This window comes from Myotis nattereri (genome assembly GCF_964212035.1).
Source record: "Myotis nattereri genome assembly, chromosome: 5".
Classification (NCBI taxonomy): Eukaryota; Metazoa; Chordata; class Mammalia; order Chiroptera; family Vespertilionidae; genus Myotis; species Myotis nattereri.
In genome coordinates this window covers 27,860,032-27,932,120 of record NC_138080.1, presented here as the reverse complement: position 1 = coordinate 27,932,120, position 72,089 = coordinate 27,860,032, and the positions used below count along the sequence as shown (strand labels likewise).

Here is a 72,089-nt window from a genome sequence, read left to right as displayed (position 1 = left end):
ATTATTTGAAAAAATCTCTTAGCAAATTCGGGGACTTCCTTAACCTGATAAGGACTACCTAAAAATCTTATCACAGATTCATCTTAATGGTGAAACATTAAAAGCATTCACTTAAAGATCGGAAACAACAGAAGAATGTCCATTTAGGGACATTTTCCAATGTCATTGTGATGACTACAAACATCTATTGCATTGCATATACTAGCAACAGATGTTAGAAAATATAATTTTTAAAAGATGCCATTTATAACAGCACCAATAAATGTGAAACACTGAGAAATAAATCTAAAAATGGTTCAAATTATTTGTGAAGAAAGTTATAAAACATTATTGAGGCACATTAAAAGGAGAATCATACCATGCTCATTCACTGGAAGATTCAATGTTATAAAGATAGCCATACCCTCCAATTTGACCTACAGATTCAATGCTCCTGTAACAAGTTACTGCAAACTTAGAAGCTTGAAACAACACAAACTGGTTATCTTCCAGTCCTAGAGGTCAGAGTCCAAATCAGTTTTGTTGGGCTAAAATCGAGGTGTCAGCAGGGCTGTATTCTTTCTGGAAGTTCTAGGGATGGGTCTATTTTCTTGCCTTTTCCAACTTCCAGAGGCCACCTGCATTCCTGGCCTGTGGATCCCCCTCCCCCGGCAACTGCATCCATCACTCCAACCTCTGCTTCCACTGCACAACTTCTCAGCCTCTGCCTCTCTCTTTCGCTTATAAAGATCCCACTTCCAATGCCCCCGCCCTCCCCCTCCCCCCGCCCCCGCCCCCTCTCAGTCAAGAACAAGATGACCTGGGACGTGTGGAAAGAGGAGAAGTCTTGTATTAGTTTGCTAGGGCTGCCATAGTAAAGTACCACAAACTAGAGGGCTTACACAACAGAGATTAGTCTCTCACAGTGCTGGAGGCTGGAAGTCTGAGAACAAAGTGTGGGCAGGGCTGGTTCCTTCTGAAGCCTTGGCTTGTGGGTGGCCACCTTCTCCCTGAGTCTTTGCATGGCCTTCCCTCTGTGTGTGTGACCTAATCTCTTTTTATAAGGACATCAGTCATATTGGATTAGGGCCAACTCTAATGACCTCATTTTATCTTAATTTGCCCTTTAAAGGCACTATTTCCAAATACAGTCACATTAGGAGATTTTGGGGCTTAGAGTTTCAACATATAAATTTTAGGGGGGCACAGTCCAGCACCCATAACAGAGAGGAAGTTCCTGTGCCCTGCTTTTTGAAAAAAGAAAAAAAAAAGAAAAAAAGCAAAAGAAAAAAAAAGAGAGAGCTGGAAACATGGAAAATTCCCCAGAGAAGTGCTAGGAGGGACCCCACTGCAGAGCCCAGAGGTGCTGCAGGTCCCCCAAAAGGAAATGACTCAATGGTGTCTCTGGGCAGTTGAAGCCACAGGCTGCTTCAGAGTTTCCTGGTCCCAAATCAACCTTATCACCAAGTATAAGGAGGAGCACAGATTGCACCCTTCTTGACAGGTCCCAAGTCCCAAGTGGAGGGCTGATGGATCAGAAGCAGGTTGAGCCCTAGCTGGTTTGGCTCAGTGGACAGAGAGTTGGCCATGCGGACTGAAGAGTCCCAGATCAAGGGCACATGCCTGGGTTGTGGGCTCCATCCCAGTAGAGGGCGCACAGGAGGCAGCTTATCAATGATTCTCTCTCATCATTGACGTTTCTATCTCTCCCTCTCCCTTCCTCTCTGAAATCAATATATATATATATATATATATATATATATATATATATATATATATATATATATTTAAAAGAAGCAGGTTGATGCTGGGCACATGTGTGGATGTATAGGTCAGCAATCAGATTGACCCTTCCTTCACCCTGAATGCCTTGGCATTTCCTGAGCTCCCTGGAATTTTGACAGTCTTGGAAAAGGAACATGTGGGAAGGGGCGGTTCCCAGTTGACTGCTAGCCACTTCCCAGCACCCTGGTGCAAAGGGATCTTTGCATAAATTAAATTGTATTAAGAACAAAAAGGAAGTTAAATTATTTGCATTCCTGGTGTGTTGAGACTCATGTGTCCTATACATATGTCCACTGGGCTCCCACAGAATCAGACCCAGAAAAAGGATTTGGGGGATAAATGTTTCCTGCCAACATCTCGATTTCAGTCCTATATACTCACGTCTGACTTCTGACTTCTGACTTCCAGAACTGTAAAGTAATAAATTCGTATTGCTTTAAGTTACTAAGTTGGTGGGACAGCAGCAATAGGAAACCAATACAACGATACACTCATATTTTCTTGAAACTCATGGTCGTCTCAGGTTGCCACCTATTTTCTCACCTCTAAGTCTCATGTTTTTAAATCTCTTTGTGTCTGGACTTCGCCATCCATAAAATGGGCATCATGACAGGGTGATTGTGAGAATGAAATGAGTTACTGTGAATTAATGCACTTAGCACAGTGTCTGGCACCCACTGAGAACGTCAGAAGCATGACCTGTAATTAATGATCATTATGACTTTAAGAAAACAACTGCACCCTGGCTGGCGGGTGTTGCCAAGTTGGTTGGGCATCATTCACTGCACGGAAAGGTTGCCAGTTCGATTCCCGGCCAGGGCATGTGCCCAGGTTGCAGGCTTGATCCCCAGCAAGGGGCATGCAGGAGGCAGCCAGTCCATGACTTGTTCTCACATTGATGTTTCTTTCTTTCTCTCTCTCTCTCTCTAAAAAAAAAAATATCAATAAATAATTTTTTTTAAAGAATAAGAAAAAACAACCTCACACCCTACTGAGGAAAGGCATCTGACATTCAGCCTTCGTGTGAGAGACAACTGGGAGTGGTGGAGACTGTGGTGAGCTGGTGAGTTCATGCCTGCCCCAAAGGGGACAGCCACCACCCGCCCCAACCTGGGTTGTTGTCACAGGTTCCAACTTTCCAAGTCAATCCAGGAATCTGTATTTGTCCACTTGCCAAGTTTCATAATGTTTAAATATTGGCTACCAATTCCCATTTTATTTTATTTATTTATTTTTTAAATATATTTTATTGATTTTTTACAGAGAGGAAGGGAGAGAGATAGAGAGTTAGAAACATCGATGAGAGAGAAACATCAATCAGCTGCCTCCTGCACATCTCCTACTGGGGATGTGCCTGCAACCCAGGTACATGCCCTTGACCGGAATCGAACCTGGGACCTCTCAGTCCACAGGCCGACGCTCTATCCACTGAGCCAAACCGGTTTTGGCCCAATTCCCATTTTAAAAACACACTCAGTGGCTACATGTGGCCTATGGATGGAAGGTCACCTTTGACATAACAGCTGAAAAGAATTCAAAATGTAAATGTGTGTGTGATTACAAGCATGCTTACAAAATCCTCAATTTACCAAGGATTAAAGAGCTCCCTGAGGGCCAAGCTCTGGAAAAATGCTAAAAAATTCAAGTCATTTCATCTCACAATAATCAGAGTAGCAAACGTAGAGGCCACCGTGCATCCTGTTTTACAAACGAGGAAACTGAGGCCCAGAGAAGCCAAGAATAGACGCATTTCAAGATCACACGCCCAGAAGGGTCAGAGTGGGGCTTTGGACGCAGGCGGTCTGGCTCTGGCCTAAGAGACGTTCTGTTTCTCAAAGAGGAGGCATCTCAGTGTTTGACTGCAGTGACGTAGAGCAGGAGGGGCACAGCCTCATACTAGGAAATTAATAAGTGATTTTATCATCATTATTTTCACTTCTACCACCTCTAAATCTTGACAAGGGGGGGAGGGTTTCCTGCCCAGGGCCTGAGAGGCCTTGAGGAAGAGTTTATTGGGGGTGGAGGAGAGGGTGAAATCGGTAAAGACCAGAGCCCAGGGGGTAAAAGCGGAAATCGTGTAGATCAACTTCTACTGAAAAGTAGGTTAGTGGCTTGAGCTAGGGACTTCCTGCCCCCACACATTATCTGAAACCGGTCTAGGTGTCCTGCTGCGGCAGCCTGTGCACCCGCAGGGCTCTCTCAGACTTTCCCTTCTCCTTCCCCTCCATTCTTCCCTCCCCTCCCTCTTTTTCCATATCCCTCCCACTCTTACCCATCCTCCTTACCCACCCTTTCTCTTCTTCTCCTTCACCTCAAGGCTGGGAGGCCCCTCCCAGGAATGATCTTTGGAGGTTAAACTTAGTGAGAGTTCCATCCCCAAGCGGAAGTTGGTGGCTCAGATAAATACATTGGCCCCACACCTTGGTCTCCTCACCAAAGCCACGGAAACAGAAAGACCGTGATGAGAGTAAAGGAAACTCCAGCGGGGGCTGGGGCCTGGCCTTTGGGGCTGTCCCACCTCCCACCAGCCCAGTAAGGGCAGAGAGGCATGAAGCCCTGCGTCCTTAATAGGGGTGGGGGTGGCGGTGGGGGCAGCATCCCTGCCTCTGACTCTCCATCAGGAACATGGAGACAGCAATCGCTTGTGCCCAGGTATGTGACAGGAGATGCTGGGCATAGGGAAAGTGCCTGAGAAATGTTCTTCGTATTTGTAACTCACGTAAGGCACTCACCCACTTATGGAGCTCTGACTGTGTGCCAGGCACCACACCAGATGGCTTCTTCCAAGCCTGATCTGGTTTCATCTTTACAAGAGACCCAGGAGGCAAGGACTGCTGTGATCGCCTTTTGCAGAAGAAAAACCGAGGCACTGAGAGGTGATAGGACTTGCTCAAAGACACACAGCCAGGAAGTGGTGGGGTGAAATGGGACCCCAGGATTATCAGATGGCAAAGCCTGTTTTCTTCACCCCTGTAACCAGGCAACAATGACAGTAACAATAATAATTTATTCACCTCTGATCCCAGCCCTCATCCTAGGTCCTTGGAAATAAGACTTCCCTCCAATCACAACAAAGTATACATTCATTTGCACAGATCATCTGTATGCATATGTCACTTCTTCTCCCCGCCACCCCCCCCCCCCCCCGCGCCATCTTCCTGAGCTCCCAGTCACTCCGAGCTTCCAGGATGCCGAGAGTATGCCACTCTGTGCCGATGCCTGCAATAAGGTGCTGGGCGGGAGGTAGTCCTCACGTCCTCAGGAGTCGTGGATTTGAGGGCAAGGCAGACCCAGGCATGCGGTCTCTGCTTCCCCCCAAGCTTCCTGCTTGGAGCTGAGCCAGCTGGGTTCAGGTTTCTTATCCATAAAGTGATGTCTGTGAGTCATTCATCGACTCCTCTGTCTCTACAAACCACTCTTGCCTTAAGACGAGGTTGACCAAGGTGCAATATTTGCCATTTATTCCAAGACCAGCAGTCAGGTGCCCAGGGTTACAGACAATGTCTGGTCCTCACCCAAGGATGTGTTCATCTTGGCTGAGAGGAACTTCAGGCTGTGTGTGTGTGTGTGTGTGTGTGTGTGTGTGTGTGTGTGTGATGAGTCTGACTATGACATGGCATGTGGAAGTCTGATGTGATGATCATGTGTGTGACTGTACAGCCTGCGTGGGTGTCTGGGGTTGTGTTGATAACTTGTGTGTGTCACACGTGGTTATCAGGCAATGTCTCCAACCTCTAGGGGTGGGTGGGTTTTTGGCCCCTCGTGGTGCCTGCTGAATCCCCAAGTGCTGAGTTCTGGGGTCCCTGGGATGCCCTCCAAGGTCTCCGCTTGCTGGATTTTCTGTCTCCTGAGGCGCCTCTCTGGTCAGACCCCCAGTCAATCGGACACTGCTGGGTTCTTCACACCATGAAGGCCCCGAAGTAGGACCGTGTGCCATCCCGAAGCCGGATCAGGCGCTCCCCCAGCACCCGGACGACCACCTCCTCCCCTGCGTCCAGGTGCACCATGCCGCCCAAGAAGCTGCTGTCCCACCAGATGCGGGAGCCGGTCCCTTGCTTACAGGGTGACTGCCTGCTGACCAACAGCTCCAGCTCCTCGGGATAGCGAGGCGTGCGCTTGTAGAGGCCGTGGGTGATGGGCAGGCCTTTGGCCAGCTCCTGCGGGCAGCCCACACCCCCTAGCTGCACCTTGGAGTAGATGTAATAGTAGCCGGCTTGGACAATCACCAGGGCGCCGTCTTGGTAGCGGAGGTTCCTCAAGAAGGCCAGGCCCAGCTTCGACTCCCATAGCAGCGGGCCCCCTTTGCTGGTCAAGCTGAAGTTGGCCCCTGGGGAGGGAGATGAAGGAGACTGCTCAGCACATGCCCCAAACTTGCTGTGTGACTTAGGCCAATCACGGCCCCTCTCTGAGCCTCCGCTTCCATGTTAGGATGTTGGAGAACTTTCTATGTATGAATTCACTTCGTCCTCTCTGGCAGGTTGGGAAACTGAGTCACAGAGAAGTGAAATCACTTGCTTCTTATACATCTTAACTCATCTTGTTGCCCTCTTATAGGCAGGAAAGCTGAGGTATTGGGGCAATTAAGTAACTTGAGAAAAGCACCAAAACGGTAGTGGTTGCCCTGGCCAGTGTTTTCAGTGGTTACAGCATCCACCCCAAGCACTGAAGGGCCATGGGTTCGATTCCCAGTCAAGGGCAGGTACCTGGATTGCAGGTTGGATCCCTGGACCCGGTCAGTCTGGGCTCATGCGGGAGACAACCAATTGATCTCTCTCTCTCTCTCTCTCTCTCTCTCTCTCTCTCTCTCTCTCCCTTCTGTCCTCTGTCTCCCTCTTCCTCCCTTCCTTCCACTCTCTCTAAAAATCAATGGAAAAAAATACCCTCTGGTGAGGATTACAAAAATAAATAAGTAAATAAAATAAAAACACCACACACAAAAGCCCTGCAGCGGCCTGGCCAACGTAGCTCAGTGATTGAGCATCTACCTATGAACCAGGAGGTCATGGTTTGATTCCCAGTCAGGGCACATGCCGGGGTTGCGGGGTCGATCCCCAGTATGGGGCATGCAGGAGGCAGCTGATCAATGATTCTCTCTCATCACTGATGTCTCTATCTCTCCCTCTCCCTTCCTCTGTGAAATCAATTAAAAAAAGTATTAAAAACAACAACAACAAAAAACACACGCACACAAGAGAACACCTTGTATTGGTAGAATTGAGGAATGGAGGCAGAACCCACCCTGGCCTGGCAGCTTTAAAACCTGTGTGTCTCAGTTCCTGTCTCAATAAAATAGAGGTATGGAGAGTAGCTGCTTAGGAGTTAATGAATTAATATGTATAAAGTGTATTATGGCGCATGACGTGTAGTGAGCCCTGTTTATTCAATGAATAAAATTAGAAATACATGGACCCAGGCAGCGCCTGTGCTCTGGACAACTCTGTGAATAAATATTGAGTGAGTGAGTGAGTGAATGAACACTCTGACATGTGTGTGTCTGTCTGGTCGCCTCAGGACACCCCGATCCTCACCCCTTGCCAGGACCCGGGGCCCCCCTCACCTGTCAGATGTGCTGCTGGGTTGGCCTTGTGGAACCTTGGCTCTGGAGAGAGAGTCAGAGGTCAGAGGTGAAGGCAGGTAAGGGCCAGCCTCCCAGAGGTCGTCAAGTCCACTTCCTGGTGTCAACCCCACCCTTCCCAGAGTGACACAAACTTCTGCTTCTCAGGATTGGGGGAGGGGCACCTGTGGGACTTTCTGTCCCTTGTGCAAATCCTATTGGGCAATGGGGTTGGGGGCAGCGTGGGAACCATCCAATGCCCCTCCCTGGAGGCCAGGACCCTGACTCACCTGGTGTCAGCTGCTCCCAGGATCCTGTATCTCTTTCCTGAAAATGCAGAGGAGCCCAGAGTGAGGACCTGTGGGGCCCCTGCCCTGGCATCACTCAGACTCACATGCAGATCATGGGTCCAGCATCACCCTCAGATACTAGTACACACCCAGGGCCACATGCACACACCCCACAGTAACCTCATAACTACATGGTTCCTCAGTGCCTGCCAAGGATTCAATGAATTCGTATGTATAAAGTGTATCACAGCCCCTGGCATGCAGTAAACACTCTACAAGTGTTTATTCAATAAATAATGTTCAAGATACATAGACATGGGGACATAAATGCCAACATGTGGATATGGGCACATGACACTGGACACTTAAGTATCACTGACAAGACACACGTGGATGCAGACACATGGATGCCTGGTTTGTGGATCCAGGTGGGTCTGTGACACACAGGGACCCAGAAACAAAGACAACATCAACCCATGGGCTGTGGACTGGCAAGTGCGTGGACATGTGGGTGTGTATATGTACACAGGCCAGCAGCACAGTCCACATGGACATGCACATGTGGCCACCAGATCCAGACACACAGAGAAATGACCTGGAGACACAGTACACAAGGTCTTAACCACCTGGGCATGACACAGGACACACAGACCTACAGGCATGGCCAGCAGACAGACAGTCACACCCACGACCAACTGGAAATGGATGCAGAGAGATTCTCAGCGATGTGGACAAAGTGAATCAGCGGCAATCCCAATAATAGTGACCAGGAATGGCTAATACAGAATATGCCAGTCAGAAGGTTGATTCCAGGGGCGACAGACAACAAAACTGTTTTGTAAACATTAAACTTGCTAAGAGACTAGATCTGACTTATTCCCAAACTAAAAGAAATGATAATGAAGTGACACCGTACAGATGCTAGCTAACGCGACACTAGCAATCATATTGTAATCTAAATGTATCAAATCAATATGTTGTACACTTTAAACTTCCACAATGTTGTATATCAGTTATATCTTCATTTTATTTTTTAAAATATGTATTTATTGATTGTAGAGAGAGAGGAAGGGAGAGGGAGAGAGAGAGAAACATTGATCCACCACAACATGGAGATCGAACCTGAAACCTGGGCATGTGCCCCTCACTGGGAATTGGACCGGTGACCTTTTGGTGCATGGGACAATGTTCAACCAACTGAGCCACACTGACCAGGGCAGTTATATTTTACTTTTTTTTAAAAAAGAAGAATGGTTTCCATTGGTTGAACACTTGCTTTATGCCAGCCACCACGGGCACCTATTTTATTCCATCTCAGGTAGACACTCTTATTTTCATGCCCATTTCACAGATAAAGAAATTGAGGTTCAGGGAGATGAATGAACTTGCCTGGGGCTGCTCTGAGTCTGTCCCCTGCCCTGCATACCCATGCGCAGAGAGACACACAGGGACACAGGAGATCTGCCTACGTCTGGCCCCCAGTCCCCACTCACCGGCAATGAGGTGGCCATTTGTCCCAGGCGCCAGTGCAGGTGCAGCAGGAACCAGCCCTGCAGGGCCAGCCCGGTCATGAGCAGCAGCAGCAGGAGGACCAGACTCAGCCTGGCAGCACCGCAGGCCTGTCTCCGGGGCTTGCGCTCCAGCCTCCTGAACGGGATGTCCGTCTGTCCGTCCACCACAAACACCGAGGGCTGCACCGCTGTCTCCTCCATGCCTGTGTGGATGAGGCCCCAGATGCCTGGGCTAGGCTTGCGCGGCTGGGTCCTGCGGGCCGGGAGGAAAACCACAATTGCCCAACGCTCCTGGGCTTCGCACGCTGCACACAGGCACTCGTGGGTCCCGGGGCTGCCTTTAGAGCTGTGGTTCAGCCCCGCCTCTTTCCCCCTTGCCCTGGTCTCCTTCCTGTCGCCCCACCCCCGCTGGCCCCATCTCACTCTCACTCATACAGTCGCTCATACTTTCCAGAGGCAGCTGAAGACGTGACTCAGGTGGGGATCAGAGAACAGAGGTTCCGGCTTTCCCTTCTGGCTGCTTCACTCACTTGCTGCCAAATATTAATTGAGTATCTCCTATGTGTCACTGTTCCAGGTGTGGGGGCACCGCCATGAACAAGACAGACAAAAGTCCCTGGTCCTACAGAGCTCCTATTATAGTCCCGTGAGAAAGACAATGAGCCCAATAAATAAGAAAATAATATATAGTATTTTAGGCTGTGTTAAGAGTCATGGAAAATACAAGAGTGGTTTTCGTGTGTGCACATGTAGGTGGGTGTGTATATGCTTGAGTGTACATGCATATTGTGTGCGAGTGTGTGCATGTATGTGTGCATGCGTATGCTGTATGTATATGTACATGTCGAGCGTGCATGAAGCAGGTGGAAGCACACATGCGTGTGCATGTCCACACATATGGGTGTTTGCATGTGTTTACATGTGTGTGTGCACACATGGTGGCTGCACGCGTGTATTTATGTGTGCATTTTAAGTTTTAATTGGAACTCAAAGTCATGGGGTGGAACCACTGTCCATGCAGTTAAATAAGCTCAGGGCCTGGGAGTCATTCTGGACCCTCCCGTTATCTTGTCCCCCACATCCCGCCTTTCAGCGAGCCCTGACAATGCAACCTCCAACCAGGTCTCAGATTCAGCCACCTGTTTCCATCCCCACTGCTCCTGTTACTGGCTAGACAATGATGAGACCTCGGTTCTTGTCTTCTTGAAGGAAAGATTTTAGCCAAGAGGCAAATACGGCAAAGCAAGCAAGAATTTATTGACTGCAGCAAAAGCACACTCAGGACAGTGAAACGGGGACGAGCTTAGCATGCCTTAGGGTGCATGCCTGTGAGGGATGGAGAGGAGGAGGCGAAGGCCCAGACCTGTTGCCCAGAGGAGAGTGCACACTGGGTCCTTTGTGCTGAGGGCATTTCTCTTCCTCTTGTGGGACATTTAGGGCAGGAGGGCCCTCGGGGAGGGTTAGCAGAACAGCCATCAGTTTTCCAGGTGTGCTCTTCCAGGGGTGTGCTCTCCACTGGTGGTGCAGGGGTCATTAGTCATGGCAGCGGGTCCCGAGGCAGCCACAGCGTCACTTGTCTGGTTTTGCTGCTTTTCTGGTCCTGGAGCTGAAACACAACTGAGGCCTCGATGTTATCTTTAGGGAGGAAAGTCAGGGGGTCTGAACTGCATGACTAACAATCTCTCTCAGACATGACATTCCAGTCAAAGTTTTGGTTAATAAAACTACAATTGGAAACTGGTCTTATTGAATTCATGCAAAGAAATGTATTAGCATGGCTCACTCAATAAGAATTGTCAAATTCTGGAGGGATTCGGTAGGGAGAAAATATATAATTTACCAAATTGCTTTAAAAATTAAGTTTTCTTAGAAAGCAAGAGGAACATCCTTGTACTTTTAACAAAGTAGAAAAGAATAAAACTTTAATTCTGTATTAGTTTTCCTTTGATCTTTAAATTCATTTATATATAACTAGAGGCCCGGTGCACAAAAATTTGTGCACTCGGGGGGGGGGGGGGAGGGGGGTCCCTCAGCCCAAGCTGTGCCCTCTTGCAGTCTGGGACCCCTCGGGAGATAATGACCTGCTGGCTTAGGCCTGCTCCCGGGTGGCAGAGGGCAGGCCCAATCCCTAGGTGCAGCCGCTGGTAGGGCTCAGAGCAGGGCTGATAGGGGAGTTGGGGCGCCGCCCCCTGTCATGCACAGAGCAGGGCGATTGGGAGATTGTGATGCCACCCTCAGTCACGCTCAGGGTAGGGCCGATTGGGGGGTTGGGGTACCGTCCCCTGCCACACTCAAGGCAGGGTTGATGGGGAGGTTGCGGCACCACTCCCTGTCATGCACAGAGCAGGGCCAATCAGGGGGTTGGGGCACTGCCCCCTGTCACACACACAGCAGGGCCCATCAGGGGGGTTGGGGCTCTGTACCCTGTCACGCACAGAGCAGGGCCAATCAGGGGGTTGGGGCGCTGCCCCCTGTCACACACAGAGCAGGGCCTTTCAGGGGGTTGGGGCACCGTCACTCTCACACTCAGGGCAGGGCCGATGGGGAGGTTATGGCTCTACCCTGTCACACACAGAGCAGGGCCCATGGGGTGGGGGGTTGGGGCACCACACCCTGTCACACACAGAGCCGCAGGGCGATCAGGGGGTTGGAGCTCCCCCCTATCAGGCACAGAGCAGGGCTGATCAGGGGTTTGGGGCACCTTCCCCTGTCACGAACAGAGCAGGGTGGATAGGGAGGTTGTGGCCCCACCCTTGTCACACACAGAGCTGCAGGGCAATCAGGGGGTTTGGGCGCTGCCCCCTGTCAAGCTGATCCCGGTGCTGGGAGGCCTCGTGGCTCTGCTGATCCCAGTGCTGGGAGGCATATTACCCTTTTACTATATAGGGTAGAGGCCTGGTGCACGGGTGGGTGCCAGCTGGTTTGCCGTGAAGGGTGTCCTGGATCAGGGTTGGGGGTCCCCACTGGGGTGCCTGGCCAGCCTGGGTGAGGGGATGAAGGCTGTTTGCAGCTGGTCACACATCCTTCAGGGTGGGGGTCCCCACTGGGGTGCCTGCCAGCCTGGGTGAGGGGATGATGGCTGTTTTCAGGCTGGGGGTGACTGAAACTCCCAACTGCTCCTTTTTTTCTTTTTTTTATTCTGGGCCAGCTTTAGCTTTGAGGCTTGGCTCCAGCTCTTAGGCCTCCGCTGCTGAAAGTAGGTTTCTGGCCTTTGCTTACAATGTTGCGATCCTGCTGGCTGAAGCCTGGCGGACTAAAGCAGGTTTTGTTTAGCCTCTATATTTGTTACACAGTTGCTTAGAGTTGCAGCTCAGAGGCCTGCAGCGGCAGGCAGGGAACGTTGGAGTCCTCCGTCACTGAAGCAAGCAAGCCTCATGTTAGTTTCAAGCTGCCTGGCTGCCGGCCGCCATCTTGGCTGGCAGTTAATTTGCATATTGCCCTGATTAGCCAATGGGAAGGGTAGCGGTCGTACGCTAATTACCATGTTTCTCTTTTATTAGATAGGATTAAGTTCATTATTCAGCTCTCCTATATAATTTGTCTTCAAGATTTCTCTTCACAAACCTTCTACAACTTTCACAAACCTTCTTACCCATTCAGAAATAACCAACTTTAGAACAACTAACTTTCTTCCTTTTTCTTCAAAAAATATCTCCATACTTTATACCTTCTATCATCAAACCATACAATTTCTTTCTAATTTAATTTGAATTCTTAACTCTTAGGAAACTTAATTTTTAGTAATTACTAAAAAGCAAGCAATTGGCATTCTTTAGATTAGGAGATATATTTCATATTGGACTCCTCCATTGGCAAACACACTCAAACTTTTTTTTTAAAGTATATTTTTATTGATTTCAGAGAGAAAGGGAGAGGAAGAGAGAGAATGATGAGAGAGAACCATTGATTAGCTGCCTCTGCACACCCCCAACTGGGGGCCAAGCCCATAACCCAGACATGTGCCCCTGACCAGAATCGAACCTGGGACCTTTTGGTATGCAGGCCGACACTATCCACTGAGCCAAACCAGCTAGGGCCACACTCAAACTTTTAAGAGACATTATTAAAAACTTCAAATCTGTTTTCTAGCCTTTTTTTGGTAATAAAACACAAAAGTAGGTGAAATTAAGACTTGTCTAGCAATTAATGTTTAACATCTGAAATACATTAATTAGATCCACTCAAATGGCTAAGGTGTTTTTTTCCCTTTCAATCAGGATTACCTCCCAGAAACTTGCATTTTAAAAGATGGCCCAAGTAAGATTTGGTGGGCTTTGAATTGTTTCTGGAACCACACCTCTGGCCCTGTAAATATTTCTTTTGTAAAACAAGGAGAGTGATTTTTTTCTTTTATAAAAAATATATTTTTATTGATTTCAGAGAGGAAGGGAGAGGAGAGAGAGACAGAAACATCAATGATGAGAGAGAATCACCAATCGGCTGCCTCACGCACACCCTCACGGGATTGAGCCCGCACCCCGGGCATGTGCTCTAACTGGAAATTGAATTGTGACCTCCTGATTTATAGCTTCTTCTTCTTCTTCTTCTTCTTCTTCTTCTTCTTCTTCTTCTTCTCCTTCTCCTTCTCCTTCTCCTTCTCCTTCTCCTTCTCCTCTTTCTTCTCCTTCTTCTCCTCCTTCTCCTTCTCCTTCTCCTCTTTCTTCTCCTTCTCCTCTTTCTTCTCCTTCTCCTTCTCCTTCTCCTTCTCCTCTTTCTTCTCCTTCTCCTCTTTCTTCTCCTTCTCCTTCTCCTTCTCCTCTTTCTTCTCCTCTCCTTCTCCTCCTTCTCCTTCTCCTTCTCCTCTTTCTTCTCCTTCTCCTCTTTCTTCTCCTTCTCCTCTTTCTTCTCCTTCTCCTTCTTCTCCTTCTCCTTCTCCTTCTTCTCCTTCTCCTCTTTCTTCTCCTTCTCCTCTTTCTTCTCCTTCTCCTTCTCCTTCTCCTCTTTCTTCTCCTTCTCCTTCTCCTTCTCCTTCTCCTCTTTCTTCTCCTTCTCCTCTTTCTTCTCCTTCTCCTTCTCCTTCTCCTCTTTCTTCTCCTTCTCCTTCTCCTTCTCCTTCTCCTCTTTCTTCTCCTTCCCCTCCTTCTCCTACTTCTTCTCCTTTTCCTCCTTCTCCTTCTCCTTCTCCTCCTTCTCCTTCTCCTTCTCCTTCTCTTCCTTCTCCTCCTTCTCCTTCTCCCCCCCCCTCCTCCTCCTCCTCTTCCTCCTCCTCCTCCTCCTGCTCTCTAATATCAATAAAAATAATTTTTAAGAAGCATTTCCCCATTTTTAGAATGTTTCCTTTTCATCTGGGTAGTTTTCTTCAGGCCCTGTAGCAATTACAGAGAGATCTAGTTTACAGGTAGCATATAACTTAGGGTCATCCCTGAGAGCCATACACTGGTGTACGGGACCTTTGTCCATTTCCCAGGGACCGGCAAAGCAGGTCTAGCTGCAAGTCCTACAAAGGTCTTGGTTGCTCCTTAAGGCCACAGAGCAGTGGTTCTCAACCTTCCTCATGCTGCGACCCTTTAATACAGCTCCTCATGTTGTGGTGACCCTCAACCATAAAATTATTTTCATTGCTCCTTCATAACTGTAATTTTGCTACTGTTATGAATCGTCATGTAAATATCTGATATGCAGGATGTATTTTCATTGTTACAAATTGAACATAATTAAAGCATAGTGATGAATCACAAAAACAGTGTGTAATTATATATGTGTTTTCCGATGGTCTTAGGCGACCCCTGTGAAAGGGTCGTTTGACCCCCAAAGGGATTGTGACCCACAGGTTGGTGACCCACAGGTTGAGAACCGCTGCCATAGAGGCTTGGACATGTGGGACTTCAGTCCATTGGCTCTGGTGATGGCAGAAAAAATCTAGCTGGAGAATGGTGTTATAATGAAGGCTTCCATTCTTTGGCCAGGCCTCCTGGTTCCCAGTTTGTATTGGGGCCATGCTGTATTGCAAAAGAGGGTTAACCTCTTTTTCTTTAGGGCTTGGGGATCAAATTTTGACCAGTTATTCAGGATCCATTCTGGGGTGAGTCCTGAGGAATGGAATAGAATAGAGGTGGCAAATAGGAGAAACAAGCACCCCCATTCCTCCCCCCCACCTCCATAGTGGGCTTGAAAGAGAGCATCCCTCCCCCTGTTGTGCCCAGGTTTGAGGACTCAGCTAGCTTTACCATGTAACCTGCCCCACCCCCACCCCCATCCCCACCCACTTGTCTCGTGCTAGAGCCCATCCATCCCTAAAGTCACCGATGGAATCTTTTTCCTCTCTGACCCTTTGTTGCTGGGGTTCAACACACTAGTCTTGAACAACTGAGCTCACCAGTGCATCTCTCATCTTTCCCGTTCCTTATGAGTTGCCAGCAAAGCAGATTTGAAAGAGGACATATGACCTATTGCTATTCTTGTGTTCATACAAATAACCAGGCCAGAGGGAAACCGGACTTAATACGGTAAATAAGTTGGTCTTAATTTGGCTCCTTGATAAAAATAAGGATGATTTTAGGGGGAAAATCGTATTTCAATGGCCTCCATAATACATAGTTGTGGGTATTAGACTTTGGTTCAGTTAAAAGCTTTATTTTTCACCTGTGAACTAAACTGGATCCTGGATTTTTCTAGTGTTCCCAAAAATTTTTTTTCTCTCTTCTTTATTTTTTTTAAATTAAATCTTTATTGTTCAGATTATTACATTTGTTCTTCTTTTCCCCCCCCTGCCCCACCCTCCGCCCTCACTCCCCACCCACTGTCCTCATCCATAGGTGCACGATTTTTGTCCAGTCTCTTCCCGCATCTCCCACATCCCTTTCCCCCACAAGAATAGTCAGTCCATTCCCTTTCTATGTCCCTGATTCTATTATAATCACCAGTTCATTCTGTTCATCGGATTATTTATTCACTTGATTCTTAGATTCACTTGTTGATAGATGCATATTTGTTGTTCATAATTTGTATCTTTACCTTTTTCTTCCTCTTCCTCTTCTTAAAGGATACCTTTCAGCATTTCATATAATCCTGGTTTGGTGGTGATGAACTCCTTTAGCTTTTCCTTATCTGTGAAGCTCTTTATCTGACCTTCAGTTCTGAATGATAGATTTGCTGGATAAAGTAATCTTGGTTGTAGGTTCTTGGTATTCATCACTTTGAATATTTCTTGCCACTCCCTTCTGGCCTGCAAAGTTTCTGTTGAGAAATCAGCTGACAGTCGTATGGGTATTCCCTTGTAGGTAACTGAGTTTCTTTCTCTTGCTGTTTTTAAGATTCTCTCTTTATCTTTTGCTCTTGGCATTTTAATTATGATGTGTCTTGGTGTGGTCCTCTTTGGATTCCTTTTGTTTGGGGTTCTCCGCGCTTCTTGGACCTGTAAGTCCATTTCTTTCACCAGGTGAGGGAAGTTTTCTGTCATTATTTCTTCAAATAGGTTTTCAATATCTTGCTCTCTCTTATCTTCTGGCACCCCTATAATTCGGATGTTGGTACGCTTGAAGCTGTCCCAGAGGCTCCTTACACTATCCTCGCATTTTTGGATTCTTTTTTCATTTTGCTTTTCCGGTTGGGTGTTTTTTGCTTCCTCGCATTTCAAATCATTGACTTGATTCTTGCGCTCCTCTGGTCTGCTGTCGGGAGTCTGTATAATATTCGTTATTTCAGTCCGTGTATGCTTAATTTCTAGTTGGTTCCCCAATATAACATCGAGGGTCTCATTAGTTTTCTTGTAGATCTCATTAAGTTTATCGGCGGCTTCTAAACAGTTCTTGAGAGACCTTAAAAGTGTGGTTCTGAACTCTATATCTTCCATTGACAATTTTGTCCTGTTTCTTTGTCTCTGCATTTTGTTATGCTTCCTTGGTGCACCCCCTAGTGGTCTTTGTTCGCAGTCTTATAGTTAAATCTTGATTGTTGTAGCTAATTCCAGGGAGGGTTTGACCTCCAGGCCAAGTGGCTATGAGAATCAGCTGTGTCTGCAGTGAGAGAACTTCTGTCCTCTAGGGAGGTGCTAATCTAGCTTTTGCCTGAGGCTATCCGGCAAATGCCTCTGTGCAGGGCTTGGGCGGGGTGGGTCGCACAGGATCAACAGGGTGGGCCGGAGAGAGCAGTTATGGCGGCTCTCAGTCCTGTCCCAGGGGCTCTGCCTCTCTGAGTCCCAGCAACGGCTGCAAACCTCAGAGAGAAAGCTGTACTCGCTCTGACCGAAGCCAGACAGTCCCGCTTCTCCCGTTTGAGTCTGGGTCGCTAAAGACTCGCCCGTATCTGGAGCTCAGAGTTGCGACTCCCTCCCGATTGAAAACGCCAACCACGCCCTCCGCTGCCAGCCTGCTCCGCGCACCCCGCACCTCAGAATTTGACTTCAGCACTGCGCCTCCTCTGAGTGTCCGTATGCGTTTCTCTTTCCTCCTAGTTGTAGGACTTCCACTCAGCCAGCGTTCCTATGGTTCTGGGTGATGTCCCCTCCGTCTTTTAGTTTCACTTTTGAAGTAGTTGTTCAAGGCAGCAAACTCCGGCGTTAACCTATGCCACCATCTTGGTTCTCCATGTTCCCAAATATTTGACTACAAGTCTGCAAACTCATGTGTTATTTTTCTCCCATTTTTTGACTTGGAATTATTGGTAACTAAAACCTTTTTCTTCTATCGGACCATTCATTACAATTCTTGCCCCAATAATACTGAGATTTGTAACACAGTTTGTTTCCACTAGGTTACAATCACTACTCTACTCAGGGAGTACGCCCCTAGACACCATCGCAAACAACCTCCTTCTCTGCCCAGGCCTCCGCACCTCTCTGACAGAGATCAAGGATCTCTGGGCTCTGAAGGAAAGCCTCAGCTCTCTCCAGCAGAAGTAGCTACAGAAGTGACCCTGTGCCCTATTTCTCTGGAAGGATTCAGGGCCAAGATCCTTGAGGGGGGAATGTAATAGGCAGTCAGACAGACATGAGTAGAGCAAGGATGATGGGCCATTCAGAAGGTCACCAGGGCAGAAAGCTCCAGGTGCCTAGCAAGGGGGGAAACTGGGAAAACAAGGACCTTGACCCCAGGGTAACCTTTTCTCCCTAGCATATTGCTGGTCATACAGTTTGGACCTCCTGACTTTTCCTCCCTGAAGGTAACATGTAGGCCTCTGTTGTATTCCAGGCCCAGAAAAGCAGCAAAAGCAGACAGGTGATGTTGCGGCTGCCTCAAGACCAGCTGCAATGACTAATGACTTCCTGCCCTGGCCCCTCCTCCTTTTCTTGCCCCATAGGCACGCATCCCTTAAACTCTAAGGGACCCCATGAGACTTGCAACCAGTGGGGCAATGGGCAGCTGGTCTTGAGGCAGCCACAACATCCCAGGCTCATCCCAGGCTAAGCCCCGGACCCTGATTCCAAGGCCACCTCTTGTCTGACTTCCCAGTGAGCTAAAGAAACCCAGCCTAGGCTCTCCTGTTGCTTCTTCTAGGCGAGGCCCTTCCTTGTTTCACTGAGCGTGCTTTTGATGAAGTCAATAAACTCTTGCTTGCTTTGCTGCCTTTGTCTCTCAGCTGAAATCTTTGCTTCAAGAAGACAAGAACCGAAGTCTTGTCACCTCCTTGACAGCACGGCCATCTGAGCTACTAGTAAGTGCTATAGACTGAATGTTTGTGTCCCTCAAAATTCATATGTGGAGTCCTAACCCCCCAATGTGATGGTATCTGGGTGTGGAACTTGTGGGAGATTATTAGGTCATGAGGGTAAAGTCTAGTGATGGGATTAGTGCCCTTATAAGATGACACTCGAGAGAGATTCTCTCTCCCATGTGAACACACAGTGAGCAGGTGGTCATCTGCAAGCCAGGAAGAGAACTCTCTCCAGAACCCCACCAAGCAGGCACCCTCATCTTGGCTTCCAGCTCCCAGACTGTGTGAGATAAAGGTCTGTGGTTTAAACCATTCAGTCTAGGCCCTAGACCAGTGATGGCGAACCTTTTGAGCTTGGCGTGTCAGCATTTTGAAAAACCCTAACTTAACTCTGGTGCCGTGTCACATATAGAAATTTTTTGATATTTGCAACCATAGTAAAACAAAGATTTATATTTTTGATATTTATTTTATATATTTAAATGCCATTTAACAAAGAAAAATCAACCCAAAAAACGAGTTCGCGTGTCACCTCTGACATGCGTGTCATAGGTTCGCCATCACTGCCCTAGACTCTAGGATATCTTCTAGTAGCCCAAATGGACTGACACATTACGGCTCCCATCATTTCTTGCGTGGACGGTTGCAGTGGCTTTCCAGCTGCATGTCCTGCTTTACCTCGTGTCACCTTACAATTCATTCTCTATCCTCTAGTTAGTGTGACCTTGCTTAGTTATTTATATTTTCTTTTATTGAGGTGAAATTCATATATCCTAAAACTAGCCATTTCAAAGCAGGTTGCTCAGTGGCATTTAATACATTGTCAATGTTGTGCAACTCTATCTAGTTCTAAGACATTTCCAATGCCCCCAAAGGAAACCCCATAGCAATTAAGCAGTTACTTCCCATTCCCCAATCTTTCCAGTCCTGGGCAACCACTACCTGTTCTGAATATTTCATAAAAATGGAAATATGCGATGTGTGGTCTTTGTTCACTGAGTATAATGTTTTCAAGGTTCATCCACATCATAGTGAGTGTCAGTGCTTTGATCCTCTCTTATGGCTGAATAGTATTCCATTGTGTGGAAGGACCACATTTGTGTATCCATTCATCTGTTGATGTGCATTAAGTTGCTTCCAACTCTTGGCTACTGTGCAGCATGCTGCTGTGGTGAGCCTGCATGCACGAATATTTGTCAGGGCACCAGTTTTCAATTCTTTGGGGTACATAACTAGAATTGAAATGGCCTGCATTAGATTTTTTAACATTTAAGGGAGCTCTCATCTCCCCCCTGTTTAAAATTTTCAATGGCCCTTCTGGCGTGACTCAGTGATTGAGCATTGACCTATGAACCAGGAGGTTACGGTTCAATTCCCGGTCAAGGTCACATGCCTGGGTTGCAGGCTCGATCCCTAGTGGGGGCATGCTGGTGGCAGTCGGTCAATGATTCTCTCTCATTATTGATATTTTAATCCCTCTATCCCTCTCTCTTCCTCTCTGAAATCTATAAAAATATGTTTATAAAATTAAAAAAAAAATAAAATCTTTCAATGGCCTCCCATTGAGCTTATTAGCAAAAATAAGCAGGCCAATCCGGTGGACCTCCTGCTTCTGTACAGCTACAGGAGCAGTTCTCAGGGATGGGACTTTAGTGAGCTGTAGAGACATAGCTGGGGGTTCTCCTCTGCCCCTAAACCCCACTCTGCCCCCTTGACCCGCAGCCCAAACCTGACCACTATCCACGCTCTGTCACCTTGCCTCTGGCCAGCTATCCAGATGAGAGAGCTGGGCCTGGAAGGGACAGGCTGGCTGAGAACTGGAGCAGAGAGAGAAACTAGCCTTGGGGGTCACCCCCACTCCTGCCCCTGCTTAGATTGCCAAGCCTCAGATTGATCACTCTTCATCCAGAGAATGTCTCCAGCAGTGGGCCGCAAGTCACTCCAGTGGCCCATCCCAAGCAAATGGCGTGGCAGGGTGGAAGTGCCTTAAGAATAGCTTCCATTTTATCTCTCACCCCTCAAAGCCTGAGATACTGACTATCTCGCCTTTTAGTGAAAAAGCTTGCCATCCCCTGAGCTTAGACACTAAGTGGGTGTCACTATCTTGAAGCCCTTGTACCCTCGCTCACCCTGCAACAGGTATCTCAGGGCCTTTGCATGTGCTGTTCCCTCTGCCTGAAACAGTCTTTTCCACCTCCTCCTTGTCATCTATGTCTTGACTCAAGAACCGCCCCCTTCACAGGAGACATCCCTGACCATCTGCATTAGGCAGGGGTTTCTGTATCTAATTTATATCTATATTTAATCTGGATCATCTATCTATTTGTATATGGGAAGACAGAGAAACAGAGGTTTATTTTAAGGAGTTGGCTCAGACAATTGTGTGGCTCAGCAAGTTCGAAATCTCCAGTGGGCTAGAGATTCAGTTGAGTTGATGCAGCCTTTAGTCTGAAGGCTAGAATTTCTACACTGCTGTCTTGAATCCCTTTTTCTTCAGGAAACCTGTTTTTTTTCTCTTCATCCCTTCAATTGATTGGATGAGACACACCCAAATTATCAAAGGTAAACTCCTTTTTCATATATATATATATATATATATATATATATATATTTTTTTTTTTTTTTTTCAGAGAGGAAAGGAGAAGGAGAAATAGAAACATCAATGATGAGAATCACTGATCAGCTGCCTCCCGCACGCCCTCTACTGGGAATTGAGCTGCATGTGCCCTGACTGGAATCAAGCTGTGACTTCCCGGTTTGAAGGTCAATGCCCAAGCACTGAGCCACATTGGCTGGGCTAAGGTAAACTGCTTTTAAAGTCAACTAACAATAGATGTGAATCCCATTTTTAAAATACCTTCCTAGCTACATTTAGCTGGTGTTTCACCAAACGGCTGGTGTCCATGGCCTGGCTAAGTTCACACAGGACATGAACCACCCTCAGGTAAAGGACCTTTACTGGTGGCCCCATCACAGCCAGGCCTTCTCACGTTGCCCTGCTCTCCTTTCCTCACTGTCTGAAATCAACTGTCTGCTGTCTTCAAAATATTCACAGCCTAGAACAGCCGTGGGCAAACTACGGCCCGTTTGAAATGAATAAAACTAAAAAAAAAAAAAGACCGTACCCTTTTATGTAATGATGTTTACTTTGAATTTATATTAGTTCACACAAACACTCCATCCATGCTTTTGTTCCGGCCCTCCGGTCCAGTTTAAGAACCCATTGCGGCCCTCGAGTCAAAAAGTTTGCCCACCCCTGGCCTAGAACCTTAGGTGCTCAAGCAACACCAAACCCCAGGTGTTAAAGAAATGAGGACAACGGACCCAGGGCAGGAGAAAGGGGAAACAGGCAAGAAAAGAAATGAGAAGACGGACATTGGGGGAGGGAACAGCAGGCAGATGTCAGCTGGGACACCTAGTGAGTGATGAGGGTCTTTGAGTCTCCCCTCCATGGAAGTCTCTGGCTAATGGGGGCTGGAGGAAGCAGGGGTGGGTTGTGAATGTGTTCCCACACCATCCTGGAAGTGGGAGGTGGGGGTTTCTAGGACCAGGGGCTCTAGGGCCAGGGGGATATGCTGGGGTGATTTCCAGGCTGTAGGTTTTTTTCCCCATGATGACAGGATCCTGAACCCTGTGCTTGGGTCCCACCCTCAACAGTCTTCGAGGATCTAGAGACTAGATGAGGCCTTTGGAGTTCCAGTTTCACTTAGCAACCAGCAGTTCCACTCAACTTGGTGGCTGTCATTCCACCCCCCCCCTCCCCGCCCCCCCCCCCGCCCCCTCAGTTCTAGTGATGCTGTGACCGCAACAGCGGCTGCACTCTCTCCTCAACTGCTGACTCATGCCTTCCCCTCACTCAGGCTCCCCCCACCGGAAATATCACTCTGCCTGCTTCTTACCGCCCCCTCCTGGGCACAGCCTCCCCACTGGGTCCTACAGAAGCATGAAGGAGTCTGCTCAGGCCCATCTAGAAAGTGGTGACTGGGAGGATGAGCCTAGAGCACAAAAGGGAATGCAGGTGAGAATGCCATTGGAGATAGTGAGCTGTGAATGAAGAGTATGAGAACAGGTGCGAATGCAGGTGAGAAAGGAGAGGAGACTGTAAGGTTATGATGCTGATGAAGACATAGCTAAAGATGCAGCAGAAGGTGCAGGTGAGAAGGCACGTAACTGAGTTGGTAGAATGTAGGTAAGGATGCTGATAAGAAGTCAGGAAGAGATCCAGATTAGGATTTAAAGATGCAGGTGAGGTCCCCGATGAGAACGCAGGTGGAAAGATGGTGAAAGTATAAGTAGAGATACAGGTAAGTTTATGAACAGATATGTAGGTGGGGGGGCCAGGTGAGGATGCAAAAATGCAGGTGGATATAGACGAGGATGCAGGTAAGAGAGGTACAGATTCCAATGAGAATGGTAAAAACTCAAGATGCAGTAAGAAGGCAAGTAAACAAGTAAAACAAGTAGGTGAGAACTCAGGTGAGGGGGCAGTGAGCTGCAGGTGATGATGATGAGGGCATCAGTACACAGGAAAGAATGCAAGATTCTTGGAGATTTCAAGTAAGGACGGAGCTGAGATGCAGGTGAGGCAGCTAGGGACCATAACTGTCACTTTCCTTCTGGCACAGACCTCCAGATTTTGGGAGATCACATGGAATACAACTTATGGACGAAAAAAAAAGTCACATGCTCACCTGACTAGTTCAGGGAAGACCTGTGTGGCAGTTTTGCAAACTCAAAGACCTAAAGTAGCCACAAAGAATGGTCTGAAATTAAGCCTTTAACTAAAAGCAGTTGATAGTGAATAGTCATGTTCTAGGTCAGTATCTTCCCTGACAAAGGTCAATTTTTACCTTAAGTGAGCTTATTGTCTTTTTGCATCTACGATAACATAACATTGGAATGTCAAAATAATTTCCCTTTTTCCCAGCCCCCTGAAAGCACAGGCACCACTCTGCGGAGTCCAGAAATTCCCTCATTGTTATTGAGTTCATTGTTGACATAAAATTGTTAACTATCTTGCACCGACTTAAGTAAAAGAAGTGTTTGTCTATCATTTTACTTTTTATCCAATTCCAGAGGTTTCCCTGCTTTGCTTTCTCCCACCTCCCTAATCTATTACCAGTGGATGTCATGTAATCCACTTATGTCTCCTCTTTTGGCTGTAAAGTATAAAACAAGGTGAAAAACTGCCATTCGCTGGAGCATTATCCCAATACCCAATACGACGAGATTCTGCTTTCTGGCAATTGTCAAGGTTCTGCTTTCCCGCAATTGTTAACAGCTTGGTTCAAATAAACTCACAAAAATTCTTTGCAGGTTTGAATGTTTTTATGTTAACAAACAGAAGCTTTATTGGGGGGAGCAGCCTGATGAGGGCTCAGTTGGGACAACCAAAGACAACCATGCTCTCTCTGAAGCTGGCCAGGTCCCTGCACAGCTTCTTGTTCTCATCGTCTTGGCATTCGTCTGCTTCAGGCCACAGCTCTACCCAGGTGTCCTTCCCAATGATGTACTTGATGCTGGGGAGGAGGGACACACGGCAGGTCAGGAGGGGCCCTGGAAGGGTGGGTGGGGCGAGCACACACATGTGCAGGGTGGGCACTCACTTGGATTTCTCTCCCCACAGGTCTGAGGAGAGGCCCCATATGAGGTAGTGTTTCCCCTCCTGCAACTTCAGGGCTGCTCTGCACTTGATGGGGCTGATGAACCTGCGCTCCTGTTCAGGCTGCACCTCGTCGGTGCCTGGAGGGGAGAGAATGATGCTGAGCTGGGGTGGAGGAGGCAGGAGGAGGGAGGGGAAGGCAGAAAGACAGAAAGCAGCCCAGGGCTGACCTGATTTGATGATCTGCTTGATGACCATTATGTACTCATCATAATCATCGGACAGCTCCTTCCTGAGCAGAAGTGTCTTGTACACTGTGGGGGGTGGGGAGAAGAGGGGGGCAAAAGGGGGGCAAAGGAGGGCATTGGTCATGGGCAGGCTTGACAGCAAGGCAGCCTACCTGTAAGGGCACCTGGGCACATGGCTTCCCAAGCAGCCACATACAGCCACACAGAATCACACAACCACCATCTCACATAGTCACCCACAGCTATGTGCAGTTACAGCCACCCACAACTCATCCTGTACACAAGGACAGTTACTCCTGTCCAGTGTCACCCACAACCACCATCTCCTACACACAGCCACATATGGTCACAGTCACTACAACACCATCTCACACATAGTCACCTACAGCCTTGCACACAATTATAGCCACTCACAACTCATGGTATACACAGGGACAGCTATGCCTATCCACTGTCACCATCTCACACAATCATGGCTGTTTACAACCACACTCTCACAGACACTCACAACCTCATTTGTTCACACTCTTGCACATACCCAGCCCAGCCATAATCATGGTTCCCCAGCAATCATGGCCTCTAATAACACACACACTAGTCACCCACAACCATAGCCTGAAACATATGGACCTGTGGCCACTCACAGCCAGTCACACTCACAACCAAGACCATACCTGCCATCACATAGTCTCACCCACACAACCACAGCCACACACACCATCACTCACACACAATCACACTTGCACGTGTGTCTCCCCAACCCCTCCTCACCATAGTCCACTCCCGGCTCACAGGCCTTGTCCACCCGGTCATCTGGGGTGACCTGGTCCTCTGAATGGTGCATGAAGCAGTTCTCTGTAGGGTGGGTGGACAGGGGACATGACCTAAGCTCCACTTCCCATCCAGGGCCCACCAACCATGGGTGTGGTTGGCCCTAGGCCCATCCCTCTTGGTGTCCCTTGGGTGTGGGCTTTTGGGGCCCCTTGCATCACTACCATGGAAGGTGTGTGTGTGAGGGGGGTGGGTTATTAAGTGGGCATGGCCTTCTACTTCCTGGCTCCTGCGCACCCACCCTCAGCACAGCGGCATATTTCATTGTGGCAGAGTTTGCTCAGCAATCCATCTTCCTTCTCCGGGTGGTAGAACTGGGTACAAGTCTCATCTGTGGGTAGAGAGAGTGGGAGGCTTCAGAGAGCTAAAGCCTCCACCCAAGACCATGCCTGTGGGGCTCAGGTTCCCAACTCCAGTCCCTCAGACCTGGGGATGCTAGGTCCTGAGCCCTGGGATTCCCAGGTCCCCAATCACCAAGCCCTGGGACCCCCATCTTATAGTACCTTGGGACCCTCAGACCTCAGGCCCGAGGTTGGCTGCTCACCCAGGTTGTAATAAGAGTACACCTTGACTGCCCCTGGCTGGATGAGTCCCACTTTAAAGAACTGGTGAACTTTGAAGGATATACAGTCCTCTTGATCGTGTGAGATCTGGGAAAAGCAGGAGGTGAGTCAGTGGGATGGAATCCAGCATAAGGAGAAATGGTGGACCAAGGAGGGATCTGCGTGGAGAGGATGTCCGTGGTGAGGGAGGGGGAGTGAGAAGTGGCAAAGATTAATGAGCAGGCCCACAAATCTATTTTCTTTTTCTCCAAGGCTTATGGCTAGATTACACTTCTCGGCCTCCCTTTCCATTTGGTTTGACCATGAAATTGAATTCTGGCCAATGGATTGCTATCTGTGCCCTAAAAACATCCCATGGTTATCAATACTGCACTGCATATTTGAAAGCTGCTAATATAGTAAATCTTAAAAGTTATCACCACACACACACACACACACACATACACACACACACACATGTTAACACTATGAGGTGGTACATGTGCTAACTAACCTTACTGTGGTCATCATTTTCCAATATACATATATCCAACCATTGCATTGTATACCTTAAACTTACACAGTGTTATATGCCAATTATATCTCAATAAATCTGGGAAAGTAAATGAGAAAGAAAAAAAGAAAGGAAGAAAGACAGACATGTATGTATATGTGATAGACATGCATTAGTATATTTGGAGGAAATTGCTGACAATTAATGAACCTGGATAAAGAGTATATGGAACTTTTTATACTGTTCTACAATTTCTCTGTAAGGTTGGAATTACATAAAAAATTAAAAGTACAAAAATTAAAATGAAAAGATTTAAAAAAAAATCCATCTCATGTACAATCAATCCTCTTTTCTTCTAGAAGGAATGGATCAAGCAGAAGACTCTAAGACCAATAGAGAAGGAAAAGGCCAGTGACATATGGGTCAAGGTCCCAATGGAAGCCTTACGTCATCCAGGTAGATGATGAGGGTGTTCTTGTTGGAGGAGGCCTTGTTGTCCAACTCGAACTTTGAGATGTATGTGTCAGTGCCACTGGCCAGCTGGAGAAGGGAAGACCTTGTGAAAATCCCTTCCTTTCCTCAGCCTCTGCCAGGCCCCAGGCTCCTTCCCACCAATTCTAGCCCCTGAGCCCAGGATTTTCACACCTGCTTGAGGTCAGCAGTGTCGGGAGCAAAGCCAGTCATCATGGATATATCCAGGATGGACATAGTGGCATCGTGGTCTCCCAGATACCTGGATGGGGCAGGGAGAGAGGGTTAGCCCTAGGGGTTAGTGCCTGGACAAGGGGGTCTGATCAGTGACTGAAGATTCTGGTTCCCACACAGCAGCATAGAGGATGTCAGATCTTAGGAAACACTCCCCAAGGGGAATAAAGGAAAGGTGTAATGGTTAAGGCGACTAACTGCTCAGCCTCTGAAGCCCAACTACATGGGTTCACATCCCAGCTTTATGTGACATTGGATGAGTCACTTCACCTCTTCGGGCCTCAGTTCTTCTAGAAAATGAAGACAAGAGTACAGACAGGTCTCACTTTGCATGATTCCATTATCATGGTCTAGTTCAATAACACCAGCCCCTCAGCAACACGGTCTAATTCCAGTATCACAATATATTAATGAGCAAACGCCTAAAGGACAAATCTAGTTGCCAGCTCTTCAGTCCACCCATCACTACATAAACAAGTGAGCATTACAATCAATGACCAATAACATCACTTATTTCAAAGTCTGTCAGTGATGGGTCACTGAGCACCCGTCATTCAAGCCACGTGTTGTGTGGTTGTGCTACTTCCTTCTCTCTCAGTAAAAAACCATGTGAGATTTTACCAAAATGGATCATTGGAAGGGAAACGCCAGCAAAGATGAAAGTGCAGCACAGAAATGAGAGTGGTAACACTGGGAGTGAAATTTCAGCAGCACCTAAATGGAGCCAGAGAAGAAACAGCAGATGGTGGAATGTGGACCTGCTGCCCTTGGAGAGACCAGCATGGGGCCAGAGGCACTTGGTGAAGGCAGGGCGTCAACATAAAGGAAGAAAGTGGTTGTGGCCAAAAATGATTTCCCAGAGGAGGTGACACTGGCAGAACACTTCCCGGTGAAGGAACTCTTAAATACCTTGTGACATCGAAAGCTCAGAGGATTACATGTGGGAAGTTGACCTAAACTTAGAAGGAACATGACACCTCACAGCATCATAAAACAGCTGCTTGCTCCATATCATAAGTGCTACAGAGAAGAAAGGAGGCTCTGCTCAAACTACAGGGCTTTGGACAGTGATGGCGAACTTATGACACGCGTGTCAGAGGTGACACGCGAACTCATTTTTTCGGTTGATTTTTCTTTGTTAAATGGCATTTAAATATCCTATCTAATAAAAGAGAAACATGGTAATTGGCATATGACCACTACCCTTCACATTGGCTAATCAGTGAGATATGCAAATTAACTGCCAGCCAAGATGGTGGCTGGCAGCCAGGCAGCTTGAAACTAACATGAGGCTTGCTTGCTTCAGTGATGGAGGACTCCAACGTTCCCTGCCTGCCACTGCAGGCTTCTGAGCTGCAACTCTAAGCAACTATGTAACAAATATAGAAGTTAAACAAAACCCCAGAAACCTCCTTTAGTCCACCGGGCTTCAGCCAGCAGGATCGCAACATTGTAAGCAAAGGCCAGAAACCTACTTTCAGCAGCAGAGGCCTAAGAGCTGGAGCCAAGCCTCAAAGCTAAAGCTGGCCCAGAATAAAAAAAGAAAAAAGAAAAAAAGGAGCGGTTGGGAGCTTCAGTCACCCCAGCCTGAAAACAGCCCTCAGCCCCTCACCCAGACTGGCCAGGCACCCCAGTGGGGACCCCCACCCTGATCCAGGACACCCTTCAGGGCAAACCAGCCGGCCCCCACCTGTGCACCAGGCCTCTATCCTATATAGTAAAAGGGTAATATGCCTCCCAGCACTGGGATCAGCGTGACAGGGGGCAGTGCCCAAACCCCCTGATCACCCTGCGGCTCTGTGTGTGACAGGGGGCGGGGCCACAACCTCCCTATCCACCCTGCTCTGTTCGTGACAGGGGAAGGCACCCCAACCCCCTGATCAGCCCTGCTCTGTGCCTGAGAGGGGGGAGCTCCCCAACCCCCTGATCGCCCTGAGGCTCTGTGTGTGACAGGGTGCGGCGCCCCACCCCCCCCCCACCCCCCACGGGCCCTGCTCTGTGTGTGATGGGGTAGAGCCATAACCTCCCCATCGGCCCTGCCCTGAGTGTGAGAGTGGCAGCGCCCCAACCCTCTGATCGGCCCTGCTCTGTGGGTGATAGAGGGTGGCGCTCCAACCTCCTGATTGGCCCTGCTCTGTGCGTGACAGGGTACAGAGCCCCAACCCCCCTGATGGGCCCTGCTCTGTGCGTGACAGGGGGTGGCGCCGCAACCTCCCCATCGACCCTGCCTTGAGTGTGACAGGGGGCGGTGCCCCAACCCCCCAATCGTCCCTACCCTGTATGTGACTGAGGGTGGCATCACAACCTCCCAATCACCCTGCTCTGTGCATGACAGGGGGCGGCGCCCCAACTCCCCAATCGGCCCTGCTCTGAGCCCTACCAGGGGCTGCACCTAGGGATTGGGCCTGCCCTCTGCCACCCGGGAGCAGGCCTAAGCCAGCCGGTCGTTATCTCCCGAGGGGTCCCAGACTGTGAGAGGGCACAGGCTGGGCTGAGGGACCACCCCCTTCCCTCCTGAGTGCACAAATTTTTGTGCACCAGGCCTCTAGTATAAAATAAATATCAAAAGTATAAATCTTTGTTTTACTATGGTTGCAAATATCAAAAAATTTCTATATGTGACACGGCACCAGAGTTAAGTTAGAGTTTTTCAAAAGGCTGACATGCCGAGCTCAAAAGGTTTGCCATCACTGGCTTTGGATAAGTGCTTCACAAAAAATCAAAACCAACTTCAATCTCAATGTTCTGACGTTTTAAATTACCGTGCACTAAACAAATACTCATATCACTACACTTTTCCTTACTCTATATTTTTTAAACTGTCAGTACAAGAGTATTTGATGTTATGATAAAAAAATAATGCAAGCCCTGCCGGTTTTACTCAGTGGTGGAGCTTCCCTCTATGAACCAGGAGGTCAAAGGTCTATTCCTGGTCAGGGCACATGCCCCAGTGAGGGCTCTATCCCCAGTAGGGGGCGTGCAGGAGGCAGCCAATCAATGATTCTCATCATTGATGCTTCTACCTCTCTCCCCTTCTCCCTTCCTCTCTGAAAGAAATAAAAAGTTAAAAATAATAATAATGTAAGATTCCTTTAACAGTTGTAATCCTTCTTGTTGATTATCAACATCACTTTTCACAGTCTCATCTTATGTGGTCACGGCCATGCCGTGCTGTCTACCTCCTGGAGGGTGCTCAGCACAGTACTAAGCACACAACACATTCCCAGAGAGTAGTAGGTACCTTGGATATTATTTACAGGAAGTCTTGCTAGAGACAGAGGGATGAGCGAGATGAACCCCAGGGACCCATCTCTTACCTGGTACAGATGTCGAGGTACATGCTGCGTGTGGCTTCCTGAGGCTTCTTCACTAGAAACATAGAAGACAGAAGGATGGCGGGCTGGGTCCTGATTCAGGAGCAGGGCAGACACTAGAATGGCAGTGGGGGAAGGGAGACAGATAGGGTCTTTATTCCTTCTACCTTCAGGGGCTGGTCGCAGGTTAACCTTGAGACTGAACTTATTGCAAGAGGCTTTGCCTTTGATCTTGGCCTGGTACATTGTCACCACCTGGAGAGTTGGGGGGGGGGGGGCGGAGATGAGGTGTCAGCAAACTTGACTTGGGAAGGAGATGGTCCCTCTGGGCCAGAGGGGCTGAGAGAAGGTGGTAAGCAAAGCAGGTGTGGGCTCCCGTCCTTACCGACAAGGTGCCTTGTCCTTTCCCTTTAGCTGTTAATGTGAAGTCCTCATTTTCCTTTGTCTGCGGGGAGTGGGGAGAGAAAAGAAGGTGTTAGGAGCCAAGCCTTCCCTGGCTGCAATGGTCACCTGCCCTCCCTCCTGCCTCCTGCAGACTCTGACTGGCTGGAGGATGAGAGCAAGGAGGGATTGGCCAAGCAGCTGTACCGTTTCTGATCGCAGGAGGCTAGCGGATTCCCAGAGGATGCGGTGCGTGACTGCAGAGCTGCGGCTGGGCAGGTCAATGGACACATCCAGATTCAGATCCTCATGGTCAGGGACATCCCTCTGGTATTGGGCCAAGGCTTGGAACACCATGAAAGTGGCCTAGAACCCATGAGAGAAGAAGAGCGTGATGTGAGAGACCGAGAAAGCAGTCAGAACCTGCTGGGGGATGAAAAGTTTCAGCTTAGAGCTGGGCCACTGAGAGTGTGGCCTACAATGCACCAGAGGGGGTGAGGATAAGAATGGGGGTTGTTATATACTGAGGACATGTTCTAGAACTCTCTCAGTGAGAGAGGCTCAGTCTAGTGCTTGGTGACACTAAGATTGTGACCTAGACGGGACCAGAGGGCACAAGGGTAAGACTGGGGGTCATTAGACACTGAGGACATCTCCTAGAATTCTCCAAGGGACAGAGGCTTACACCAGAGTGTGGAGACACTGAGCATGTCTAGATACATGAGAAAGTGCAGGCATAAGACTGAAGGTCTAATATGCCTAACCCATGGACATCGGCAATAAGGTAGTGAAGACCTGAGGGGCGAGGAGGGGCTGGAAGGAGTGAGGTGGGGTGGGGATGAGAGATATCTGTAATATCTTCAACAATAAAAATATATTTAAAAAAATAAAATAAAAACATGCCAACAGCTGCTACCAAAACAACAACAAACAACAACACAACAACAACATGTAAGGTCTAGTAACACTGAGAATGCGGTCTAGACCCATCCAGAGAAGAGGGACAGGGTTTGCCGACACCGAGAATGTATCTAGAGCCCATTTGTGAATAAATAATAAAATTGGAATCTGGGGACAACTGAGCATATAATCTAGAATCCAAAAGTGACACTGAGCCCTGGCCAGGTGGCTCAGTTGGTTGGATCACTGTCTCATGCATCAAAAGGTTGCAGATTCCATCCCAACTCAGGACACATATGGGAAGCTATCCATTGATGGTTCTCTCTCACATCAATATGTTGTTTTCTCTCTCTCTCTTCCTCTTTCTCTCTTTCCCTTCCTCTCTCTCTAAACCCATAAACATCACTGGATGAGGATGTTTTAAAAAAATCTGAGAATACCACCAGAGAGAAAGGGGATCAAACTGAAGCCTGAGCTTGCTAGACTTGAGGTTGCTGAAACCATGGTCTAGAACCCAGCTGGAAGAGAGCAGGCTTTGACAATACTCTAGAAAACTGAGAACATGATGTAGAACCCATAGTAAGACAAGGTAACACTGGGAGCCTCGTGGAAGTGAGTGCATGGTCTAGAACCCACCAGAGGGAGAGATGGACTTGATGATTCCCTATAATAATTGAGAATTGGTCTAGAACCCACCAGTGAAACAGAATAAGATGGGAGGCCTGGTGGAACTGGAAACATGGCCTAGAACCCATCAGAGAGAGGCTCACCATTGAACCTGGGCCTTGAGAATGTGATCTGGACACCAGGCGGGAAAGGGAGCTCAAAACACAACTTGGGGCATCCAGAATTTAGTCTAGAATCTATATATAGATTTGCAACTAAACCAAAACAAAACAAAAACCTGATTTCTCAACTTCATTTCAATCAACTGCCTCTCTTGGTCTCAGCATCTTATCTGGGTGGCCAGTCAGGCCAGAGGAGGTAAGGATGCATTTGCCTGGGGGATGTGGGACCACTTGCCTGGGTGGAGCCATAGCCACCTCCATAGTATCTCTGCTCGTTGAGCCAGCGCACAACAGGAGGTACAGAGTCAAAGTCTTTGAGCAGCAGCAGAGCCAACAGGGCATAGGATGTGGCCTCTATAGTGTGGAGCCTTTGCTCAGGCTCCTCCCAGCGGTTCTTATCTACAAGAGAGAACACCAGCCCCATGCTCACTGCTCTGTCCAGCCTGGAGGTAGTTCAGAGAAAGCTCAGAAACAGACTTGTACTAGACGTCTTGGTTTTCAGGTGTCCTGGGCCACATTTGTGGCTTTCAATCTGCTGGTTCCTGCCTTACTCTCTTCCCTCATCAACCTTTACTCTTCTGTTTAAATTCTGAACTGCAGCCCCTCTGATCTATGGCAGCAGATTCCCTAAGTTTGTTAGGCTCATTCTTGCCTCTGAGCCTTTGTGTGTTCTGTTCTCCCATCTTGGAGCACCTTTTCTCCACCTACCCCAGGTTAATTCTTATCCACCCCGCACAATTCGGCTTCAATGGCACCCAAGACAGAGTGAGACCTTTCCTTCTGTCTCTTGAAACATCCTGTGCTTCTCCTGTCCCAGCACAATGATGCTCTACAGAAATCTATTAATTCAATTTCTTTCCTCAACTGGAACATGAGGCCATGATGGCAGGGGCTATGCCATATTCACTGTTATGTCCCAAGTGCCTAAGAAATTACTCATGACAGAGACTGTCACCAAGAACCATTCCCTCCTCTTCCTGGGCACAGAGTTGGACTACATCTGCCAGAGGCCTTTGCAGGTAGGTATGGCCACATAACTGAGCTCTGGCTAATGGAATGTGCAAGGCAATTGATGGGGCCCTTTCCATGGCTGGTCTACCTCCCTTGCACAGTCTTCCTGGCTGTTTCCTTCTGCTTTAATAGAAGGGATTCTGAGGCCCCAAGGTGGCAGAGACATGAGAAGATAGAGCCTGGGTCCCTGCATCACTGTATAGAGGAGAGCTGTCCACCAACTTGGGACAGCCATACTGTGCTGTTTCTTACACAGCAAGAAACCAACTTCCCTGTGTTAAACTACTTTAGTATACATTCAGATATGTTACAGAAGTGAGCATAAACCTGATAAGGTGTCATCACTTGAACCAGTGATTAAGTGCTCACAATGTGCTACTTATTGGCCTAAAATTCCTATGTCATTCTCTTATCTAATCCTAATAACCCTTGAAATAATGGGAATGCTATTACTAACTGGAGGTCCGGTGCATGAAATTCATGCATGGAGGGAGGGGGTTCCCTCAGCTCAGCCTGAACCCACTCCAATCGGGGACCCCTCGGGGGATGTCTGACCGCCCGTGGGATCAGGCCTAAACCGGTGGTTCGACACCCCTGCCACAATCTGGGACCGCTGGCTCCTAACCACTCATCTGCTTGCCTGCCTGATTGCCTCCAACTGCCCTCCCCTGCCAGCTTGATCTTGGCCCTAACTGCTCTCTCCTGCTGGCCTGTTCACCCCTAACTGTCTCTGCCTGACTGATCACCCCTAACTGCCCTCCCCTGCCAGTCTTATCTTGACCCCAACTGCCCTCCTCTGCTGTCCATTTTGGTTCTGATTGGTAGTTTCTATGTCAGGCAGTGTCAAAAGCTCCGTCGCCTGGGCAGCCATTGGCTCCTCACAGTTGACCCAGATTTGGTTCTGATTGGTCAGTTTCTATGCCAGCCAGCGTATCTGGGCCTACCAATGGGGCCTGATCAGAAAGGCAGGGCTGATCAGCAGCCCCAGTGGAAGCCTGGAGTGAAATGGAGGCACAGCCGTTGGCCAGGCTGGGAGAGAAAGAAAGGCAAGTTCCGATCAAGCGTTGCCACTGAGGCTATGGATCAGAACCTGCCTCTCTCTCTGCATGCCTCTCTCCTGGCCTGATCCGCAGCCCCCTTAGTCAGTCAGTGCTGGATCAGGGCACCTGCAGTGGCCCCAGTCAGTGCTGGGTCGCCATGGCAACCCAGCACTGACTTCCGGTCTGGTAGAGCCTTCCGTGGTAATGTTGTTACAATCCTGCTGTTTATTATATAGATAGTAAAGGCAATAACAACATCAGTGATAGATCTCTTACTATGTGCTAGACATTCTCCTAACCACATCACTCATTTAATCTTCGCATCATTCTTGTGATGTAGGTATCGTTTTATACACAATGTCCATAGAGGTTAAGTAGATTGTACAAGATCACACCGTGAGAATGTAGTAGAGGGTGATTTGATTTTGAACTTGAATCTGTCTGATGTCAGAACCCATGTCCTTGTTCCTGTGTCATAGCAAGTACTCAACAAATACTTGTTGAATCATGCAATGGACCTTTTGTGTCATGCTTGCAATGAGGACTTTTCACACCCAGACTCACTCTTCCCAGCTCAGCTTAGAACCATGCAGCCCGGTTTAAGATGGCCACCCTCAACCCCCAGCCACGTATCTCTCCTTACCCCGCCAGGCTGCCTCTCACCTGTGGCTGCTTTCAGAAATGTGTCTAGGAGAGGGCCCTCCAGCTTGCCCAACTGGGCCAGGGCATAGCCAGCAATGGCCACAGCATATGGTCTCTTCAAGTTCATGTAGTGTGCTTGAATGAAGTCTCCAGCCTTATTGATGCTGCCCCCAAGGCTCTATGAGAAAAAGATTGGGTACTCTGCTCAGGTGGCACTGCTGCCCCAAAGAGCTGACAAGGATCACACAATCACCACTTCCTGGGCATAAGCTTTCTGGCCTTGGTACATATTTGTCTTGGATCTGTCTATTTTTAAGGGTTCCCCAGACAGTTTAGCCACTGTGCACTGCTCTGTTGCTGAGTACCTATCATGTTCCTGGTGCAGTCTGTATACCAGTGGTGTGCTAGTAAATATTTAATAACCAGTTGTCTAGTCAGTGCAGGGGGTGAGGGTTCGGGGAGCTGGTTTACTGATTGCCAGTGACTGTGGTGTAAATACTCCCACCATGCTAATTTCAAGCTACCAGTGTGACATACCTTAACAGAGTGGGAAAGAGATACCCCAAATAGGCACCCAGGGTTAGCACACCACTGGGTCCTCCTATTATCTAATCATCATCGTCATTGTAGCTAACACTCACTATGTGCTAGTCACATATCCACTCATTTAATCTCAAAATCCTATGAGGTAGGTTTTATTTTCATCACCATCCCTACTGCACAGAGGAGAGTACTGAGACCCATGTGATGAGTGCAGAGGCAGATATGCTTTATAGTGTTTGCTGATTTTTATAGTGTAAATACAACCATGGCTGATTTCAACCTACCAGCATGGAGTCACTGACTGTAGAATTGGGAAGAGATTATAAAGTATTTCCACTGTACAGGTACAACAGACGTAAATAACCTCAAGAGCATGGATAATGATAAAAGGTAGTAAAATAATTAAGAAGTGATGAGTTTTTAATGTTTACTACCTTTGTTATTGTTGTTTTTTCTTAAGTGATTTGCCTTACCCTGTTTTTTACATAATGTAGCTTACACATGTGTTACATCTAGAACTCAGAGAGTCCTAAAAATACAAAAGTTATTATACCCATTTTACAGATGCACACACTGAGGCCCAGTAATGGGACGTCCCTGAGAGTAATAATCTAAATGTAGGTCTGTCTGACACCACTGCCCTAGAGCTGTCTCTTTTCTATCATACTTTATTTCAAATCTGCAAGGATTAAAACAAGGTTCCTCTGGCCTTAAAGGTATCAGCCTTTCTCTCCTCCCTCTCTTTTCTGGGGTCCTGAGGAGGGAGAAGCAACTGTTGAAGTTGGGATCCTGGAGTTTCCCACTTGGAAAGCTGAAGGTCAAACAACCCACTCTCAAAACCCTAGGACAGCGGTTCTCAACCTGTGGGTCGACCCCTTTGGCGGTCGAACAACCATTTCACAGGGGTCACCTAAGACCATCCTGCATATCAGATATTTACATTACAATTCATAACAGTAGCAATATTACAGTTATGAAGTAGCAATGAAAATAATTTTATGGTTGGGTCACAACATGAGGAACTGTATTTAAAGGGCCAGAAGGCTGAGAACCACTGCCCAAGGACAAAGCAGATGCCGAGATTACAGAACCTCCACAATACCTGTGCCTGGGTAGGAGAGGGGAGGGCAGGGCACACTTACGTTGATCTGTCCTTCACAAATATCTTTAGCCTCCTGCAGTGCGATGAGAACGAAGGCTGTGAGGGACACATCTTTCTCCTCAGCATCATTCAAGCCACCCTAGGGTGTGGAGGAGGGAGTAAGGATGGGGTCAACCATGTGCCCCTCATGCCAATCACCCCCCTGTAGGATCGGTGGGGCAGGGCAAGGGTGGGTCTCTCCCCAGTGTCTCACAGGAGGGCCATACTCTAGTATCCATTCATTCACTCACTCATTCTGTAAATGTTGCTGGTGTTGTGGGTAAGATGGCTCCAGCCCTCATGGAGCTCCCCATCTCGTAGGGCAGACAGGCATGAGCCAACCAGCTCATCACAGATCTGTCATTACAAACTGACCAGAGCTGCACAGAAGTGGATGTGGCAGTGAGAATGGATAGCGGGGGTGTGTCTTGGTCAGGGCCGTTGGAAAGTTTTCCCCAAGGGATGACAAGTGGGGCCACAATCTGAAGAGTGAGTAGGACTCAACTGTCAAAGAGGGCAGCGGTAACATGCCAGGCAGTGGGAACAGCATGTGCAAAGGCCCTGTGCCCAGGAGCAAGGCTCCAGGCAGTACAGATGGAGTGTGGAGAGGGAAGGTTGCGAGGCTGAAAGCCCGAAGGTCAGGCTGAAGCCGTGGTTTGCTCACTTGAGCACACGTCAGCATTACCTGGAGTCAGGGGCTTATTAAAACCCCAATTTCTATGCCCCACCCGCAAAGTTTCTCATTCATGCATCTGGGATCCAGCACAAGAATGTCCATTTCTAACAAACTTGTAGCTGATGCTGATGCTGTTGGCCTGGAGACTAGAGTTTGAGAACCACAATTTTAAGGACTTCTCAGATTTAATGAAAGTGATGGGGGGGCTAGGGAACTTTCATTTTGCACTAGGCCCTGAGGTCTCTGGTTTTTGCAAAGGAGAAGTGACATTCATGGCTCCTTTATTTCTCTGTCCATCCCACGCTGGGAATTGGGCAAATGGCAGACAGAGCCTGTCTCCTGTCCATGCGGGGGCACTCAGGCACTCCTCTCCCCTAGCCTGAATCCCGGCCGCTTACAGTCATTTGTAGTTGTCCCACGGGTGCATCCTCCTGGAAGACTCCATCAGGCCTCTGCTTCTCCAGGATCAGCCACTTGACAGCCCCACAGATGACTTCGGAGTCGATGGCGATGAGGTTGGCGGCCAGAGAGAAGACCTTGACCACGTAGGCTGTCAGCCTGGGGATGGGCACAGAGCATGAGCCAATTGGCTCTGGGATCCAGAGACTGCCATCCCAGCCAAGCAAGGAGCAGAGAGGGGCAGGGCCTGCTCAGGTGCGCCCAGTTTCCCGGGCCAGGTCTCAGGACCCAATGTTGCTTGTAGGCAGTGCTTAGTGATGGTAGGTCACTCAGCTACTGGGCACCTTAACTCTGAAGGTGGAGGGGTCCAGAGGCACAGGGACCCCTGTGTGTGGGAGGCTAGTCTAGATTACCCCAGGCCAGGGCTCAGGCCCGTGCAGGGCCAAGGATGGGCAGGCTCACCAGGTGCTGGACTTCCGACTCTGGTAGGCCGCAAAGGCCTTGTTGGGATGTCTGTAGGTCAGTTGCCTTGTGTACCCTGCAAGGAAGAGAGAGGTGTCACTGGGGGAGCGAGGGCTGAGTGGAGGCAGTGGCTGGTGTGGGCATGCCAGGAAGGAGGGAGGCTTAAGGAGGAACAAGGATTCTGTGAAGGGGAAAGGTGAGGTTCAGAGAGGAAAGAGGGGGCTCAGGAAAAAGAGGAATGTCTGGAGGGGAGGGGAGCTAATAGGGTGGGGGGACTCTGCAAGGGTGCAGGGAGCAGAGTGAGGAGGAGTAAGGGCTTCTCAGAGGAGCGGAGGTTCAGAGAGAGAAGGGCTCTTAAGGGGGTTCATTGGGAGAGGGAACTCAGAGTAACCAGGGTCTCACAGAGGGGAGAGCAGGAGGTCTCAGAGAAGGGGCGGGGCCACAGAGGAGGAAGGAGCTCAGAGAGGGGCCTCAGAGTGGGGGCCTCCAATAGGGGAAGGGGACATACCCTTCTTGATGAGATCCACGGCTTCCTGCCGCTTGTCAATGCCAAGTTTCTCCCACTGCTCCGAGTGGTCCAGGTAGTGCACCGCGATGACAGTGGGCGTCATGTGGATCATGTTCTGCTCTCCACAGCCCCCGGGGGTCACAATGAGGTGTTTCAAACTCTGCCCATCGATGGCGTCCTCTGCCATCTGGGCCACGGGGGTCCCTGCAGCCAGGAGGAAGGATGGCGTTCAGGCAGTAAGACCTACTGTGGGCTGAAGAGGGTTGGGGCTGCCCCCAGCCTTCCCAGGCTCTAACCAGCCAGTGCCAAAGAGTCAGGGAGTCAGGGAGTCAGGGACAGCTGGCGGCTGGAGGCATGTGACTGAACGGGGCAAGGGGGGTTGTCCCTGAGTCCTCATGTGCCACCAGTAGTAAAATAATTCCAGGAACAATGGTCATGAATACGTCTATCATGCTTAATGCCGTTTGCCAAGCTCCCTTCTAAGAGAACACAATATAGCATCTCATTTAATTTTCCCAACAGCCCTCGAAACAGGTACCGCTATTTGACTTCATCACAGATCAGGAAACCAAGAGTCTATCCCAAACCTAAGAGCTCAGAGGTTGCAAGGGGCTTTGCTAGCTCCTTCCTGTGCCTTCTCCCAGTCCTCCATCCTGGGCAATTCATTCCAGAATTTCTGTTCTCATTGAAGCTTCTTTATCAGCAGAAGCTAAGTACTGCCTGGAGGCTTCTGTGAGCACATCAAGGAGGCTGTTCTAGCACAGGAGAAGGAGAGAGGCGCCATGGTTCAATATTCCCAGAAGTGATGGAACTGGGAGCCCTCTCCAGGGGTCATGGCTCCCACACCTTCCTGGGCCCCATGGGGTTGGACCAAGGCCATCTCACCCTGCAGGAGGATCCTGGTTTCCGACTCTGTGTCAGGGACTTGGTCACTGAGGTCTGCAGCCTCGACCTCCACTCGCTGCACACCGTCTGTCGGTGGAATGGGAGACACCCTTGGCACCAGCCTCCTTTCACCAGGCCCTGCACACCACCCAGGCCTCACCCCACTCCTGCGCTGACTCACTTTGGCCCAGGTGTTGTGGATCCAGTGTTTTAACGGCCACAGTTTTGTTCATTCTGATTCCTTCAGGCTGGACAGTGTTGAGGGAAGGGGGAGGTGGGTGAATAAAATGACAGACAGAGCCGCAGCTGGTCAGCAGAGCACTGTTCTGGGGATTACTGTAGCCTAGATGGCATCTGCCAGTCTTAGTTGTGTGACTGGGAGCCAGTTACTTAACCTCTCTGTGTCTCAGCTTCCTTCCTTATAGGGAGGCAATACAAACATCTACCTCATACTATTGTATGATATAATAACAACATTATAAATTAATAACAATAAAATAGTCAAGCCTTTAAAATCTTCCTATGTGCCTAGAAGCTTCCTTTATTCTGGTTAACTCATTTAATCTTTATAATAAGGTACTGCTATTATCATTCCCATTTCAAGGATGGGGAATCGGGCCCTGGTCAGTATGGTTCATTTGGTTGGCCATTGTCCCATACACAGAAAGGTTGCCGGTTTGATTCCAGGTCAGGGCACATGCCCAGGTTTCGGGCTTGATCCCAGGTTTCGGGCATGCAGGAAGCCGCTGATGGATGTATCACTCTCACATTAATGTTTCTCTCTCTCTCTCCCTCTTCTTTGCGTTCTCTCTCTTTCTCTCAATAAAAGTTCTTAAAACAAAACAAAACACATAAACTTATAATGATGGTAAAATTGGAGAACAGAGAGCTGAAGTAACTTGCCCAGAGCCACTCAGCTAGTAGGACAGAACTGGAATATGAGCCTGGCAGTCTGGCTCTAGAGTCTGTTTTCAACCCAATGCCTCTCAATGGGTTAAATAACATAAAAATAAAATGGAATTTTAAAAATTAAATTAAATTAAAAAATAAATTGCAATAATTAATTTAAAATAAGTGAAAAAAATACAAAAAAGTAAACATATTAAATTAAAATTTTAATTAATTAATTAGTACTTGTTTTAATCCTTACCTGAGGATGTTTTTATTGATTTTTTTAGAGATATAGGAAAGGAGAGAAAGAGAGATACTGAGTCAAGAGAGAAACTTTGGTTGCCTCCAGTATATACCCTGACTGGGGATAGAACTTGCAATCTGGGTATCTGCCCTGACCGGGAATCAAACCCACAACCTTTCCGTGTATGAGATGACTCTCTAACTACATGGGCCAAGACTAAAATTAACTTTTTAAACAAATTATTTAAATAAATAATAAAATAAAAGACTGTGCTTAAGTACTTAGCAGTGTATGGAGCTATCTGAATTAGCATCAAAGACCCAACACAAGTCCTCATATGCCTTCAGGTAAGTCTTTACTGTGGATACACCTTGTTTGCCTTCCAGAACCCATTCTCCTTTCACCTGGTAATAAATCCCAGATTTTCCTTTGCAGACTGAGTTTCTTCTCAAAGTGTGCTGGTAAATATTTAAATCCAGCTGTCACAGAAGAACAAATCCAGACTTGCAGCACTACCAATTTCCTTGGTGTAAATATCCCCACCGTGATGGATTTCAAGCTACCAGAGTTAGTGAATACAGAATTGGGAAGAGCTGGCCACGCAGGTTTCGGCACTATTTGGTTTTTCTTTCCCACCAGTGCCTATGCTGGGCCATATTGGGATCCAAGGCAAAAGAAAAAAATGTGTGCCCCTAAATATATACTTTAATGTATTTTTTTAAAATTAAATCTTTATTGTTCAGATTATTACAGTTGTTCCTCTTTTTTCCCCCCATAGCTCTCCTCCACCCAGTTCCCAACCCACCCTCTGCCCTTACCCCTCCCACTGTCCTCATCCATAGGTGTATGATTTTTGTCCAGTCTCTTCCTGAACCCCCACACCCCTTTCCCCCCAGGAATTGTCAGTCCACTCCCTTTCTATGCCCCTGGTTCTATTATATTCATCAGTTTACTCTGTTCATCCAGTGCACGGATTTTGTGCATTGTGCCGCTAGTTAATAATAAATCATTTAACTCTATCACTTAAAGAACTAGAAGGAGAATAACAAGAAAAGCCCAGAGTAAGTAGAAGGGAGGAAATAATAAAGATTAGAGCAAAAATAAATGACATAGAGACTAAAAAAATAAATATACAAAAAACCCAATGAAACCAAGAGCTGATTCTTTGAAAAGATAAACAGGATTGATGAATTGTTAGCCAGACTCATCAAGAAAACAAAAATAGAGGACCCAAACAAAATGAAATGAATGCAGAGAAGTAACCAACTGACACCACAGTAATACAAAGGATTGTAAGAAAATACTATGAACAACTATATGCCAACAAGCTGGACAAGGTGGATGAAATGGACAAATACCTAGAAAAATACAATATCCCAAAACTGAATCAGGATGAATCAGAAAACCTGAGTAGGCCAATAACTACTGAAGAAATAGACGCATTAATTTAAAAACTCCCAGCAAACAAAAGCCTGTGTCCAGATGTCTTCACAGGGGAGTTTTACCAAACATTCAAAGAAGAACTAGCACCTACACTCCTCAAACTATTAAAAAAATCCAAGAGGAAGGAGCACATCCAAGCTCCTTTTATGAGGCCAGAATTATCCTAATTCCAAAACCAGATACAGACACTACAAAAAAAGAGAATTAGAGGCCAATATCTCTAATGAATATAGATGATAAAATCCTCAACAAAATATTAGCAAATCAAATCCAGCAGTATATTAAAAAGATCATACACCATGACCAAGTGGGATTTATTCCAGAGATGCAATGTTGGTACAATAGTAGCAAATCAATAAATGTGGTGCATCACATAAACAAATTGAGAGACAAAATCACACGATCTATCAATAGATGCAGAAAAAGCACTTGACAAAATTCAGCACCCATTTTTGATAAAAACTCTCAACAAAGTGGGAACAGAGGGAGCATATCTCAACATGAAAAAGGCCATATATGACAAATCTACATCATACTCAATGGGCAAAAGCTAAAATCATTTCCCCTAAGAACAGGAATAAGACAGGGATGTCTGTTTTCACCACTCTTATTCAACATAGTACTGAAAGTCCTAGCCACAGTGATCAGACAAGAAGAAGAAATAAAAGGCATCCAAATAGGAAAAGGAGGAAGTAAAACTCATTATTCTCAAATGACATGATATTGTACATAGGAACCCTTAAAGACTCCACCAAAAAACAACTAGATTTAATGAATAAATTTGGCAATGTAACAGGATACAAACTCAAAAATCAGTGGCTTTTTTATATACCAATAATGAATTCTCAGAGAGAAACTAAGCAAATAATCCCACTTACCATTGCAACAAAGAATTTAAGATACTTAGGAATACACTTAACCAAGGAGGTAAAAGACATGTACTCAGAAAACTATAGCACATTAAAAAAAAAAAGAGATAGAAGAAGTTATAAACAAATGGAAGAATATTCAGTGTTCATGGATTGGTAGAATCAACATCATTAAAATGTCCACACTATCCAAAGGAATCTACAGATTCAATGCACTCCCCATTAAAATACCAACGGTATAATTCACAGATCTAGAGCAAATACTACAGAAATTTATATAGAACCAAAAAAGACACTGAATAGCTGCAACAATCTTGACAAAGAAGAACAAAGTTGGAGGAATCACAATACCAGATTTCAAGTTATACTACAAAGTCAACTTAATCAAAACAGCCTGTACTGGCACAAGAACAGGCGTACAGACGAATGGTACCGAACAGAGACCCCCAAAATGGACCCAAACCATTACACTCAATTAATATTTGACAAAGGAGGCAAGAGCGTACAATGGAGTCAAGACAGTCTCTTTAATAAATGGTGCTGGGGAAATTGGACAGATACATGCAATGAAATGAAACTAGACCACCAACTTATACCATACACAAGAATAAACTCAAAATGGATAAAGGACTTAAGTGTAAGTTGGAAAACCATAAATATCCTAGGAGAAACCATAGGCAGCAAAATCTCAGAGATCTCTTAGAACAATATGTCTATGGATACATCTGTTAGGGCAAAGGAAACTAAGGAGAAAATAGACAAATGGGACTACATCAAAATAAAAAACTTCTGCATAGCAAAAGAGACCATCAACAAAATGTAAAAGGAGCCCATTGCATGGGAGAACATATTTGGCAATGATACATCTGGTAAAGGGTTAATATTCAAAATATATAAGGAACTCATAGTACTTAAAAAAAGGAAGAAAAACAATCCAATTAAAAAATGAGCAACTTATCTAAATAGACACTTTTCCAAAGTGGACATACAGACGGCCAGAGACATATGAAAACCTGCTCAAAGTCACTGATCAGAGAGATGCAAATTAAAACAACTATGAGGTTTATCCTCACACCTGTCAGAATGGCTACCATCAACAAATCACCCAATATCAGGTGCTGGCGAGGATGTGGAGGAAAGGGAACCCTAGTGCACTGCTGGTGGGAATGCAGACTGGTGCACCTATTATGGAAAACTGGATTCTCCTCAAAAACTTAAATATGGACTGCCATTTGACCCAATGATCCCACTTGTAGGAATATATCCTAAGAAAACCAAAATCAGAAAGAATGTATGCACCCCTATGTTCATAGCAGCACAATTTACAATAGCTAAGATCTGGAAACAGCCCAAGTGCCCCTCAGTAGAGGGGTGGTGCATTTATTCCATGGAATACTAGGCAGAAATTAAAAAGAAGAATCTTTTACCCTTTGAGACAGCATGGAGGGACCTGCAGAGTATCATGCTAAGTGAAATAAACCAGTCAGAGAAAGACAAGTATCACATGATCTCACTCATATGTGGAATCTAAGTAACAAAATAAACTGATGAACAGAGGGGATCCAAAGACTGGAAGCATGGAAGAGAATGTGGAATCTTGGAGAAAAGTTGTGGGAGGGTGGGTGGGTGGGAGGTAACCTATCAAAAACCTTGCATGCATATATGCATGGCCCATGGACACAGACAGTGGGGCAGTGAGGTCCTGCGGCAGGGGATGGGGCCGGGCTGGATGTAGTCAATGGGCTAAAAAAGGAGACATATGTAATATTTTCAACAATAAGGAATTATTTTTTAAAAAGCTGGGGTGCCCTAACCAGTTTGGCTCAGTGGATTGAGCATCAGCCTACGGACTTAAGGGTCCCAGATTTGATTCTGGTCAAGGGCATGTACCTTGGTTGCAGGCACATACACACTGGGGAGTGTGCAGGAGGCAGCTGATCGATGTTTCTCTCTCATTGATGTTTCTAACTCTCTATCCCTCTCCCTTCCTCTCTGTAAAAAATCAATAAAATATATTTAAAAAATAAAAATAAATAAAAGCTGGGGTACATTTATACCATGGAATACTATGCAACAGTAAAAAAGAAGAGTCTCTTATCCTTTGAGACAGCATGGAGGGACTTGGAGAGCGTGATGCTAAGTGAATTCAGCAATCAGAGAAAGACAAGTATCATATGATCTCACTCATATTTGGAATCTAATTAACAAAATAAACTGATGAAAGGAGTGGATTCAGAGACAAAGAAGCATGGAAAAAAGTGCAGAATCTTTGAAGGAAAGAGGGGAGGGTGGGAGGTTGGGAGGTAATCAAAGACCTTGTATGCATATATGCATAATCCATGGACTCAGACAGTGGGAGGGGTTGGGAAGGTCTTGAATGGGTCGATGGGGGAAAAATGGGACATATGTAATACTTTCAACAATAAAGATTTTTTTAAAAAATATATTTTATTGATTTTTTTACAGAGAGGAAGGGAGAGGGATAGTGAGTCAGAAATATCAATGAGAGAAACATCAATCAGCTGCCTCCTGCACACCCCCTACTGGAGATGTGCCCGCAACCAAGGTACATGCCCTTGACCGGAATCGAACCCGGGACCCTTGAGTCCACAGGCTGACGCTCTATCCACTGAGCCAAACCGATCAGGGCAACGATAAAGATTTTTAAAAAATAAAATAAAAATAATTTTAAAAGTCAAGACAAAACTCATACTGAAATGTGTTATAAAATATCATATTTGATATTAAAATATATTTTAAGGAAAATTGTTTTTATCTTTACTGCTGAGGTTTGGGCACCCCCTTAGAATTTTATGCACAGAAGCATGTCTCCCCTGCCTCACATGGCCCTGCTGTCACACTGCTGGGACTCCTGACTTTCCTAAGCTGAACACGGACAGCATTAGTGTCTCAGAGCCTGGGGCTCCAAACTGAGTTGACAGCACAAGGAGAGCAAGAGTCCCTCCTGAAGGACAAGCGCCAGCAGGTTCCCCAAGGACTCACCACGACCTTCAGGGTCTTCCTTACACCGTCGGTGATGAAGAACCGATAGACAGTGGCCTTGACCTCTACCTCCTGCAAGCCGACCGTCAGAGGCACAATGACATAAGGCACGGCCACTGAGGACTTGGGAGGGATGGTTACAGTCTGCAGGTGACGCTTCTTGGCAGTGGCCAAACTGCAGAAGGCTGGATTGTAGAGCATTTCTACTCTCACCTGCCAGGGAGAGAGTATCAGGTCAGGGGCATGCGCCATGGGCCCCTCTCCAGGTCTCCCCTCATGCCTCTCCTGCACCAAGGACCCACCGTGAGAGTATCTTCTTCCCGGTAGTTGTAGAGGACGGCTCGGATCTCCACCTGTTCGTTACGAACCACAGAGTAGGGCAGCCGCAGGTCGATGAAGAAATCTTGCACCACTGTCACCTCATAGGGGTCAGCCACACAGATCCCTGCTCAGGGGAACAGAACATGAGTGTCAGGGGTAGGGGATGGGCAGGGTGGACAGGGTTCAAGTTCAGTTCCAAGTTCCTGCCTCTCAAGGCTTATCCCTGACCACGGAAGCTGTCTGGAGCTCAGCTTGTTTTTGTAGAAGCCCATAGACTAGAGAATGTTAATGGTGATGAATTACAAATGATAGTGGTAGCGGGGAGTTGCCATGATTTAGCGATGTCTTTTGAATTTTACTCAGAGATAGAGGTGGAGGAGGAAAGCGAGTCAGCCTCACTGAAGGGTCCATCTGTGCTCCCCAAAATGCTAACCCCCAGCCCCGTGTGGTCACTGGGGACTGGAAGGTGGCTAGCTCAAAAGAGCTAGATTTATACTTTTATTTCAGTTTAGTTAACTCAGATTTAAACTTCCAAACTAGTGCTTGTGAATATACTGGAATCATATACTGTCCAAGGGTGACTTTTATGGTATGTAAATTATATCTCGATTTAAAAATGCCCATGGACACTGACAATAAAGGCCTGGAAGGGAGGGTGAGGGATAGAGGAGATCAATGAGGAAAAGACAAACAAACAAACAAAGGGGACATTTGTAATACTTTCAACAATGAAGATAAATTTTTGAAAAAACGATGTGTGGCCCTGACCAGTGTGGCTCAGTTAGTTGGGCATTGTCCTGTGCACCAAAAGGTTGTCAGTTCAATTCTGGTCAGCACGCATGCCCATTTGAGGACTTCCATCCCGGTGGGGGGCATGTGGAGACCTCCAATTGATGTTTCACTCTCACATCCCACTCTTTTCTCTCCCTCTCCTTTCCTCTCTCTCTAAAAATTGATTTTAAAAATCTTTAAAAAAAATAAAAATAATGCTTGATTTAGTGATTGGAAAACTTTTAAAAGTATGTTTGGGACAACTTGAATATGTCAATCTGCTTTTTCAAATGCAAATTTTTTGAATCCTAAAATAGAAATCAAAGTGTTTCCAATGAAAAGCTCACATCCTGAGAACCAAGATGGCAGCATAGGTAAATACCTGTACTTGCTGCCTCTCACAACCACATCAAAATTACAACTAAAAGACAGAATAACTATCACCCAGATCTGTGGGAAAGCTGGCTGAGTGGAAGTTCTATGACTAGAAGTAAAGTAGAAAGAGCATTGAGACTCGTAGGAGGTGCAGTTGCACGCACAGAATGAGCTGGCAACTGGGTGTGCTGCTTTTTTTAATTGGGAGAGAGATACAAGCTCCTGATTGCTTTGAACTCCAGTTTCGGGTGAGACTCTGGGGACCCAGACACATATGGGGAGAAACTGGGATATCTAGCATTGGGCCGGAACGCGAGGGTGGCTATCTTTCAGAAGGAAGGTGCTTGCAGTGGTCATTGTTCCTGCACTGGAACCTCTCGGGTGCAGGGCTGACTGGCAGCCATTGCTGTTTGCTCTACCCTGGTGAGTCCCTGAGACCCTGCTTCACCCAATTTACAACCCCATCCAAGCTGTGCACAACGGTTTTTGCATATGAATGGCCTGTCCTTTCTCAGCCTAAAACCTGTCAAACAGGCAGCAGCTGGGTCAGGGAGCCCCAAAGCTACCAAAAGAAAGCCCAAGGCCTGGCAGCAGCAGCCTGCCTCATCTGGGCACTTCCAAAGCTGATAAAAAGAGGAGGAATCTGCAGATCTTTCTGTAGCTCCTGCTGGGCAGCCCCAGGCAGTGGCTGACTTTGCACCTCCTTGGAGATCCAAGAGTCAGTGTACCCGGTGGTCAGTGTGAGACCATGCCAGATAACAACTCTTCACATTGATAAGCAACACACTCAAGGGGAAGATTCAGTGAACACCAAAGCCCCACTGACGCAAGTCCTGCCCCATAAGGGTGTGTCCTGCACAGCAGCTCTTCCATTATAGACACAGCTGGTCCTCATAGCCAATTGGCCGGAGGTCAATTCCTCCCAGTGATACCAACAGCAATCAAGGCTTAACTACAACAAGACTGTGCACACAGTTCACCAAGTGGTGCACCAAGAGTGTCCACCTTGGGCTATTGGGAAGGCTGAGCCACTGGGCCCTATAGGACACCTAGCACAGAAAGCCACTCTATTAACACAGGGAAGCAGCCAAAATGCGAAGACAAAGAAACATGTCACAAATGAAAGAAATGGAAGAAAGCAAAATACTGGATATAGAATTCAAAACCACAGTTATAAGGTTACTCAAGAATCTTCTAAAAACCTTCGAGGAACTTAGTGAAACCTTCAATGATCTTAGTGAGAATGCCAAAAAAAAAAAAAAAAAAAAAAAAAAAAAAAAAAAAAAGGAAAAGGACCAGTCAGAAATTAAGCATACACTGACTGAAATAAAGAATAATATACAGAGATCCAACAGAAGTCTAGAGATCCAAGAATCAAGTCAAAGATTTGAAATATGAGGAAGCAAAAACACCCAACTGGAAGAGAAAGAAGAAAAGAGAATCCAAAATTATGAAGATAGTGTAAAAAGCCTCTGAGACAACTTCAAGCATACCGACATCCAAATTATGGGGGTGCCTGAAGAAGAGAGAGCTCAAGATATTGAAAACCTATTTGAAGAAATAATGACAGAAAACTTCCCCTACCTGGTAAAATAAATAGACTTACAAGTCTAGAAAGTGCAGAGAATCCCAAACAAGAGGAATCCAAAGAGGACCACACCAAGACACATCATACTTAAAATGCTAAAGGCAAAAGACAAGAGAGAATCTTAAAAGCAGCAAGAGAAAAAAGTCAGTTACCTACAAGGGAGTACCCACACGACTACAGCTGATTTCTCAACAGAAACTATGCAGGCCAGAAGGGAGTGGCAAGAAATATTCAAAGTGATGAATAGCAAGAACTTACAACCAAGATTACTCTACCCAGCAAAGCTATCATTTAGACTTAAAGGACATGTAAAGAGCTTCCAAGACAAGAAAAAGCTAAAGGATTTCACCACCACCAAACCAGTATTATATGAAATGCTGAAGGGTATTCTTTAAGAAGAGGAAGAAGAAGAAAAAGGTAAAGATAAAAATTATGAACAACAAATACAAGTGAATCTAAAAATCAAGTGAATAAAAAATCTGATGAACAGAATGATCTGGTGAATGTAATAGAATCAGGGGCATGAAAAGGGAGTGGACTGACAATTCTTGGGGGGAAGGTGGTGTGGGGGGGTGAGGGAAGAGATTAGACCATTGATGGTGAACCTTTTGAGCTCTGCGTGTCAGCATTTTGAAAAACCCTAATTTAACTCTTGTGCCGTGTCACATATAGAAATTTTTTGATATTTGCAACCATAGTAAAACAAAGACTTATATTTTTGATATTTATTTTATATATTTAAATGCCATTTAGCAAAGAAAAATCAACCAAAAAAATGAGTTCGCGTGTCACCTCTGACACGTGTGTCATAAGTTCGCCATCACTGGATTAGACCAAAATCTTACACCTATGGATGAGGACAATGGGGGTGTGAAGGCAAGGGGTAGAGTGGGAACCAGGTGGAGGGAAACTATGGGGGGAAAAAGAGGAAAATCTGTAATAATCTGAACAATAAAGGTTAAAAATAAAAGAAAGAAAGAAAGGAAAAGCTCACATCCTAATTGAGATGCACTCTAAGTATAAAGGCATACCAGATTCAAAGGCTTACAAATAGAAGTAAAATAAGTCATTAAAAATTTTGATTTCTTTCCCGGCCAATGTTGATCAGTGGTTGAGTATCAACACATGAACTAGGAAATCATGGTTTCATTCCAGGTCAGGGCACATGCCCAGGTTGCGGGCTCAATCCCCAGTATGGGGCGTGCAGGAGGCAGCCAATTGATGATTCTCTCTCATGGATCTTTCTAACTCTTCCTCCCTCTCCCTTCCTCTCTCCGAAATCAATAAAAACATTTTTTTAAAAATCAGCTTTACTTAAATAGTAATGAATTTATTGTTTTAAAATTATTATTAGTGTGATAGTGGTTTTGCAAACTTTTATAAAATGTGGGAACGATAATATTTTGGATATATTTGGGTGAAATAAAATGTATTCCTGAAATCGGTTTCATCATAGTCCTTTTTCATGGGGCTACCAGAAATATAAAATAACACACCAGCCCACATTACATCTTTTCTTTCATTTGTTCGTTCCTTCCTTCCTTCCTTCCTTTTTTTAAAGGCACTATTATAAGGGCTTTACATGTATTAACTCATAGCAATCCTCCCAACAATGCTTAGAGTACATGCTATTCTATCCTGTCCATTTTATGGAGGAGCACGGAGCGGTTGAGTAGCTTGATTAAGGCCACACCTTGGCTCCTGCTGAGTCATATGGAGTCCCAGGCAAAAGGAAAGTATGTGCCCCCGTGTAAATGATTTCATTTGAGATCATCACTTGTTTAAGAGAAATTGCCATGGCCCTGGCCTGTGTGGCTCAGTTGGTGGAGCATTGTCCCTTGCAGGGCAATTCCATTCCAGGTCAGGGTGCATGCCCAGATTATGAGCTCCATCCCCATAGATGTTTTTCTTTTATGAATCTCAGTCTCTCTCTCTCCCGCCTCTTTCTAAAAGCAGTAAAAACATATTTTTCTTAAATAAGAGAAATTAGCAGAAAATTTCAATTTCTTCAATTAAAACGAGATAAGCAAAGAAGCAGATTTTTAAAATCTTGAAGTCAGGAAAGTAAAATGATACTAAAGTGTAATAAACAAAATGAGAATACAGCGTAAGAAAGTCTGGCTCTGGTATAAATAAAATATTTACACTTAATATTGTGAGTTTTAATACCCCTGTCTTTTAAGGTTTTAATATTGTTTGACAAATTTTACCTTTAAAGTATACATAAAATATGCATATGGGTCACACACTTTTTTCTCTTGCCTCAAACTCCTTTGTAGTTTGTCATGGCTCTGATCTCTGTTCAAAATAGGGATATTTTGTTCATCATAGATTTTTTGTACTCATTTTTATTTTGAGAACTATTGCAGTGGGATATTACTTACCTTGATGACTGACATTTTGGCACCCACTTATATTTGGCACTAAAAGCCAGGGCCTTCCTCCCCTCACCCCTCCCCGCCCTGCTGTAAAACATCCCCATTTAGCTAGAGCTCCTCGGGTCTCACTCCAGCTGTGGGTGACCGGGGACAGGTAACCTTTTTGTCACGCTTCCCAATCTGACCACCGATGTTTCAACCCCCATTTCATCCTGCTTCCTCCTCTTTCTTAATCAATTTACCCACTATCATGTCAATAGCACCTCCTTAAAAGTTTTTGTGGTTGCAAATTATTCTGTACGATACTGCAATGGTGGACTCGTGTCATGAAATATTAGACCAAATCCATAGAATGTACAACATCAAGAGTGAATTCCTGTCATCTATGAACTTGGGGTCTTCACAATTGATTGTAACAAATGCACCCATCTGGTGGGGGATGTTGACAGTGGGGGCAGCTGTGCATATGAGGGGGCATGGCAGAGGGTATATAGGAAATCTCTACTTTTTTCCTTAATTTTTTAATAGAATATTTTTGTCTTTGTTCATCTTCACTGGAGGATATTTTTTCTCCCATTGATTTTTAGAGAGAATGGAAGGGAGGGGGAGAGACAGAGAGAAAAACATTGTTGTGAGAGAGACACATTCATTGGTTGCCTCCAGCACAGGCCCCAATCACCAGAAACCTGGGTATGTGCCCTGGCCAGGAGTTGAACCCCCCCACCTTTTGGTGTACAGGACGACGCTCCAACCAACTGAGCCAAACTGGCCAGGCCCTTTCTGCTCAATTTTGCTGTGAAACTAAAACTGCTCTAAAAAGAAAATCAATTTAAAAAATAAAAAGAACTTCCCAGCCAGTGTGGCTCAGTGATTGAGCATCAACCCATACACCAAGAGGTCACTGGTTTGATTCCCTGTGAGGGCACATGCCTGGGTTTGAGCTCCATGCCCAACAAAGGTCATGCAGGAGGCAGCCAGCTGATGCTGTTGTTTCTTTCTCATCAGTGTTTCTTGTCTGTCTTTCTCCCACTCCTTTCCTCTCTCTCTAAAAAGTCAATAAGAACATATTTTAAAAAATAAAATAAAAAGCACTGACACCCACAATCTGGACTCTGATGCACCCGCCCCACCCAGTAACCAGGGGGTCGAGTGTCAGCCACCAAGAAGCAGGGGAGCTTTGGGATGGATGAGAAACAGGAAATGCCCGGGGCCCTGGGGCCTGCGAAGCCACCACCTCACCTTTCCTGTCAGACAAGCTCACAGCCATGATCTCCCAGGTGGTGATGGAGTCTTTCAGAAACACCTTTATGGTCTTGGAGGAGACTCTAGATGGAGGAGAAATGAGGGCCTTAGGAGAAGATGTGGTGGAGGGGAGAGTGGGTAATGAGGGGCCCCAAGGGCAGGTTGGAGGTGTGGGTGTGGGCATGTGGAGGTTTTTCTAGGTTGGGTTGTGGAGTTCCACTATGATTCCAGAAAACAGAGGAGGTAGGTGTGCATGCAAATTAAATGTTCTGGTCCTGAGTGTTGGTAGGAAGTGCCTGGGGGGGGGGGGGGTTGGAATGAGGGGTGCCCCAGCCTTACCCATCTTTCTCTGGATCCTTTAACTCCTCGATGGTCCACAGCCAGCTCTCAGGGAACTGGCTTCTGGAAACGATGTCTTCTTCTGGAATGATCTCATTCTCGTCACCTGTGCAGGTGGGGGGCAATCTGGGTTTAGAGCAGACCCACTTTCTCTTTCTTTTGCCTACGTGTGTTGGGAACCTTTGTGTCTTTTGTGGGTGGAGGGGTGAAGGGGATGGGAGCTTTCCAGCTAAAAGAATTTAGAAATATTTCTCCACTTTGACAACAGCTGCCTTTGAGAGGTGACTGCTAAGCCCTGCCCCCCAAGGTACACATGTACACAAAAATCATGTGTTACCACATAAGGTGTCCATCCATATCTGTTATCTTAAAGGCTAAGTGATATTGATCTTTGGGAACAACTCTCTTGACTTAAATTTTAAAAAGACGTTAAAAAACCCCCCATAAAATGAGTAAAGAGGAACTTTACATGGAGAAACAGGGCAGACACCACCTTAATCAAGGATCAAGGTTCACATCATCCATGATGTTACAAGTCAATGTGATAGAGGAGACCTACAACCTGATAGATCCAGTACCCGAATTAATCTGAAAAGTAATTATATTATTTTAAATCTTAGAACACATATACTTATGTGCATATGGGGTTAAGTTTCTTATATGAAATCTAGAGGACCGGTGCATGGATTTGTGCACATTGAAAGGAAATTAATTACAAGAAATGTTTTAGAGGCCAGGGAGGGACTGTGAGAGGTTGGTTCCAGACCGTGTTCAGCCCATCTCGCCCAGTCCTGATCGGTTGAACCCCAGCAGCAAGCTAACCTACTGGTTGGAGCGTCTGCCCCCTGGTGGTCACTGCACACCATAGCGACCGGTTGAATGGTTGAATGGTGGGACACTTAGCATACTAGGCTTTTATAGATATGGATAAGGGGCTAAGTTTTTCTTAAAAGTTTTCTTTTCAAGGCCTGCTAAGCGATTGAGGATGTGACCCAGCTCTGAATCCAGCAAGCAGAACTGATAGGTATAGTCAGGCAGACTCATCAGGAGTCAAAACATCATCTCATCAACATCATCTCATTGCCTGATGACTGATTACAATAGCTGACGTCTACGGACCCCCTAGGCCTGCTCATAGCTGCATCCTGTACCCCAACCCCCTTCCCGCTATGCCCTTGAAAAACCTGTTTCCCTTGCAGGGCCATAAACCAACACAACCCCCACAAGGGTGGCTGACTGCAGACACCAGCCACGGCCTCTCAGCTCCCCCTTACCACCGTCATAGGGGGAGTGGGGCTGAAAAAGCCCGTGAAAAGCCGGGGAACTAGAAACAAAGAACTTAATGCCCTTTATAAAGAGAAAGCCCACTACAATCAGCGCGCAGTGTTGGGAACCAATTCCCCTGAGCCACAGCACCCGTGCTCCTGCAATAAAGTGCATGTTCTGAATCTTCCGAGTGCCTGGTTCTACGTCTTCCCGCTGCCTGGAAATTTTGCCATAACAAATGCTACCTGCCACCTGATCCCAGGCGAGGCACCAAGGAGGGCACAGTATCTCCTCTGGGACAGCCCCACCCAAAATGCAAAACCTGAATGTGAGCAGGAGAAACACCAGGCAGACTCAGGTTGCTGAACAACTTTCAAATGATCTGGCCAGTGTACCTCATGTTTGTGAAGAATATGAGGGTCACAGAAAGACCGAAGAGCCGCTGGGGGTTGGGCAGATGGGAGGAGGCTAAAGAGACACAACCAGACACACCAATGCAATGTGTGATTCTGAACTGGGTCCTTTTCCTAGAGAGAACTAAAAGAATTTAAAAAGTGGCATCATTTGCCCTAGCTGGTTTGGCGCAGTGGATAGAGCATCAGCCTGTAGACTGAAGGGTCCTAGGTTCGATTCTGGTGAAGGGCACATGCCTGGGTTTTGGGATTGATCCCCAGGAGGCAGCCAATCAATGATGTTCTCTCATCATTAATGTTTCTATCTCTCTTTCCCTCTCCCTTCCTCTCTGAAATCAATAAAGATATATATATATTTTTTAAAAAGTGGCAACATTTGAGTGGAGTCTGTGAATTACATGGTGGAAAGGAATCCACGTTAACGTCCTGATGCTGAGCAGTGTGCTGGGGTGTTTAGGAGAATACCTTTGCTGACAAAAAATCCTCACTAAACTACTTTTAACTCTGGGGGCATCAAACAGCTCAAGCGGGGAAAAGTGTTAAACCCCACAAGTTTGTAAGTTAAAGGCTGTTTAAAGAAAAAAAGATCATTATTTTTGTGTTAGTTGGCCAGCCAGACACTGGGCAAGTTGCCCAATCTTCCTTAGGTTTTAAGCAGAAGCATTCTTTTCTGTTATTTTCCATCCTGTAATTGATAACGTAATTTCCCTCAGTTTCACAAGCCGCTCACACTTGCCTTTGCTCTTGGAAGCAAATTTGATCCACACAATTTCCAGTCCCCAGTGATGGGCACCTCCCCCTCCCACCATCACCAGCCCTCAGGCAGGGCCCCCCAGGCCACAGGACTCACTCCTGGCCAGGCTCAGGTCGCTGTCCCGGCTGTGCTCCAGCCGCTGCTGGGTGATGTATTTGCAGCAGTCCAGGAAGGCGTCCACGCAGGCCTTGTCCTGGAGGATGAACTGTGCCCTGCGCTGGCACGGGTACTTCATGGGGTTCTCCCGCATACCGTCCTCACAGCATTTGCGCAGCTCCTTGCTGGGGTACTGACCCGCTGTGGGAACAGCCCCCAGTCAAGTCCCCACAGGGCATCCCAGGGAGGACTTGCCCAGGTCCAGGCCATCCCCTCCTCCCACTTTACTGGGATCTCAATGGACAGGGTGTAAGGGTGGGGGAGGTGGATGAGGGCTCCCACCTTTGCCCGTCCTCTTCTCCATGAGCTGCACTGAGCGGCGGCGCCGGGTGGCTGGTTTCGGGCACGCCAAATCTGAGGGGCAGGTGGAAGGAACAAGATGGGTTAAGCACTGACTGCCTGTCCTTGGTTTACTCCTCACAGTAGCTGCGAGGTGGGAGTGTTACTGCTCCCATTTAACAGATGTAGACACTGAGGCTCAGAGAGGAGAGCAATTTGCTAGTTGGTGGTAGAGGCAGGACTGACACCAGGGTCCCGGACCCCATCTGGGAGGTGAAAGTGCTGCCCCTCCCTGGGAGTCCACTGATGGACTCCTCACCTGACCGCTGCTCCGTCTGCAGGCCTTTGCTGGTCTGGAAGGCCAGCCCGGCATCCGTAAAGACTCCCGCATAGTTCTTTCCACTGCCCGACGTGCAGCCAATGTCTGCCTTCTCCACTGTGTCCCAGATCTGCAGGGTGGGGAGGGGACAAGGGCAGGCTGAGGCCAGGCCAGCACCAACACATCCACCTAACCTCACTACCATCCTCATCCCGGGCCCAGACACTCCACAGTGGATGATCGGAGTGTGCTGCTGTGGGACTCAGAGCTGTCCCCTTTACCATGACTGTCCCCAACTTAGACCCTGTCCATCCACATTTCCATCTGCAACTTGAACTTCAACCCATCCCCATGTCTGTGTCCATTTTGACCTCTGCACTCGACCCACACTCAACCTGATGTCACTGGTTGCCCAGGGCCATTCCCACCTCAACCCAACGCCATTTCTTTGCCTCTGCCATGTTTACCCAAACTCACTGACATGGGGACATACCTTTTTCTGAGTCAACCTGTTCTTCTTATTCAGCACAAACACGCCCTTGTCCACGGCCACCAGCCCCACTCGAGCCCCCTGGTTACCCTCGATCTTGAGCGATATCTGTTGTCCAGGTAGATGCTGGTGCTTTTCCTCCTTCATGGCACTTTTCACCACCAGCTGTGAGGAGGAGGGAGGGGCAGGAGGGAGAAGTCAGCCCAGCAGGGCCCCAGCCTTGGTCGGGAAAGGACCGAAGGGGACCTGGTCTGGTCTGGAAGGAGAGAAAGGTGGAGACAGAGAGAGAAGGGAGACGCACAAAACCAGCATCAGGTAGAAAGTCAAGGAAAGAGAAAATTGGCAGCAAGAGAAATACTGAGACTAATACAGGGAAGAAAACAAGATGGAAAAGGAGAAGAGAGAGGCAGGAAGTCTACAAGCAGGGGAGAGAAATGGGTTCAGAAGGACAGAGAGAGGCAGACAGAGAAGCCATGGCTGGGCTGAGAGTCACAAGATAGACACAGAGACTCAGGAACGCTTACGGTGCCCACACACGAATCCTTGACATCCACCCACACGGAATCAGCCACCACCTCCCTCTGGCCTCCTTTGTTCAGCGTGTAATAGGCCACCAGGCGGAAGGAAGGAATAAACTCTGTCGTGATGGTCAGAGGCAGCACCACCAGGACCTGGCCGGGCTCTCGCACCTGGCGTCCCACCTTCAACAGCTTCCCCTTGTTCATGACCTTGGGAGACAGGTTGGCATAAGGATCAGGAAGGCAGGAGGGAGGATGGGGGGATCTCGAATGGGGTAGGGCTCCGAGGGCTGGAAAGTGAGGAGAGGGGAGAGCTGGGGGTTGTAGGAAGCCACGCACCAGGTAGGTGAAGTATCGGATATTGGCATCCTGGCCGGGGTCCATTTGCAGGACAAAGTTGACATTGAGCTTGTCCCCTGGCTTGAGCTCCGTAGCGGGCACTGACAGGTGCAGGTAGTTGTTGGAATTATACATCGTACTGTAGGGTAGGGCCTGCATTTGATTGGAAGCCTGTCGTCCCTCTGGGAGGCCCTCCTTCATTGTGCGTACCTGAGCAGGGAGACAGGGATGCATGCTGCCGACCTGAGATGTCCATGTCCTAACCCCCGCACCTGGCAATATGGCACCTGGTGTGACAGGAGGGATTTTGCAGATAAGATGGAATTAAAGATCTGGACATGGGCAGACTATTTTAGGTTACCCAGGCGCGCAAATGTCATGACAAGGGTCCTTATAAGACATCCATGCAGATGACAGGAGGCCCTGTGTAAATGGCAGGAGGAACCTCTATCCAGACGGCAAGACTCCCATGTGCAGACAAGACTCCTCTATGCAAATGAAACACCTCTATGTGAATGGCAAGACCCATTTATGCAAATGAAAGGACCCCTACTATGCACATGACAAGATCCCTTTGTAGAATCATTAGAAGCTGCTGTACAAATAAAGTCCTCTGTTTCCCTGGGGTGGGGTCTTGCTGGTGCAGACTCACAGTGATCAACAGGGGCTTCAGGCTCTTGTGTGTGTTGATGGTGAGCTTAGCCAGGCCATCATCTCGGGTCACAGAAATCTCTTCGTTGGAGCCCTGAATTGCCACAGGGATGCGGGGGGCTGGGGAGCCATCGGGGTTTGTCACATACACCTGTGGATGCAGGGAAAGGTGGAAGGGGTTCAGCAGACCCAGAGAGGAGGCCAGTACTCAGGAGTGGGGTGCAACCTTGCCCTGGGTCTCACCATGAGGTCAAAGGGCATGGTAGGTTTGAAGAACCTGGGCGTCTTGGTGAAGTGGATCTGGTAGGGGGAGGTCACGATGGGGATTCCGCTGCGCTCCGCCTCCACCATGTCGCTGCCTGAGGAGGCCGGCTGTGAGTGTGGGCTACTGTGCTACCCCTCTGGACCAAACCTTCCCCCTCAGATTGGACCCTACCTTCATATTGGAAACCCTCCTCAGATGGGACCTCCGTCCTCAGACGGGGCCTCTATCATAAGACTGACCCCACCTTCATTCTGGGCCTCCTCCCTCAGTTGGGCCTCCCCTCTCAGACTGGACTGCATGGTGGAACTGAGCCTCCACCTTCCACCCAGGCCTCACCTGAGTGTAGAATGACGGTGACAGACACATACAATGACTTTCCCACGAGGGCAGCTTCTCGCGGGGCCTGCGGAGCCGCACTCAGCAGGACCTCTCGGCTCAGCACAGCCTCTCCAGTGCCATCCTCGATCTGGGATAGGAAATGAGGGCTCAGAAGGGGAGAGGGGATTCAAAGTGTGAGAGGGAAGGGTTCAGAGTGGAGGAAGCTCTGGGGGCCCCTAGTAGGTACCACAACACGAGTGAGTGACTGGGAGAGTGAAATCCTCTGGTCACCATCCTGAACCCCAAAGATGACGAAGGCTGTTCCATCCACATTCTTGCCATACAAGAACCTGTGTAGAGAAGAGAGTCTCAGATTCTCCCTCCTGAAAAGCTGAGTAGTAATGTAGGGTAAAGTCACACTGGCATGGAGAGGACCCAGAATCACCAACCCCTCACCTCACCCTCACCAGGCCCTCACCTGGCCACTCATATGGTCTTTCACCTGACCACTCACCTGACCATCACCTGACCCCTCTCCTGGCCCCTCACCTGGCTGTGATGGTGACCTCCAGGCCCTTAGGGTCATCAATGTAGTAGAATTTCTCTGCAGGCTCCACTTGGACCTCAAAACTAGGCAGCACTGGGGGCAGGGGTTTGGGGGAGAGAGACAGCACTGTGAGAGGCCAGCACTGAGCCAGCATTATGGGGCCCACACCCTGGCTCCCTCCTTCTCTTACCATATTCCTTCACCTCAAACTCAGCCGAGAAGACCTGCTGTGGCGAATCTTCATAGTGGGCTTTTATCTTCCACTGCCCCATGCTGTGGGGAAGGCAGGTGAGTGATCTGGTCAGACCTGGCAGCCCTCACTCCTTCTCCTGGGATAGGGGAGCCCCAAACCCACTCCTGGAGGGCCTGACGTACTTGACCAGCTCCGGAATGTTCCAAGACAAGGGCAAGATGCCAATGTTGTTTTGAGAAGAGAGGAAGTCCCGCTTGATGGGAATGCCTTCGGGCGTCTGTAGATAGACAGGGAGGGGTGTGGTTCTTTAGAGCAGGCTTAGCCCCTTGGCCTTTCTCTCCCGCTCTGTGTCTGGACACTCCCTCTGTCATGTCTACAGCAGCGGCTAAGAACATGGACCTGAGTTGGTCAGCTTGTGTTCAAATCCCACTGTGCCACCTACAAGCTGTGTGACCTTGGGCAAATTTCTTAACTTCTCTGTGCTCAATGTGCACATCTAAAAACAGGAGATAAATACAGCCCCTCTGCCTTGGGACATCGTTCATGTAAGCAGGAGCTCATTATTATGCGTGTCCCCCTGAATGCTAAGAATCACTAGAATGTATTACTTACTTTTGGGCTGAGCCTTTGATTTGTGCTAAGCCATATATAATTGCTCTGTTCAACCTTTTATCCTATAAGAATAGCAATCTGGTGTACACTTATCATTTCATTTCTTTTCAACAGTTAAACATAGGGAGACACCACATAGAAATCAGGTTCTCTGGCTTCCCTTGGAAGCCAGGGTAGCTGGAGAGTGCCCCCCTGTTGGCACAGGTGACATTCGCTTCTTCCTTTCTCCCTCCCTGACTCCTTTCTTCCATCACCTTATATTAAGCCCCACAATATGCCAAACACTTTTTTGAATTCAGGAATAAGGCCCTGGATAAACAGATGAAAACTCCTTCCTGTAGGGAATTGAGGTTCGACAGAGGTAGGTGGAGGGGGCAATTATCCTATATAATAAAGGCTAATATGCAAATTGTCCCCTTGGGAGTTTGACTGCTCGCTATGATGTGCACTGACCACCAGGAGGCAGCATGAAATGAAGGAAGGCCCTGGCTGGCAGCCGGGGAAGGTAGACCCTGATTGGCCCTGATCGCCAGGCAGGCCTACAGACCCTACCCGTGCACAAATTTAACTAGGCCTCTAGTTAAATGAATAAATCCAATTTACAGGATGCCAAAAAGATGGCAGGAAGAGAGAGTGGAGTGCATGTGTGAATGGGAGAGGCTTGCAAATTTACAGGAGCTCAGAAAGGCCTCACTGTAAAATTGGGGCATTGGTGACATCTGAGCAAAGTCTTGAAGGATAGAAGGGGCCAGTAGTGTGCATATTTGGAGGAAGATTGTTTTCTGGGCAGAAGGAACAACTAGTGCAAAGGCCCTGGACAGAACGCTGCTTCGTGTGTCCGAGGGACAGAGAGGAGGCCTGGTGGCTGGAGCAGAGTGAGTGAGGGAAAGGGACGGAGGAGGTGAAGGCAGGAAGGGGACAGGGGAGGCCACTCAGGGCCTTGTAGGTCACGGGGAGGACTTGAGCTTTTATCTAGAGGGAGGGAGGAGTCCTGGAGGGTTGTGAGCAGAGGAGGTGCTGGACCTGACTCAGGAGCTCACAGGCGCCTCCTGGCTCAGTAGGCGGAACAGACTACTACCAGCATTATGTAACTACTCCAATCTTCAGATGAGAAAACTCAGGCTCAGGAAGGTGAGTGACCTGGCCAGAGTCGCAGGGACCAGGGGTTTATCTGGAGGTGGAATTCACAGGTGCAAGCATTGCCCCATGCTGGCTCCCTGGGTCCCTACCCATCTCTAGGTCTCCGTGTTTGTGCCTCTATATATATTTCTTTTCTTTAAGGTCTTTCCTAGGGTCTCTTTCTCTGTCTCAAACTCTCTCTTGGTCTCTCCTTGAGTCTCTGCCCCAAGTGTGTCTGGGGCCCGGCTGCCTGGTACCTCAATGCTGACGATAACCTTCTGGTTCACAGGCAACAGCTTGTGGTCCACAGTGAAGATTCGATAGAGGACTGGGAGGTGGCAGGAGAGAAAGGGACAGCTCAGTGAGGCCCTGCCCAACCCAATGACCCAGCCCCAGCCCTCTGAGCCACCCACCGGCCCCTTACCTGTGGAGCCTGGGGTGTAGATGGTCTTGTCCGTCTGGATGAAGAGATACCCGCTCTGAAAGCTGACTAGCACCACCTTCTCCACTGGTGGGGCATTCCCAAAGACCGCCTGGACAATCACAAACTTGTTTCCTTTCTGTGATTTCAACTCCTTGCTGGCCAGGATCTAGGCATGGATGGGGAGGGCGTGAGGAGGGTCTGGTCCAGGGCCCCTTGCCCACCGTCCAACCTCTGGGCCTTCGGCTGGGCCCACATCTGCCCCTCCTCACAACAGAGCCTGCCCCTCACTGCTGCCTGGTCTCTCTGGTTAGCCCGGGTTTGGGGGGAGGAGGGTACTCAGAGAGGGGGCAAGGGCAAGAGACGGGCTAGGGGTCAGAGAGAGGAATGGAAAGGAGATCAGAGAGGGGGCTCAGAGGATGGAGGGCTCAGTAGTGGAAGGGGGCCCAGAAAGGGGAAGAGACTCAGAGAGGAGAGGGGCTTGATGGAAGAGAGGGCTTGGAGGAGAAAGGGTTCCGAAAGGAGGGGCACAGAGATTGTCTGGTTTGGAAGGGAAGGGGCTCAGAGTGAGGGAGGGGCTCAGAAGGGGGCAGGGCCAATAAAAGGAGGGGTCCAAATGGGGAGGGGAATGAAAGAGGGGAAGGGCTGCCCTGGCTGGTGTTGCTCAGTTGGTTGGAGCTTAGATCTGTGCATCAAAAGTTCCCCAGGTTTAACTCCTGATCAGAGAACATACCCGGGTTTTGGGTTTGATTCCCCAGCCAGGGTGTGTACTGGAGGGCAGAGGAAGGGGCAGGGCCCATAGGTGAGGCTCTGGAATGGGAAGAAGACCCATAGGGGGCCGGGCACCTGCGGGGTGGCTCCAGTGTGCACCCACCTTGATGGTGACGGTGCTCAGGTAGCCATTGGCGCTGTTCAGAATGGTGTCCTTGCTGGACAGCACCTGCTTCTTGGCTGGGAAGTCGTGTACCGTAACCTTGACAGGAATGTTACCTGTCCCACCATGGGCCTCCAGCACCACCGTCTCCTCATTCTCCAGCCGCAGGATGTTGGGGGTGATTATGGAGAACCTGTGGGAGGAGTGCACGGGTTCATCCCTGGGACCCGACATTCCAGCCCGCACAGGGGTCTCCCCACTCCCTGGTCCTGCAGCTCCCAGCAACCCCTGAACCTCAAAACCAGAGCCAGCAAGTCCCCCAATTATCTAGACTTCCAAACCCACAGTTAGGGAACCCACATACATACTCCTGAAACCCTGACCCCTACATCTTTAAACACCATAAGTCTCTAAACACCCAGACCCTTAGGCACCCCAACTATACATACCCAAACTCACATATACCAAATCTTTGAACCCCAAATCCTTGAACACCCCAAGCCTCTACCTAAACCTTTATCACCCAGCCCTATAAGGACAACTAAATCCACCCCCACCCCCAGCCAACCTAACCCTATGCCACAGCTCTACACACATTGAAACCCATAAATCCAGAAACTGCAAACTCCCAAATTATGTAAAGTCAAACCACCACATCCACAGAATCCCCAAACACCACCTGCACTCTGAACCTACAGACCCCCAGTTCCATAAACATCCACACACCCCTCTACATAATGCCTGAATTTCACAAACACCCAACCCACAGACTCTCAAAGTCACAGGCAGCCCCATCTATTAGCATTCCACCCACTAACTCCTTCTCCACAGGCATAATGCAACCTGAATTCTACAAGGACCTGAACCCACAAATGACCACTCCACCTCAGAAGTTGCCTTGCTTGGGGCAGGGTCAGGACTACTCACATGGGGTCCCCCAGGACCAGGGGGAGACTGCTCAGCAGCAGCAGCAGCAGCAGGAAGCTGGGACCTGAGGCAGGCCCCATGGTACAGGGACAGTGGAGGGACAGAGGGACAGAGGGACTGAGGGTCGGAGGGAGAGGACAGGGAGGACTGAGCAGAGGCTGCTGGAGGCCTCCTTTTATCTGGCTCCCGCCTTTCCCCTACTCAGCCCAGCCCTCTGCTCCCCATGGCCTCTCCCCTCCCTGGGGCTGCCCCAGATTTCTCAATAACATTTTCTAAGTTTTTTCATTCCCTGGGCCAGAAATTCCTGGGTAAATAACCTAAGGGCATGTCCTACTCCAAGAGGAGCCCAAGTGCCTCCTGCCCTTGGCTTCCTCGGGGCAAGGCCAGTGAGTGAACAGGGACGTTTCCCTGCTACACCCACATGGTAGTGGAGTTACACTGAGGGCCAGAGACCCTCCTCCACCACCTCAGATATCTGGGCCTGGTCTAGTCCAGATTTGTCCATGCACTTATTAACCAAACGCTTCCTAGCAATCCATCTCCACACTGGTAGTTAAAGTCCTGCTTCCAGAGTCTTCCATGCTGGGGTAGGGTGGGGGACAGAATCCAACACAGACACTCCTAGTCCTCTAGAGTGTGATCTCAAATGGAGAAGAAGAACTCTGCTTTTTGGAGGGTCAGAGAAGGATTCTTGGGGGAGGGGACATTTCAGTATGGCTTTGAATTATGCATAGGAATTCACCGTCCAGGTGAGCACGTTTTATAGGGCAATGGGAGCCTGGAGCTCCCTTCTCCTACTCTTGTCAGGATGCCTGAATAGCTATGATGATTTAAAAAGTAATTTTTGTGGACCATTGCAACTTTTGTATTTGTCTTATATCAGCATCCTCTTACATATTATTATTAAAAAGTATATTTATTTTTTGTGTTAATAGGTAATATATTCATATGATTTAACACCTAAAAGGTTGAAATATATATACACACACACACACATTTACATATATATGTATATATATATGTGTATATATGTATATATATGTGTGTGTGTGTGTGTGTGTGTGTGTGTGTGTGTGTGTGTATATATAATCTTCTCCTGGGCCTGTTACCACCAATCCAGGTCCCAGACATAACCATGTAATAAGGATCATGATTTCTTTCCACAGATATCATTTGCATTTACAAATGTCTACATGTTGTCGAAACTAATATTGGCATGCTCTACATACAGTCCTTCCTAGTGTCCCTGAGTCATACCTTGTTTCTTTATAAACAGCTAGAGACTGTGAATTAGTAGTGCACAGAGAACTTATTCTTAAAAGGACTGCCTCACAGTACATTGTGTAAATGTCACCGGCCTCCAACTGATTGACAGACTTTCTCGGATTGCAAACCTTACTCTTGACACTTTGATTAAAAATGGAGGTGGAGTAAGTGGATGCTGCACTGACACGCTCCCAGGATCAAACTGGAATTACAACTAAAATATGGAAAAACTTACTGAAGAATCAACAAAAGACTCACTGGAGAGAACCCTGATAACCGAGGATGGAAAGTGGAGACCACATAGGGACTGGTAGGAGGCAGGAGGTGCAAAAGGGCTGGCCAGGCTCCCACAGACAGCAACTGAAGTTCCGCAGAAATATCTCAGCTGAGGGTGGGGGGGCTGTTGTGGGGGGTTGGATTACATCCCCAAACTGGGCCACCCAACAGAGAGCACCACAACTGAGAAGGGTACCTACAGAACATCTGGCTGTGAAAAGCAGTGGGGTTTCTGTCTGACAGGGAGAGAAGGCTAGAAATTCAGGCACCCTCTTAAAGGGCCAATGCCCAAAATTCCCTGTATAACTACTCACCTTGTGCTCTGGAAGAGGAAGGGAATACTTAACTGAAGCTGTAAGAGCAGAAGCCAGGGTTGGGAGTTCTGGATTTAGAGGTCAGAATGCAGATACCCCAGTTTTCTTTGCTGAGTAATTACCTTGTGCTACGGAGGACATCTTTCTCATGCAGAAAACTGCTATCTCAGTGGTTTGGCATGGGGAAAACTATTGGAAAACACTTAGCCCCACAATGTGGTGTTTCTGAGGCTCTTTAAAAGAATGATAATAGAGAGAAAACCAAGATGGCAGCATAGGTAAACACCGGAAATTGCTGCCTCACGCAACCACTTAAAAAACAACAACTAAAAGACAAAATGGACATCATCCAGAACCACAGGAAGGCTGGCTGAGTGGAAAATCTACAACTAGAAGGAAAGAGAAAAGCACACTGAGACTCAGAGGAGGTGCGGTGTGGAAGTAAAGTGCAGAGGTACAGAGGCGCATGCGGAAAGGGTTGGCAACTGAGGATGTGGCAGTCTTTTGCAATCGGGAAGGAGACACAAGCTCCCGACTGCTCTGAATGCCAGTTCCGGGCAAGTCTCTGGGGACCGAGACTCATATGGGGAGAAACTGGACTGTCTGTCATCGGGCAGAACTGGAGGGTGGTATTTTCTCAGAGGCGCCTGCAGCGATTACCACGGGACACTGAGACCTGGGGCGTCTTAGGGCAGGGCTGAGGATCAGCTATAGCTGTTTGCTCTGTTCTGTTGATTCCCTGAGACCCCACCCCACCCAAGCTGTGCACAGAGGCTTTTGCATATGAATGCCCTGGCCCTTTGCAATCTAAAATTACCTACCTAACTGCAGCTGGGTCAGAGAGACCCAGAACATCCAAAAAGAAGGCCCAAGGCCCACAGCAGCTTGCATTGCTTCACAGCTGGGCCTCATCTACACACCTCCAAACTCCAAACAAAGAAAAGGAATCTGCAGATCTCTCCATAGCTCCTACTGGGTAGCCTCAGGCAGAGGCTAAATTAGCACCTCCTTAAAGATCCAAGAGCCAGTATACCCAGTGGTCAGAGTGGACCATCCAGATTACAACTCCTCAGATCCATAAGGGACACACTCAGGGGGCAGACTCAGTGAGCATAAAAGCCCCACTGAAGCAAGTCTTGCCCCATAAGGGTGTCTCCAGCACAGAAGTTCTCCCACCATAACCACAACTGATTCTCACAGCCGATTGGCCTGGAGGTCAATTCCTCCCAGTGATACCTACAACAATCAAGGCTTAACTACAAAAAGACTGTGCACAAAGCCCACAAAAGGGTGCACCAAGAGTGTCCACCTCAGGTAATTGGGGAAGCTGAGCCACTGGGCCCTATAGGACACCTAGCACACAAAGCCACTCTACCAACGCAGGGAAGCATAAAAAATGCCGAGACAAAGAAACAGGTCACAAATGACAGAAATGGAGGAAAGCAAACTACTGGATATAGAGTTCAAAACCACACTTATAAGGTTTTTCAAGAATGTTCTAGAAACCGCCGATAAATTTAGTGAGGCCCTCGAGGATATGAAAAAGGACCAACTAGTAATTAAGCATAAACTGACTGAAATAAAGAATATTATACACAGATCCAACAGCAGACTAGAGGATTGCAAGAATCAAGTCAAAGATTTGAAATATGAAGAAGCAAAAAACACCCAACCAGAAAAACAAAAAGAAAAAAAGAATCCAAAAATATGAAGATAGTGTAAGGAGCCTCTGGGACAATTTCAAGCATACCAACACCTGAATTATAGGGGTGCCAGAAGAAGAGAGAGAGCAAGATATTGAAAACCTATTTGAAGAAATAATGACAGAAAAATTTCCCTACCTGGTCAAAGAAATAGACTTACAAGTCCTGGATGCACAGAGAACCCCAAACAAAAGGAATACAAAGAGGACCACACCAAGACACATCACAATTAAAATGCCAAGATCAAAAGACAAAGAGAGAATCTTAAAAGAAGCAAGAGAAAAACATTTACCTACAAGGGAGTACCCATACGACTGTCAGCTGATTTCTCAACAGAAACTATGCAGGCCAGAAGGGAGTGGCAAGAAATATTCAAAATGATGAATAGCAAGAACCTACAACCAAGATTACTTTATCCAGCAAAGCTATCATTCAGAATTGAAGGTCGGATAAAGAGCTTCACAGATAAGAAAAAGCTAAAGGAGTTTACCACCACCAAACCAGTATTATATGAAATACTGACAGGTATCCTTTAAGAAGATCAATAATTTGATGAACAGAATAAACTGGTGAATATAATAGAATCAGGGACATAGAAAGGGAGTGGACTGACAATTCTCAGGGGGGAAGCGTGTGGGGGGTGCAGGAAGAAACTGGACAAAAATCATACATCTATGGATGAGGACAATGGCAAGGGTAAGGGCAGAAGGTGGGGTGAGAACTTTGTGGAGGGGAGCTTTGGGGGGGGAAAAAGAGGAACAACTGTAATAATCTGAACAATAAAGATTTAATTAAAATAAAAAAGAATGATAATAACAAGTATCCTCCTGGAAGAAGCAACTGCCCCACCCTGCTGGAAAAAACTCTCACTAAACCTGTGGACAATTGCTTGAGGGCTAGTCAAGACTAAATCCAATCAGTCTGTAGGCATAGGTCTGGAGGCTTTGAGTCTTTGCGTGGCCTAATTAGCCAGAAACAGCTTTTGACACTGTCCTGCAATAAAGATTGAGAGGCATAGCAAATCTACCTAATATATAGTCACAAACCCAAACAGGCAGCCAAAATGAGGACACAAAGAAACAAAACCCAACTGAAAGAACAAGAGAATTCTCTAGAATAAGAGATAAATGAAATGGACATAAGAAATTTATCTGATACAGAACTGGATAGTTCCAAATATCAATGGTACAGGTGCTCAACAGCATGAGAGAAGACAGAGTAACTATGAAAACAGAAATAAAGAATGACATAGCACAAATAAAGGACACATTGGAAGTCATACACAGCAAATTAGGAGAAGATGAGAATCAAATTAGTGAATTAGAAGACAGGGTTGAAAAAAAAATCACTCAATCAGAGAACCTAACAGAAAAAATAATGATAAAAGAGGAGGACAGCATAAGAGAGCTGTGGGACAATGTGAAACATAACAATATTTGAATAGTAGGTGTGCCAGAAGAGGCAGAAAGAAAGGAAGGGATAGAGAACGTGTTTGAAGAAATAATGGCAGAAAACTTCCCTACCTGGTAAAGAAAAAGGTCACACAATTCAGGAGGCACAGACAGTCCCAAGCAAGAAGAACCCAAACAGGCCCATGCCCAGACACAACATAATTAAAATGCCAAAAAAATTAAATTCAAAGAGAGAATCTTAAAGGAAGCAAGAGAAAAGCAAACTGTTACCTACAAAAGATCTCCAGAAGGCTAACACCTGATTCTCAGAAACTGTGCAGGCTAGAAAAGAATGGCATGAAGTACTCAAGGTAATGGAGAGCAAGGATCTGAAACCAAGATTACTATAGCCAGCAAGGCTATCATTGAAAATAGATGGTGAAATAAAGAGCTTCCCAGTCAAAAACACAGCGAGAGGAGTTCATCAACACCAAGCTGGCATTACAAGAAATGCTAAAGGGACTGTTGTAATGAGAAGGAGAAACAGAGAGAGAAACCTAGCCATACAGAATTAAAATGGCAATAAATAAATACCTATCAATAATAACCTTAAATGTAAATGTATTAAATGCTCCAATCAAAAGATATAGGGTAGCTGAATGGATACAAAAACATGACCCAACTATATGCTGTCTACCAGAGACCTACCTCAGAACAAAAGACTCAGACAGGATGAGAGTGAAAGAATGGAGAAAAGCTAGGGTAGCAATACTCATATCTGACAAAATAGACTTCAAAATGAAGGTCATCACAAGAGACAACAAATATCACCTCATAATACTAAAGGGATCCATCCAACAAGGGGATATAACCTTGGAAAACACATATGCACCCAATACAGGCACACGCCCAGACACAATATAATTAAAATGCCAAAAAATTAAATTCAAAGAGAGAATCTTAAAGGCAACAGAAGAAAAGCTTCTAGAGCAGTGGTTCTCAAACTTCCTAATGCTGCGACCCTTTAATACAGTTTCTCATGTTGTGGTAACCCCCAACCATAAAATTATTTTTGTTGCTACTTCCTAGCTATAATTTTGCTACTGTTATGAATCATAATTTAAATATCTGATATGCAGGATGTATTTTCATTGTTACAAATTGAACATAATTAAAGCATAGTGATTAATCACAAAAAACAATATGTAATTATATATGTTTTCTGATAGACTTAGGCAACCCTTATGAAAGGGTTATTCGACCCCCAAAGGGGTTGCAACCCACAGGTTGAGAACCGCTTTTCTAGAGGATTGTAAGGAAGAGAACAACAAAAATACAGTCATAGTAGGGGACCTTAACACCCCACTGACTTCACTGGATATATCTTTCAGACAAAAAATTAACAAGGAAACAGTGACTCTAAAGGACACATTGGGTCAGATGGAATTAATTGACAATTATAGAACATTTCACCCCGAATTTGCAGGATGTACATTGTTCTCAAGTACAGATGGGCCATTCTCAAAGATGGGCCACACATGAGGACAAAATACAAGTCTCTACAAGTTCAAGAAGATTGAAATCATATCAAGCATCTCCTCAGATCAAGGTGGAATAAAATTAGAAATCAACTACAGTAAAAACACCCAAAAACATTTATACCCATGGAGGCTACAAGCATGTTATTAAACAATGAATGAGTTACCAACAAGATCAAGAAAGAAATAAAACCTTCCTAGAAACAAATGCAAATGAACATACAACAACCCCAAATCTCCGGGACACAGCAAAAGCAGTCCCCAGAGGGAAGTTCATAGTACTACAGGCCTACCTCAAAAAACAAGAAAAATTAATAATAAACTCGTTAACACTACCACTTAAAGAACTAGAAAGAGAACAACAGGAAAAACCCAGAGTAAATAGAAGGAAGGAATTAATAAAAGTAAAAGCAGTAATAAATAACATAGAGACTAAAAAAGCTATATAAAAATATCAAAGAAACCAAGAGCTGGTTCTTTGAAAGGATAAATAAAATTGATAAACTGTTAGTCAGACTCATCAAGAAACAAAGAAAGAGGACCCAAATAAATAAAATCAGAAATAAAAGTGGAGAAGTGAGAACTATCACAACAGAAATACAAAGAATTGGAAGCAAATGCTATGAAAAATCATATGACAACAAGAGGGACAATATAGATGAAATGGACAAATTCCTAGAAAAATACAATTTCCCAAAACTGAATCAGGAAGAAATCAAAAAACCTGAATAGGCCAATAACAACTGAGGAAATAGAAGCAGTAATCAAAAAACTCCCAGCAAACAAAAACCAACATCCGGATGGCTTAACAAGGGAGTTTTACCAAACACTCAAAGAAGAACTAATACCTACCCTCCTCAAACTATTCCAAAAAATCCAAGAGGAAGGAACACTTCCAAGATTTTTTTATGAGGCCAGCATTATCCTAATTCTGAAACCAGATAGACACTACAAAGAAAGAGAACTACAGGCCAATATCCCTAATGAACATAGATGTCAAATTTCTCAACAAAATATTAGCAAATCAGATCCAGCAGTATATAAAAAAGATCACACACCATGACCAAGTGGAATTTATTCCAGGGATGTAAGGCTCATACAATATTTGCAAATCAATAAATGTGGTACATCATATAAATAAATTGAAAGACAAAAATCACATGATCATACCAATAGACGCAGAAAAATCATTTGACAAAATCCAACACCCATTTTTGATAAAAACTCTCAACAAAGTGGGAATAGAGAGAGCATATCTCAACATGATAAAGGTCATATATGACAAATCTACAGCCAACATCATTCTCAATGGACAAAAGCTAAAACTATTTCCCCTAAGAACAGGGACAAGACAGGGATGTCTGTTTTCATCACTTACTCAACATAGTACTCAAAGTCCTAGCCCAAACAATCAGACAAAAAGGAGAAACAAAAGGCATTGAAATCGGAAAGGAGGAATAAAACTCTCATTATTCGCAGATGACATGATACTGTACATTGAAAACACTAAGGACTGCACCAAAAAACAACTAGGTTTAATAAATAAATTTGGCAATGTAACAGGATACAAAATCAACACCCAAAAATCAATGGCTTTTTTTTACACATTGATAATGAATTCTCAGGAAGAGAAACTAAACAAACAATCCCATTTACTATTGCAAAAAGGAATTTTAGATACTTAGAAATAAAGTTAACCAAGGAGGTAAAAGACATCTACTCAGAAAACTACAGGACATTTAAAAAGAGAGATAGAAGAAGATACAAACAAATGGAAGAATATTCCGTGTTCATAGATTGGTAGAATCAACATCATTAGAATGTCCACACTATC

The 72,089-nt window shown here is 46.9% G+C and overlaps 2 protein-coding genes across 2 annotated transcripts; both read right to left on the bottom strand.

Annotated features, from left to right (window-relative positions):
* Positions 1–5,663: 5,663 nt before the first annotated feature.
* Positions 5,664–9,320, bottom strand: TNFSF14 (TNF superfamily member 14; the record flags this gene model as incomplete). The annotated part of the gene is made up of 4 exons (XM_081091857.1): positions 5,664–6,091; positions 7,322–7,363; positions 7,609–7,645; positions 9,102–9,320. 4 exons carry the CDS (start codon positions 9,318–9,320, stop codon positions 5,664–5,666), a joined length of 726 nt encoding a protein of 241 aa, XP_080947983.1.
* Positions 9,321–24,087: 14,767 nt separating this feature from the next.
* Positions 24,088–63,847, bottom strand: LOC308520181 (complement C3-like; the record flags this gene model as incomplete). Its single annotated transcript, XM_081092717.1, has 41 exons — positions 24,088–24,229; positions 24,317–24,452; positions 24,543–24,626; positions 25,332–25,415; positions 25,633–25,722; positions 25,936–26,041; positions 26,895–26,987; positions 27,093–27,180; positions 30,470–30,521; positions 30,634–30,721; positions 30,852–30,911; positions 31,055–31,213; positions 32,771–32,934; positions 35,250–35,406; positions 36,914–37,012; positions 37,987–38,146; positions 38,450–38,525; positions 38,958–39,161; positions 39,843–39,929; positions 40,024–40,090; positions 46,293–46,505; positions 46,595–46,737; positions 52,965–53,050; positions 53,307–53,412; positions 55,836–56,036; positions 56,178–56,249; positions 56,494–56,623; positions 56,987–57,148; positions 57,508–57,711; positions 57,841–58,050; positions 58,493–58,642; positions 58,735–58,850; positions 59,093–59,222; positions 59,322–59,424; positions 59,624–59,714; positions 59,812–59,894; positions 59,997–60,091; positions 61,803–61,873; positions 61,970–62,135; positions 62,841–63,033; positions 63,768–63,847. 41 exons carry the CDS (start codon positions 63,845–63,847, stop codon positions 24,088–24,090), a joined length of 5,001 nt encoding a protein of 1,666 aa, XP_080948843.1.
* Between the last annotated feature and the right edge of the window lie 8,242 nt (positions 63,848–72,089).